The sequence below is a fragment of the Sciurus carolinensis genome, chromosome 12 (assembly GCF_902686445.1).
Source record: "Sciurus carolinensis chromosome 12, mSciCar1.2, whole genome shotgun sequence".
Taxonomy (NCBI): Eukaryota; Metazoa; Chordata; class Mammalia; order Rodentia; family Sciuridae; genus Sciurus; species Sciurus carolinensis.
Genome location: NC_062224.1, coordinates 43807226 through 43879314, shown reverse-complemented (window position 1 = coordinate 43879314; position 72089 = coordinate 43807226). Strand labels below are relative to the sequence as shown.

Genomic DNA, 72089 nt, shown 5'->3' with positions numbered 1-72089 from the left:
ATGTTAGCAAATACAAGAAGATAGAGACACTTCCTTGTATTTTATCAGATGATAATGGATTGAAACTAGAAATAAATGAAAGAGTAAAAAACAGAAACTACTCCAACACCTGGAGATTAAACAATATGCTATTATATGATGAATGGATAACAGAAGATATTAGGAAGGAAATTAAAAAATTCTTAGAGGTAAATGAGAACAAAGAAACATCATGTCAATATCTCTGGGACACTATGAAAGCAGTACTTAGAGGAAATTTTACTTCATGGAGCGCATTCAATAAAAGAAGCAAAACTCAACAAGTAAACAACCTAACACTACAGCTCAAAGCCCTAGAAAAAGAAGAACAGACCAACACCAAAAGTAGTAGAAGAGAGGAAATAGTTAAACTCAGAGCTGAAATCAACGAAATTGAAACAAAAGAAACAATACAAAAAATTGACAAAATAAATAGTTGGTTCTTCAAAAAAATAAACAAAATTGATAAACTGTTAGCCACACTAACAAAGAGAAGTCGAGAGTAAACCCAAATCACCAAAATTCGGAATGAACAAGGAAATATCACAACAGACACGATTGAAATACAAAACATAATTAGAAGCTATTTTGAAAATCTATACTCCAAAAAATAGAAAATTTTGAAGATATCAACAAGTTTCTAGAGACCAATGAATTGCCTAAACTAAACGAGGAGCACATACACAATTTAAATTTACTTATTTTGATTCATTGTAAACAAATGGGGCACAACTTGTTTCTCTGGTTGTATATGAAATAGAGGCATACCATTTGTGTAATCATACATGTACATAGGGTGATGATGTTTGTCTCATTCTGTTATTTTTCCTTACCCCACCCCTCCCACTCCTCTTTTTTCTCTATACAATCCATCCATCCTCCATTCTTGCCTCCCTCCCACCCCCATTATGTATCATCATCCGCTTATCAGAGAGATCATTTGGCCTTTGTTTCTTGGGGGATTGGCTCATCTCACGTAGCATGATATTCTGCAACTTCATCCATTTGCCTGCAAATGCCATAATTTTATTCTTCTTTATGACTGAGTAATATTCCACTGTGTATATATACCACAGTTTCTTTATCCATTCATCCATTGAAGGGCATCTAGGTTGGTTCCACAATCTAGCTATTGTGAATTGAGCAGCTATGAACATTGAAGTGGCTGCATCACTGTAGCATGCTGATAACAATAGCACAAAATGGGGAAGAGAAAATAGACCTACATAGGAATAACGTTCTATATTTCGTTAGAATTTATTAAAAATAAATCTGAAGTACATTCTAAACTTGTGATGATGGTATATAAACCTCTGAATATTTTAAAAATCAAAGAATTGAACTTTTTTTTTGGTACCAGGTATTGAACTCAGGGGCACTTAACAATTGAACTACATCCCCAGCCCTTTTTTTGTATTTTATTAGAGACAGGTTCTCTGAGTTGCATAGGGCCTCACTAAGTTGCCGAGGCTGGTTTTGAACTCTTGATCCTCCTGTCTTAACCTCCTGAGCCACTGGGATTACAGGCATGTGCCACTGCGCCCAGTAGAACTGAATGTTTTAAATGGGCTAATTATATGGTACATTGTAGACTTTTAAAAAATACATCTGAAAAAAAAATTAGAATTATTAAAGAAGGGAAAGATATTTTAAAAAATTAAATCAAAGGGATGATGTTGCATAAAAGGAAAATGGTAACTCCTATTAGATTATCTCTAGCATATACCTTTTACATCCTGTTTCTTAACCCAATTTTCCCTCAAATTCTCATTTCTTCCATTTATGTAAGGATCATTTGCATGCTCATTTCAAATGCACCAGTCCTTTACACATATACCAATTGTAGAAAGGACCGGAGAGGCTAAAATATATGTGTTAATATTCCAAGTTTTGAGTTGATATATATCTTACTACTTTAACAAAATGCTGTTCCTTAATTATCAAAAAAAAAAGTTCTGCCCTATCTCATGCATCTTTTTATTTTGGTAGTTATGAATTCATCGTTATAGAGTGTAATCATGAAATATTTGAGCAACCATTTCTATTTATTCATATGTGATCCATTTTTCCAAAGAGAAAATGTCTACTCTCTAGGGTCAGAATCATAACAGATTTCCAAACACAGTTACATGCTCTGCTAAAACCAACTCCCACCCACAAAATGTTAAGTTTCATCATTGACCTTAACCTCACCAATCCTACTTATCCCCTTTTCAATAAATTTCCCTTTAAATAATTTTCATGTGTTTTATGATATGTTATTTTTATGTCTTTGAACCTAGTCAGTGGTTTTTGAGTCCTGCAAAAATATAAAGTTGCATAGAAGCTGAAGAGGGAAATGATCTCATCATGCCCAAGTAGTTTTGCAAATTTAGCTATTTTCTTTTTGCTAAATGCTACAGGAACCTCAGAGGGCACTTTTTTAAAGTCCAACAAATATCTTGTCATTCTTTTTATCACTGACATTTACAATGATTTACAGTTACATGATCTAAAATGAAATGGAAATATTTGTGGTGAATCAAAGAATTTCTTCCTTATACTAAGTATCTGTGACTAATGAGATGATGATCTGCAGCTAGAACTATGGGGGGGGGAAATGTTAAGTTCCATTTCACATGGAACATACTGCAGAATTAATGTGATCTTAATTTTAATTTGAAAGTTATATTATTATCATAATGTCTCTGAGTGATTTCAATTTGTATAAGAGCTATAACTGCATAGAAAAATCACTGCTTAAAGAGTTACATGACTTTGAGATGTGCATCAGCTTTGTCTTTCTGGAAATATGATCTTGGTGAACTCAGTACACATACCTAACCTCAATATTATATGGCTTGTATAATTGCTAGCATCCTTTCCCTTCGAAGGTTTTGTTATTTTCCAATTTAGGCATTTCATTATTATTCTACAAATAAAATTGTTTAGTTAGCACTACCAACACACACACACGCACACATCACATACACACTCATATCTGTGAATAACTGGTTATCATACAGTGTTATATATGTGATATACGTGATTTTCTACAGGAACGGATACAGATGGATCGACACGTGCAATTGAAAGAGGCAAAAACAAGGGTGAATCCAAGATACAAATACAGAATCCCCCTGGTAATAACAAGAATTTTTATGACTTTAGCATTTCTTTTTAGTTTATATTCTCCAGAATTAATTTATTGTGGCTCCTTAGTGAGAACAGTACCTATAAATCCTTATCACATGAGCAAAAGTCTTCATGAATTCCACTATAATCCATAGAACTCTAGTATTAACTGGCAATTTCAAATTAACTAAATACAGTTGTTTTTCTTAACTCATCCACTTGGAATGTAATCCATAAAAAAACAATAGTATAATAACCTTAGAATATACTTCATGGGAAGATACCCAGTGATATTCTATTCACTGTTTCAGGATTATATAGAAATGTTTCTTCCAATTTTTCAAAACCAGAAAGACTGGCTAATAGATATAATAATAACAGGAATTTAACACATAGTTATTTTCATTAGTTATCAAGTCCTCTTTATGATAAAAACATCAGGCAAGGTGTATTCAAGTTCTTTAGTTGTGTTATATTTCCGAGATATTATCCAACTGAATGTAGTACTGTAAGTGCAGAGTTAGGCACACGTCTTTTGATTAAAACCAAAAGAAGAGACTTTAATAGAGAATTCCAGGGGAAAGGAGGAGGAAAAAAGGGAAATACTGGGAACTAGATGGGAAGAAACACTTAGAAAGCCCTGGTAAATTCACTGACATTCAAGGGAGATGGTTTGCATGTCCAAGGGTCCCCTTGAAGAACAACGTAAGAGTGTTCCAACAGCAGAGGGAAGAGACTCAAGTAAAATAATCCTGCCAAATCAACAACAATGAAACAAACACAAGTCCGCAAAGGGGATGAATAAATCAGCATCCAGATTTTCTATAATATATTATCTAAATGGCATAATTGCATGTAACCTGTGTACATTCTCCTATATAGTTTGAATCACCTCTAGATTATTTATAATAACCAGTACAAAGTAAATGCCATGTAAGTAGTTGTTATACTATATTGTTTAGGGAATAATGACCAAAAAAATGCCATATACGTTCAATATAAATGCAGTTTATTTCAAATACTTTGGATCCGTTATCAACTGAATACTTAGATGCAGAACCCATTTATATGGAGGGTTACCTGCATTAATAACCATTGAATTGCACACCTTTAAATGGGAAAATATTTGGTATGTTTTATAGATAACATTTGTATATACATGTATATAGCATAACTAACATTTTTTATTTATATGTATATGCTTATATATATATATATATTCCCATTTATGTATACATATACAGATATATGTATGCATATTATATATAAACATATATAATATACAATATGTATGTCATATATAATTTAATTTAAAGCAATCATGTAAGGAAGAAAAACTGTGACTAACTAGATTATAAATTTCTCCTGCAGAAACCTTTGAATTCCTAGTGTCTAACCCTGTTCTGATCTGCTTTACTCATTGTCCTCCTGCTTACCCGGGAATTCTTTGATTTCTTATTTTGAATGAATTAAAATTTCTTTTATACATATATCTTTCTCTTCTTTTGGTGCTGAATACCAAACATATGGCCTTGTGCATGCTAGGCAAGTTCTCTATCACTAAACTACATCCCCAAATCTTTTACACATATCTTTAAATGAAAGACCATAGAGCCTAAATATATTTGCTAATGTTCCCCAGTTGATCTTGCTATAACTCATTACTTTTACAAAAATGTTGCTATGTAATTATTTAAGGTTGCTTTGCCCAATCTGATACACCTTGGTTTTCTTTAATACTTCACCTGATTTCTGCCTGTTGATTGTACTGGTATATATTTAGGTTGCTATGACCATAGTACAAATTTTAACATTTATTCATAACCTTTGTTCCATCAATTCTTCAAGACTTCAATGCATGGGGTCAGGATCAGGACACATTTCCAACTTCTCTTACACGTTGCATCAGTCTTTTCTAATGAAAAATGTTAATTAGGGTAATACTAGACACACATATATGCATATATTAATATTTACCTTAGAAAATTGCTTTTAATCTGTTTACTTTTATAGAAACTAATATACCGTTCTTGGCTGATATAAAAGGAAAAGGTCTAATAATAAAGGATGAAATGAAGACAAAATCAATGAGTCACCCTGGTAAGAACAATAATTTTTAAAATTCACTTATGATTTAACTATCTTCTCTGGGAGTTTATGGATATTCAATGACAACAGCACTATTATTATTATATTAGTGGTATTATTATTATATAAGAAAAATCTTCATGAATTCTCTCCTACAAAAAGCCCACAGTAATAGAAAGAAGAACAGTAGAGTATGATTACATCAAAATTAACCCCACCATTATGTATAACTCTAATGCACTAATAAAATTAATTAATTAATTAATTTGTATGAAAAGACCAGAAACTAAAGAAACCATCAGAAACTAAAAAGACTGGAAGAAAGACAGTGGGGTGGCATATGCAAAGTATTATAAGTAACCCTGATTTTACATCCAAGCAAATACATTAAAAGAGAATTAGTTACAATCAGGCACTTTATAAGAAAGAGTTCTTCAGACTGAAAGCAAGTGTCCTTACAGCGTTTTTTGAATCCATACATTCAAGAGCATTGGTGAAGAGACTCTGTTATTATAAAGACTGTACAAATACATATTTTTGTTCTCTTCTTTTACTTGATTTAAAATGTAATCATATAGTACAATATTTATTTAGTTGTATAATTGAGATGGGTGGAACCTATGACGTGCTGGAGAAAGAAAATTAAAGGAGACAGCAACTCAAATCCGTAGGGAAGTATTTTTGAAAGAATTTTTACTAGCAATCATAAATAAAGGATATAACTATAACAAACTTGCCCTTTTTTTCTTTTCTTGACTTCTTTTAAAGTTAAAGTTTATATAAAGAAATAATTGTGATATGATTATAGTAACAGCTTTAATGCTTACAATATTTATAGGAATACTAAGTCAGAAAGAGGGAATAATGTTTCTATACCATATTGAAAATTAATTATAAATTTGAGGTACATTCTAAAAGTGATTTGCTGAATGGTTTTAACAATGCTATGGATATATTTAACGCTATTGAATTGGATACTTTAAAAGAAGAAATTATATGATATATTTCATATTTTTAAAGAGTAGTTTAATGACATGAAATACTTTGAAATCATTCTAGAAAAAGAGGTGAAAGTCTCTACAGTGAAAACTATAGAACAATAAAGGAAGAAATACAAGACTTTCAAAGATGGAAAGATCTCCCATGCTCTTGGAGAAGCAGAATTAACATTGTCAAAATGACCATACTACTAAAAGTGTTATACAGATTTAATGCAATTTCTATTAAAATCCCAATGACATTCTTCATAGAACTAGAAAAAGCAATTATGAAATTCATTTGGAAAAATAAGAGACCCAGAATAGCCAAAGCAATACTTACCAAGAAAAGTAAAGCAGGAGACATCACAATACCATACCTTAAATTTTACTACAGAGGCATAGTAACAAAAATGGCATGGTATTGGCACCAACACAGATATGTAGACCAATGACCCAGAATGGAAGACAAAGAGACAAACCCACATAAATACAGTTATCTAATACTAGGTAAAGGTGCCAAAAAATACATTAGAGAAAAAGTAGCCTCTAAAACAAATGGTGCTGGGAAAACTAGAAATCCATATATAACAAAATGAATTTAAACCCCTATCTCACCCTGCATAAAACTCAGCTCAAAGTGGACCAAGGACTTAGGCACTACAACAGAGACACTGTAGTTAATAGCTTAGGAACTGACTTCCTTCACAAGAACCCTAAAACACAGGAATTAAAATCAAGAATCAAAAATGAGGTAGTATCAAACTGAAAGCCTCCTCACAGCAAAGGAAATAATCAATAACATGAAGAGAGAGCCTACAGAATGGATCTTTACCAGATCTTTACCACATGGACCTCAGATAGAGCATTGATCTCCAGGATATATAAAGAACTCAAAAAACTTAACATGAAAAAAACAAATAATATAAATGGACTAAGAAACTGAACAGATAATTCACAGAAGAAGATATACAATTGATCAACAAATACATGAAAAAAATGTTCAACATCTCTATCATCTTACTCCAGTTAGAATGGCAATTATCTGAATACAAGCAACAATAAGTGTTGGCGGGGATGTGGGGATAAAGGTATAATTGTACGTTGCTGGTAGGACTGCAAATTTGAGCAACCGCTCTGGAAAACAGTATGGTGATTCCTTAAAAAACTTGGAATACCATTTGACTCAGTTATTCCACTCCTCAGTTTATACTCAAAGGACTTAAAATCAGCATGCTACTGTGATGCAACCACATCAATGTTTATAGCAGCTCAATTCACAATAGCTAAGCTAGGGAACCAACCTAAGTGCCCTTTAACAGATGAATGGATAAAGAAAATGTGATATTTATATACACAATGTATTACTTAGCCATACAGAAGAATGCTGGGAAATGGATGGAACTGGAGACTATAATGCTAAGTGAAATAGGCCAATCCCAAAAAGTCAAAGGCTGAATGTCCTCTTGCCAACACACCAAGGGGATGAGGGAGAATAGAACTTCACTGGATTAGACAAAGAGGAATGAAGGGAAGAGAGGAAGAGAGGAATAGGAAAGACAATAGAATGAATCAGACATCATATGATTTCCTATGTTCATATATGAATACACGACCAGTATAACTCCACATCATGTCCAACCACAAGAATGGGAAGTATACTTCATATATATATAGTAGGTCAAAATACATTCTACTGTTGTGTATATCTAAAATAAGCAAAGAAAAATGAACAAAAGATATTCAAAATAACTAGAAGAAGTTTTTAAATGAAAGGAATAAATATATACTTTAAACAATAACCCCAAAGGTGGTTCTAATTCTCAAAAGACAGATTGACTGACTGCCTTAAAAAACAAAATCCAGGTGATCCAAGATGGCAGCCTAGAGGGAGACTGCACCCCCAGTCGCTCCAGAACCCAGGAGTTAAGAAGGGGAGGCATTGAGAGACTCGGACTGAAATAGAGCCACAGGTGAGTCTGCCCACTGGGTAAAGCTCGGCCCGGGTGGCAGGCCCAGATAGAGGTGGCTTATCGGAGCTGGGCAGGGCAGCTAGAGTCATCCACAGGCAGCCCTGCACACTCCGGCGGTGGGCCCCGCCCACACAGCCAGCTTCTCCAGGTTCTCGGACCGGAACTGGCCCGCTAGTGAGAGCCTTTCTGACCAGAACAAGCTCCGAGTCCCAGAGCCAGTGCATCGCAACATACTCCAGCACAAGCAGCTTCAGGGACCAGGATAGGGCAGCCAGAGACCTCCCCAAGTAGCCTGGACCCCTGCGGTGGGAGGTGTCTTCCAACGCTAGCTTCTCAGACCAAACTGCCCAGTGAGAGGTTTTCTACATAGAACCAGTCACAAGTCCCCAAACCAATGGAGAGCTTCGATCTGCAGGCAGTCACTGGGATCAGGGCAGGGCAGCCAGAGACCACTTCAGGCGGCTCTGCCCACTCCGGCTGCAGGCTCTCTTCACGGGGCGATCCAAGATGGCGGCCTAGAGGGAGACTGCACCCCCAGTCGCTCCAGAACCCAGGAGTTAAGAAGGGGAGGCATTGAGAGACTCGGACTGAAATAGAGCCACAGGTGAGTTGCCCACTGGGTAAAGCTCAGCCCGGGTGGCAGGCCCAGATAGAGGTGGCTTATCGGAGCTGGGCAGGGCAGGTAGAGTCTTCCCAAGGTAGCCTTCCACACTCCGGCATTGGGCTCCTCCCACACGGCCAGCTGCACAGTGCAGGCCCACAGTGAGAGCATTTCCGCACAGAGCCAGTTCCAAACCGTGGAACCAGTAGGGGGCTAGAAGCAGTTTTCTTCGGATACGCTGCTTTATCAGGTTCCTCCAAGACATCAGGCTACTGAAGGCTGGGAGGTGATACACTGGAAATCTACCGGGACACTATAAGCCAATAGCGGAAAACTGCAATATCTCAGGGTCCCACTGACAGCTGACCAATATGAGAAAACAAGGGAAGAAAATGTCCCAAACAAACCTAGATACTACATCAATAAAACCCAAGGACAGCACAGCAGAAGAAATGTCAGAAAGGGAGTTCAGAATGTACGTAATTAAAACGATCAGGGAAGCTAATGAGATGAAAGAGCAAATGCAGGCATTGAAGGAGGAGATGAAAGAGCAAATGCAGGCATTAAGTGATCGTACCAATCAACAGTTAAAAGAGCAAATACGGGAAGCAAGAGATCATTTCAATAAAGAGTTAGAGATACTAAAAAAACACAATCTGAAATACTTGAAATGAAGGAAACAAAAAACCAAGTTTAAAACTCCATAGAAAGCATAACCAATAGGATAGAACACCTGGAAGACAGAACCTCAGACATTGAAGACAAAGTATTTAATCTTGAAAGCAAAGTTGGCCAAACAGAAAAGATGGTAAGAAATCATGAACAGAATCTACAAGAATTATGGGATATCATGAAAAGGCCAAATTTAAGAATTATTGGGAATGACGAAGGCTTAGAGAAACAAACCAAAGGAATGAACAATCTATTCAATGAAATAATATCAGAAAATTTCCCAAATCTGAAGAATGAAATGGAAAACCAAGTACAAGAGGCTTATAGAAATCCAAACATACAAAATTACAACAGACCCACACCAAGGCACATTATTATGAAAATACCTAACATACAAAATAAAGACAGAATTTTAAAGGCCGCGAGAGAAAAGAATCAAATTACATTCAGAGGGAAACCAATAAGAATATCAGCAGATTTTTCAATCCAGACCCTAAAAGCTAGAAGGGCCGGGAACAACATATACCAAGCCCTGAAAGAACACGGATGCCAACCAAGAATCTTATACCCAGCAAAACTTACCTTCAAATTTAATGATGAAATAAAATCCTTCCATGATAAACAAAAGCTAAAGGAATTTACAAAAAGAAAACCAGCATTACAGAACATTCTCAGCAAAATGTTCCATGAGGAAGAGATGAAAAACAACGATGCAAATCAGCAACAGGAGGCGCTAGCCTAAGGGAATAGCCAAATAAAGGAGAAACCAAATCATGTCAAAAAGAAATATGAGTCAATTGACTGGGAATACAAATCATATCTCAATAATAACCCTGAATATTAATGGCCTGAATTCATCAATCAAAAGACACAGACTGGCAGATTGGATTAAAAAGAAAAATCCAACAATATGCTGTTTGCAAGAGACTCATCTCATAGAAAGAGACACCCATAGACTAAAGGTGAAAGGATGGGGAAAAACATACCATGCACACGGACACAGCAAAAAAGCTGGAGTATCCATCCTCATTTCAGATAATGTGGACTTCAAACCAAAACTAGTCAGAAGGGATAAAGAAGGACATTACATGCTGCTTAAGGGAAGCATAAATCAGCAAGACATAACAATCATAAATATCTATGCCCCGAACATTGACTCATACATGTACGTCAAACAAATCCTTCTCAATTCCAGAAATCAAATAGACCACAACACAATAATACTAGGCGATTTTAACACACCTCTCTCACCACTGGATAGATCGTCCAAACAAAAATTGAATAAAGAAACTATAGATCTCAACAACACAATCAACAATTTAGACTTAACGGACATATATAGAATATACCATCCAACAAAGAACGAATACACTTTCTTCTCAGCAGCACATGGATCCTTCTCTAAAAGAGACCATATTTTATGCCACAAAGCTACTGTTAGCAAATACAAGAAGATAGAGATACTACCTTGTACTCTATCAGATCATAATGGATTGAAATTAGAAATAAATGACAGAATAAAAAACAGAAACTTCTCCAATACCTGGAGATTAAATAATACACTCTTATATGATGAATGGATAACAGAAGACATCAGGAGGGAAATAAAAAAATTCTTAGAAGTAAACGAGAACAAAGACTCATCATATCAAAATCTCTGGGACACTATGAAAGCAGTACTTAGAGGAAGATTTATTTCATGGGGTGCATTCAAAAAAAGAAGTAGAAATCAACAAATAAACGACTTAACACTACAGCTCAAAGCGCTAGAAAAAGAAGAGCAGACCAATACCAAAAGTAGTAGAAGACAGGAAATAGTTAAAATCAGAGCCGAAATCAACGAAATTGAAACAAAAGAAACAATCAGAAAAATTAACAAAATAAACAGTTGGTTCTTTGAAAAAATAAATAAAATTGATAAACCCTTAGCCACACTAACAAAGAGAAAGAGGGAGAAAACTCAAATTACTAAAATTCGGAATGAACAAGGAACATCACAACAGACATGAGTGAAATACAAAACATAATTAGAAGCTATTTCGAAAATCTATACTCCAACAAAACAGAAAACCTCGAAGACATCAACAAATTTCTAGACATATGAACTACCTAAACTGAACGAGGAGGACATACACAACTTAAATAAACCAATTTCAAGCAATGAAATAGAAGAGGTCATCAAAAGCCTACCAACAAAGAAAAGTCCAGGACCAGATGGGTTCTCAGCCGAGTTCTACAAAACCTTTAAAGAAGAACTCATTCCAATACTCCTCAAACTATTCCATGAAATAGAAGAGGAGGGAACCCTCCCAAACTCGTTCTATGAAGCCAATATCACCCTGATACCTAAACCAGACAGAGACACATCAAGGAAAGAAAATTTCAGACCAATATCCTTAATGAACATCGACGCAAAAATTCTCAACAATTTTTAGCATATCGCATACAAATATATATTAAAAAGATAGTGCACCACGATCAAGTGGGTTTTATTCCAGGGATGCAAGGTTGGTTCAACATTCGGAAATCAATAAATGTCATTCACCATATCAACAGACTTAAAGTTAAGAATCACATGATTATTTCAATAGAGAAAAAGCATTCGATAAAATACAGCATCCCTTCATGCTCAAAACACTAGAAAAAATTGGGGTAGTGGGAACATTCCTTAACATTATAAAGGCAATCTACGCTAAGCCCATGACTAATATCATGCTAAATGGTGAAAAACTGAAAGTGTTCCCCCTAAAATCTGGAACAAGGCAGGGATGCCCTCTTTCACCGCTTCTATTCAACATCGTCCTTGAGACTCTAGCCAGAGCAATCAGACAAACCAAAGAAATTAAAGGGATACGAATAGGAAAAGAAGAACTCAAACTATTCCTGTTCGCTGATGACATGATTATATATTTAGAGGAACCTGGAAATTCCACCAGAAAACTTTTAGAACTCATAAGTGAATTCAGTAAAGTAGCAGGTTACAAGATCAATGCTCATAAATCCAATGCATTTTTATACATAAGTGATGAATCTTCAGAAAGAGAAATTAGGAAAACTACCCCATTCACAATAACATCGAAAAAAATAAAATACTTGGGAATCAATCTCACAAAAGAGGTGAAAGACCTCTACAATGAGAACTACAGAACACTAAAGAAAGAAATTCAAGAAAACCTTAGAAGATGGAAAGTCCTCCCATGTTCCTGGATAGGCAGAATTAATATCGTCAAAATGGCTATACTACCTAAAGTGCTATACAGATTCAATGCAATTCCAATTAAAATCCCAATGATGTACCTCGCAGAAATAGAGCAAGCAATTATGAAATTCATCTGGAAGAATAAAAAACCTAGAATAGCTAAAGCAATCCTCAGTAGCAAGAGCGAAGCAGGGGGTATTGCAATACCAGACCTTCAACTCTACTACAAAGCAATAGTAACAAAAATGGCATGGTATTGGTACCAAAATAGACAGGTAGATCAATGGTACAGAATAGAGGACATGGACACAAACCCAAATAAATACAATTTTCTCATACTACACAAAGGTTCCAAAAATATGCAATGGAGGAAAGATAGCCTCTTCAACAAATGGTGCTGGGAAAACTGGAAAACCATATGCAATAGAATGAAATTAAACCCCTATCTCTCACCCTACACAAAACTCAACTCAAAATGGATCAAGGACCTCGGAATCAGACCAGAGACCCTGCATCTTATAGAAGAAAAAGTAGGTCCAAATCTTCAACTTGTTGGCTTAGGATCAGACTTCCTTAACAGGACTCCCATAGCACAAGAAATAAAACCAAGAATCAACAACTGGGATAGATTCAAACTAAAAAGCTTTCTCTCAGCAAAGGAAACTATCAGAAATGTGAAGAGAGAGCCTACGGAGTGGGAGAATATCTTTGCCAAACATACTTCAGATAGAGCGCTAATCTCCAGAATCTATAAAGAACTCAAAAAACTCTACACAAAGAATACAAATAATCCAATCAACAAATGGGCTAAGGAAATGAACAGACACTTCACAGAAGAAGATGGACAAGTAATCAACAGATATATGAAGAAATGTTCAACATCCCTAGTAATAAGGGAAATGCAAATCAAAACTACCCTAAGATTTCATCTCACCCCAATTAGAATGGCAATTATCAAGCATACAAGCAACAATAAGTGTTGGCGAGGATGTGGTGAAAAAGGAACACTCATACATTGCTGGTGGGGTTGCAAATTACTGCAGCCACTCTAGAAAGCAGTGTGGAGATTCCTCAGAAAGCTTGGAATGGAAACACCATTTGACCCAGCTATCCCACTCCTTGGCCTATACCCAAAGGACTTAAAATCAGCATACTACAGAGATACAGCCACATCAATGTTCATTGCTGCTCAATTCACCATAGCCAGATTGTGGAACCAACCTAGATGCCCTTCAGTTGATGAATGGATAAAGAAACTGTGGCATATTTATACAATGGAATATTACTCCTCAATGAAGAATGATAAAATTATGGCATTTATAGGCAAATGGACGAAATTGGAGAATATCATGCTAAGTGAGATAAGCTAATCTCAAAAAACTAAAGGACGAATGATCTCGCTGATAAGCGGATGAGGACATATAATGGGGGGTGGGAGGGTTTAGCATTAGGTTTAGGGTTAGGTTTAGGGTTAGGGATAAGGAGAGCGGTAAGAATGAAGGAAAGAAGGACTGTATAGAGGGAAAAGAGCGGTGGGAAGGGTGGGGGGGAAGGGAAAAAAAATAAACCTCATTGCCCTATGTAAACGTATGATTACACAAATGGTATGCCTTGACTCTATGTACAAATAGAGAAACAACATGTATCCCATTTGTATACAATAAAAAAAAAACAAAATCCAACAATATGCTGCCTGAAAGAAATTCATCTCACTTGCAGACATGCACAGATTAAAAGTGAAAGTGATGGAAAATGATACTCCAAGCAAATGGAATCCAAAATCAAACAGGATTCAACAAAGTATACTTCCAAGCCAAAATCAGTCAGAAGAGGCAAGGAGAATGGATTCATTAATAAGATAAAACAATTATAAATACACTGAACATTGGAGTACCCAATTTTATGAAATAAACAATACTGGACATAAAAGGGCAGATAGGCCCCAATATAATGATACTAGATGATGTTAATAGGTCACTCACTCAACAATCAGCAACAAAGAAACATCAGAATTAAATTACGATCTAAATCAAGAGAGGTTAACAGACATTTACAGAATATTCCATCTAACAGGGGTAGAACACACATTATTTTCATCAGCACCTACAGCTTCCTCTAAAATAGATCCTATATTAGACCATAAAGCAAGTCTTAACAAACACAAAAACTGAAATAATTTATTGCATCTTATCAGCTCACAATGGGATGAAACCAGAAATCAACATAAAAATGGCAGAAATTCAACCAACGCATAAAAATTAAGCAATAAATTTTTGAATGGAAACTGGGGTGTTGACTAAATCAGGGAAGATACTTAAAAATTCCCAGAATCAAATTAAAAAGGAGGAGGATCGAGAAAATTGTGGAGGTAAAGCAAGCCACAAGTCCCAGTCCCCTCACACCACAGAAAGAGGGCAGTGAATAAAAGCAGAATTAACCAGTGGGTGACAAAATCAAAGCTCTGAGACTCAGTACTACATAGTCTGAGGCCTGGAGAGACTGGAAGATAAGTTACCAGGGTAGAAATCAAAATTCAGAGTGCCCTGACCCAAAGCTGTGGATGAGTGGGGGACGAGATAACAGAGAGAAAGAGGCAGGGAGCAGACAGTCTCTTAAGCTCACACATTAAAAACCACTGGAAAACTGTTGAAAAGACAGAAAAACTTTAAAATGCATAAGGTTCCTTAAAGCAGCATAAACCATTTAAAACTAAATTGTGTGTGTTGGGGGGGAAGCTGAGTGCAGGCCCCTGCAGCTGTCTTGCAGAGTCCACAGCTGACCAGTCAGCCTCTTAAATCAGCACAGCATCTTCCCACGCCCAGACAGCCACAAATTAAACCGGAGGGAAGCCTCCCTGCAGTGGGTCTTTCTAAGAATCCAGCTAGAAAGGTCTTTTATTTGTTGATTTTAGATATACATAATGGTAGAGTATATTTTAACATATTATACATACATATTTGACATATTATACATACATGGAGTACAAGCCATTCCCATAAGGATCCCATTCTTGTGCTTGTGCATGATGTGGAGTTATGCTAGTCAGTGTATTCATTTATGAGCAAAGAAAAGTTATGTCAGATTCATTCTACTGTCTTTCCTTTTCCCATACCCACTCCCTTCCCTTCATTCCCCTTTGTCTAATCCAAGGAACTTCTATTCTTCCCTCCTCTCCTTCCTTGCTCTGTGTTTGCCAGTAAATCTATCTGGAGACTATCATGCTAAATGAAATAAGCCCATAAGACCACAGGTTGAATGTTCTCTCTGATACAAGAGTGCTGACACACATCAAGGGAGGGAGGATAAGAAGAGAAGTTTAGTGGATTATACAAAGGGAAATAAAAGGAAGAAAAGGGGACTAAGAATAAGAAAGGCAGTAAAATGAATCTAACATGATTTTTCTATGTACTTATATGAATACATCACAGTGAATCTACACATCATGTGCATCCACAAGACTGGGATCTTAATCAGACTAAGATATACTCCATGTTTGTATAAACATGTGAAAATAGACTGTACTATCACATATAACTAAAAAGAACAAATTTAAAAAAAATATATTACTGATAAACATTTTAGATATTAATCCATTTATAACAAAAATCACTTTAGATATCTATAACCTAAACACATCAATTTAAAAAACAGACATGAACCAGGTGCAGTGGTGCATGCCTGTAATCTTAGCAGCTCAGGAAGCTGAGGTAGGAGGATCAAAAGTTCAAAGCCAGGGGTTTCAAGATGGTGGACTAGAGGGTGGCTGCATTTCATATTGCTCCAGGACTCAAGATTCAAAAGAGGAGATAGTGAGTTACCTGGGACCAACTCAAAGCCGCCGGGTGAGTTTCTCCCATTGGGGAGGTGTCCCAGATGGGGCGATAGCCCCGGAACGCAGGGAACTTTGTGAAGTAGAGTGGCTCGGCGAGACGCCCCTTCCCTTGCTGGAGCAGTGAACCCGGACAGCGAGGAACTTTGCAAAGGAGGCCACGCAGCACAGCGCTTGGTTTCAGAGCAATCTGCTGGGGCTTCGGCGGCTGCCAGAGGAAGAGCTGGGCGGCGAGCTATTTGGACTCAGCAACTGCCTGAACAACGGGGGGCGGGGGGGCTGTCCTGAGGAGGTGGAGGTGTGCAGTGAGTTGCTTGGTCTCCATGCGCCCACACAGAACACCGGGTGGCTGCCTGGAGGAAGAGGTGAGCGGCGGGTCACTGGGGCTTGGAGCATATGTACGAGGCTCCAAGTGACTGCTCAGAGGAGGGGTCGCATAGCCAGGCGATTTGGTGCAAAGCACGGTCCGGTCCGGGGAACTAGGTGCCTTTTGTTGAAAGAGCTACACAAAGACAAGCTGAGGGGCGGAGTGAAGGTTCCAGGACTGCGGGCAGCTTCTCTGAGGAGGGGCAACCTATGGAGACTCGTGTGTGAAGATCAGGGCTCCCAGGCCCAGGAGGTAGGTCCAGGCCCCTGGGAACGTTGTCTGGGAAGGCTGCCCTGCCCAAGCGGTAGTTCTGGACTGAGGGGAACCTCTAGGAGCAGAACTGACCAGCGAGACCTCCCCATCAGGTGAGTCTTCCCCGCCAGGTGAGGATTTCCAACAAGGATGGTAAAACCAGAGACAGAGGCCCAAACAGGCCTTGCCTCAGCCCACAGCCTACTTCCCCTTTGGATGACCATTGGTCAACAAGTAGAGGCACCTCTGCCCTCTAGCAGGGAATATACCCCACCTGAAGACCACCACCCCTAGAGAGGCAGCTTCTTTGGGGAGCACCGCAGTATCAACTTCCTCTAAGACTTCAGGCTACTGAAGGATAAGAGGGGATACACTAGCAATCTTCAGGGACATTATAAGTCAATAGAGGAAATCTGCAACATCTCTGCAGTCCACTGATACCTGAACGACATGAGAAAACAAGGGAAGAAAATGCCTCAAACAAATCTGGATGTTACATCAAGAAAATCCAATGACAGCATGGCAGAAGAAATGTCAGAAAGAGAGTTCAGAATGTACATAATTAACATGATAAGGGAAGCAAACGATGAAATGAAGGAGCAAATGCAGGCATTGAATGAACGCACCAATCGACAGTTAAAAGAGCAAATACAGGAAGCAAAAGACCATTTCAATAAAGAGTTAGAGATATTGAAAAAAAACCAAACAGAAATCCTTGAAATGAAGGAAACAATAAACCAAATTAAGAACTCCATCGAAAGCACAAACAAAAGGATAGAACACCTGGAAGACAGAACCTTAGATATTGAAGACAAAATATTTAACCTCGAAAACAAAGTTGAACAAACAGAGAAGATGGTAAGAAATCATGAACAGAATCTCCAAGAACTATGGGATATCATGAAAAGGCCAAATTTGAGAATTATTGGGATTGAGGAAGGCTTAGAGAAACAAACCAAAGGAATGAACAACCTATTCAATGAGATAATTTCAGAAAATTTCCCAAATCTGAAGAATGAAATGGAAAATCAAGTTCAAGAGGCTTATAGGACTCCAAATACACAAAATTACAACAGACCCACACCAAGGCACATTATTATGAAAATACCTAACATACAAAATAAAGACAGAATCTTAAAGGCTGTGAGAGAAAAGAACCAAATTACATTCAGGGGGAAACCAATATGGATATCAGCAGATTTTTCAATCCAGACCTTAAACGCTAGAAGGGCCTGGAATAACGTTTTTCAAGCCATAAAAGAAAATGGATGCCAACCAAGAATCTTGTACCCAGCAAAACTTACCTTCAGATTTGACGATGAAATAAAATCCTTCCATGATAAACAAAAGCTAAAAGAATATACAAAAAGAAAGCCAGCATTACAGAACATTCTCAGCAAAATATTCCATGAAGAAGAGATGAAAAACATAGAAGCAAATCAGCAAAGGGAGGAGCTATACTAAAGGAACTCTCAAATAAAGAGGAACCAAGTCGTGTCAAAAATAAACAAATAAATGAATAAAATGAGTGAAATGACTGGGAATACAAATCATATCTCAATAATAACCCTGAATATTAATGGCCTGAATTCATCAATCAAAAGACACAGACTGGCAGATTGGATAAAAAAGAAAGATCCAACAATATGTTGCCTGCAAGAGACTCATCTCTTAGAAAGAGATACCCAAAGACTAAAGGTGAAAGGATGGGAGAAAACTTACCATGCACATGGACCCAGCAAAAAAGCTGGGGTATCCATCCTCATTTCAGATAAAGTGGACTTCAAGCCAAAGTTAGTCAGAATGGATAAAGAAGGACATTTCATACTGCTTAAGGGAACCATAAATCAGCAAGACATAACAATCATAAATATCTATGCCCCAAACAGTGGCTCACCAATGTATGTCAAACAAATCCTTCTCAATCTCAGAAACCAACAGACCACAGTACAATAATACTAGGTGATTTTAACACGCCTCTTTCACCACTGGACAGATCTTCCAAACAAAAATTGAACAAAGAAACCATAGATCTCAATAACACAATCAATAATTTAGACTTAACAGACATTTATACAATATACCATCCAACGAAGAGTGAATACACTTTCTTCTCAGCAGCACATGGATCCTTCTCTAAAATAGACCATATATTATGCCACAAAGCTAATGTTAGCAAATACAAGAAGATAGAGACACTTCCTTATATTTTATCAGATTATAATGGATTGAAACTAGAAATAAATGAAAGAGTAAAAAACAGAAATTACTCCAACACCTGGAGATTAAACAATATGCTATTATATGATGAATGGATAACAGAAGATATTAGGAAGGAAATTAAAAAATTCTTAGAGGTAAATGAGAACAAAGAAACATCATATCAAAATCTCTGGGACGCTATGAAAGCAGTACTTAGAGGAAATTTTACTTCATGGAGCGCATTCAATAAAAGAAGCAAAACTCAACAAGTAAACAACCTAACACTACAGCTCAAAGCCCTAGAAAAAGAAGAACAGACCAACACCAAAAGTAGTAGAAGAGAGGAAATAGTTAAACTCAGAGCTGAAATCAACGAAATTGAAACAAAAGAAACAATACAAAAAATTGACAAAATAAATAGTTGGTTCTTCAAAAAAATAAACAAAATTGATAAACCGTTAGTCACACTAACAAAGAGAAGTCGAGAGAAAACCCAAATCACCAAAATTCAGAATGAACAAGGAAATATCACAACAGACACGATTGAAATACAAAACATAATTAGAAGCTATTTTGAAAATCTATACTCCAACAAAATAGAAAATTTTGAAGATATCAACAAGTTTCTAGAGACCAATGAATTGCCTAAACTAAACGAGGAGCACATACACAATTTAAATTTAGTTATTTTGATTCATTGTAAACAAATGGGGCACAACTTGTTTCTCTGGTTGTATATGAAATAGAGGCATACCATTTGTGTAATCATACATGTACATAGGGTGATGATGTTTGTCTCATTCTGTTATTTTTCCTTACCCCACCCCTCCCACTCCTCTTTTTTCTCTATACAATCCATCCATCCTCCATTCTTGTCTCCCTCCCACCCCCAATTATGTATCATCATCCGCTTATCAGAGAGATCATTTGGCCTTTGTTTCTTGGGGGATTGGCTCATCTCACGTAGCATGATATTCTGCAACTTCATCCATTTGCCTGCAAATGCCATAATTTTATTCTTCTTTATGACTGAGTAATATTCCACTGTGTATATTTACCACAGTTTCTTTATCCATTCATCCATTGAAGGGCATCTAGGTTGGTTCCACAATCTAGCTATTGTGAATTGAGCAGCTATGAACATTGAAGTGGCTGCATCACTGTAGCATGCTGATAACAATAGCACAAAATGGGGAAGAGAAAATAGACCTACATAGGAATAACGTTCTATATTTCATTAGAATTTATTAAAAATAAATCTGAAGTACATTCTAAACTTGTGATGATGGTATATAAATCTCTGAATATTTTAAAAATCAAAGAATTGAACTTTTTTTTGGTACCAGGTATTGAACTCAGGGGCACTTAACAATTGAACTACATCCCCAGCCCTTTTTTTGTATTTTATTTAGAGACAGGTTCTCTGAGTTGCATAGGGCCTCACTAAGTTGCTGAGGCTGGTTTTGAACTCTTGATCCTCCTGTCTTAACCTCCTGAGCCACTGGGATTACAGGCATGTGCCACTGCGCCCAGTAGAACTGAATGTTTTAAATGGGCTAATTATATGGTACATTGTAGACTTTTAAAAATACATCTGAAAAAAAACATTAGAATTATTAAAGAAGGGAAAGATTTTTTAAAAAATTAAATCAAAGGGATGATGTTGCATAAAAGGAAAATGGTAACCCCTATTAGATTATCTCTAGCATATACCTTTTACTTCCTGTTTCTTAACCCAATTTTCCCTCAAATTCTCATTTCTTCCATTTATGTGAGGATCATTTGCATGCTCATTTCAAATGCATCAGTCCTTTACACGTATACCAATTGTAGAAAGGACCAGAGAGGCTAAAATATATGTGTTAATATTCTAAGTTTTGAGTTGATGTATATCTTACTACTTTAACAAAATGCTGTTCCTTAATTATCAAAAAAAAAGTTCTGCCCTATCTCATGCATCTTTTTATTTTGGTAATAATGTATCCATCGTTATAGAGTGTAATCATGAAATATTTGAGCAACCATTTCTATTTATTCATATGTGATCCATTTTTCCAAAGAGAAAATGTCTACTCTATAGGGTCAGAATCATAACAGTTTCCAAACACAGTTACATGCTCTGCTAAAACCAACTCCCACCCACAAAATGTTAAGTTTCATCATTGACCTTAACCTCACCAATCCTAATTATCCCCTTTTCAATAAATTTCCTTTTAAATAATTTTCATGTCTTTTATGAAATGTTATTTTTATGTCTTTGAACCTAGTTAGTGGTTTTTTTTTTTATTATAAAATTATAAACAAATGGGATACATGTTGTTTCTCTGTCTGTACATGGCGTAAAGGCATACCATTTGTGTAATCATAAATCTACATAGGGTAATGTTGTTTGATTCATTCTGCCATTTTTCCCCTTCCCCCCCTCCCCTCCCACCCTTCCCCTCCCACCCTTCCCCTCCATCTATACAGTCCTTCCTTCCTCCATTCCTGCCCCCCTCCCTAAACCCAACTCCAACCCCAACACTAACCCTTCCCACCCCCCATTATGTGTCATCATCCACTTATTAGCGATATCATTCTTCCTTTGGTTTTTTGAGATTGGCTTATCTCACTTAGCATGATATTCTCCAGTTTCATCCATTTGCCTGCAAATGCCATAATTTTATCGTTCTTTATGGCTGAGTAATATTCCATTGTATATATATACCACATTTTCTTCATCCATTCATCAATTGAAGGACATCTAGGTTGGTTCCACAATCTGGCTATTGTGAACTGAGCAGCTATGAACATTGATGTGGCTGTATCTCTGTAATATGCTGATTTTAAGTCCTTTGGGTATAGGCCAAGGAGTGGGATAGCTGGGTCAAATGGTGTTTCCATTCCAAGTTTTCTAAGGAATCTCCACACTGCTTTCCAGAGTGGCTGCACTAATTTGCAGCCCCACCAGCAATGTAAGAGTGTACCTTTCTCCCCATATCCTCGCCAACACCTGTTGTTGGTTGTATTCTTGATAATCGCCATTCTAATTGGGGTGAGATGGAATCTTAGGGTGGTTTTGATTTGCATTTCTCTTATTACTAGAGATGTTGAACATTTTTCCATATGTTTGTTGATTGCTTGTAGATCTTCTTCTGTGAAGTGTCTATTCATTTCTTTAGCCCATTTGTCAATTGGATTATTTACCTTCTTGGTGTAGAGTTTTTTGAGTTCTTTATAGATTCTGGAGATTAGCGCTCTATCTGAAGTATGATTGGCAAAGATTTTCTCCCACTCTGTAGGCTCTTTCTTTGCATTGCTGATAGTTTCCTTTGCTGAGAGAAAGCTTTTTAGTTTGAATCTATCCCAGTTATTAATTCTTGCTTTTATTTCTTGTGCTATGGGAGTCCTGTTGAGGAAGTCTGGTCCTAAGCCGACATGTTGAAGCTCTGGACCTACTTTTTCTTCTATAAGATGCAAGGTCTCTGGTCTGATTCCGAGATCCTTAATCCATTTTGAGTTTAGTTTTGTGCATGGTGAGAGATATGGGTTTAGTTTCATTCTGTTGCATATGGATTTCCAATTCTCCCAGCACCATTTGTTGAAGAGGCTATCTTTTCTCCATTGCATATTGTTGGAACCTATGTCTAGTATGAGAAAATTGTATTTATTTGGGTTTGTGTCCGTGTCCTCTATTCTGTACCATTGATCCACCTTTCTATTTTGGTAGCAATACCATGCCGTTTTTGTTACTATTGCTTTGTAGTAGAGTTGAAGATCTGGTATTGCGATACCCCCTGCTTCACTCTTTCTGCCAAGGATTGCTTTAGCTATTCTGGGTTTTTTATTCTTCCAGACGAATTTCATAATTGCTTGCTCTATTTCTGTAAGGTACATCATTGGGATTTTCATTGGAATTGCATTGAATCTGTATAGCACTTTTGGTAGTATGGCCATTTTGACAATATTAATTCTTCCTATCCAAGAACATGGGAGATCTTTCCATCTTCTAAGGTTTTCTTGAATTTCTTTCTTTAGAGTTCTGTAGTTCTCATTGTAGAGGTCTTTCACCTCTTTTGTGAGATTGATTCCCAAATACTTTATTTTTTTCGAAGCTATTGTGAATGGGGTAGTTTTCCTAATTTCTCTTTCTGAAGATTCATCGCTTATATATAAAAATGCCTTCGATTTATGTGCATTGATCTTATATCCCGCTACTTTACTGAATTCACTTATGAGATCTAAAAGTTTTCTGGTGGAATTTCCTGGTTCCTCTAAGTATACCATCATATCATCAGCAAATAGGGATAGTTTGAGTTCTTCTTTTCCTATTCGTATCCCTTTAATTTCTTTGGTCTGTCTAATTGCTCTGGCTAGAGTTTCAAGGACGATATTGAATAGAAGTGGTGAAAGAGGGCATCCCTGCCTTTTTCCAGTTTTTAGAGGGAATGCTTTCAGTTTTTCACCATTTAGAATGATATTAGCAATGGGTTTAGCGTAGATGGCCTTTACAATGTTAAGGAATGTTCCCACTATCCCTATTTTTTCTAGTGTTTTGAGCATGAATGGGTGCTGTATTTTATCAAATGCTTTTTCTGCATCTATCGAAATAATCATGTGATTCTTGACTTTAAGTCTATTGATATGGTGAATGACATTTATTGATTTTCTGATGTTGAACCAACCTTGCATCCCTGGGATGAAACCCACTTGATCATGGTGCACTATCTTTTTAATATGTTTTTGTATGCGATTTGCTAAAATTTTGTTTAGAATTTTTGCGTCGATGTTCATTAAGGATATTGGTCTGAAATTTTCTTTCCTCAATGTGTCTCTGTCTGGTTTAGGAATCAGGGTAATATTGGCTTCATAGAATGAGTTTGGGAGAGTTCCCTCCTCTTCTATTTTCTGGAATACTTTGAGAAGTATTGGAATGAGTTCTTCTTTAAAAGTTTTGTAGAACTCGGCTGAGAACCCATCTGGTCCTGGACTTTTCTTTGTTGGTAGGCTTTTGATGACTTCTTCTATTTCATTACTTGAAATTGGTCTATTTAAATTGTGTATGTCCTCCTCGTTCAGTTTAGGCAAGTCATATGTCTCTAGAAACCTGTTGATGTCTTCGAAATTTTCTATTTTGTTGGAGTATAGATTTTCAAAATAGCTTCTAATTATGTTTTGTATTTCGGTCGTGTCTGTTGTGATATTTCCTTGTTCATTCCGAATTTTAGTGATTTGGGTTTTCTCTCGTCTTTTTCTCTTTGTTAGTGTGGCTAAAGGTTTATCAATTTTGTTTATTTTTTCGAAGAACCAACTATTTATTTTGTCAATTTTTTGTATTGTTTCTTTTGTTTCAATTTCGTTGATTTCAGCTCTCAGTTTAACTATTTCCTGTCTTCTACTACTTTTGGTGTTGGTCTGTTCTTCTTTTTCTAGGGCTTTGAGCTGTAGTGTTAGGTCATTTATTTTTTGAGTTTTACTTCTTTTATTAAATGCGCTCCATGAAATAAATCTTCCTCTAAGTACCGCTTTCATAGTGTCCCAGAGATTTTGATATGTTGTTTCTTTGTTCTCGTTTACCTCTAAGAATTTTTTAATTTCCTTCCTAATATCTTCTGTTATCCATTCATCATATAGTAGCATATTGTTTAATCTCCAGGTGTTGGAGTAGTTTCTGTTTTTTACTCTTTCATTAATTTGTAACTTCAATCCATTATGATCTGATAGAATACAAGGTAGTGTCTCTATCTTCTTGTATTTGCTGACATTAGCTTTGTGGCATAATATATGGTCTATTTTAGAGAAGGATCCATGTGCTGCTGAGAAGAAAGTGTATTCGCTCTTGGTTGGATGGTATATTGTATAAATGTCTGTTAAGTCTAAATTATTGATTGTGTTATTGAGATCTATGGTTTCTTTGTTCAATTTTTGTTTGGAAGATCTGTCCAGTGGTGAAAGAGGCGTGTTAAAATCACCTAGTATTATTGTGTTATGGTCTATTTGGTTTCTAAAATTGAGAAGGATTTGTTTAACATACATGGATGAGCCACTGTTTGGGGCATAGATGTTTATGATTGTTATATCTTGCTGATTTATGCTTCCCTTAAGCAGTATGAAATGTCCTTCTTTATCCCTTCTAACTAACATTGGCTTGAAGTCCACATTATCTGAAATGAGGATGGATACTCCAGCTTTTTTGCTGAGCCCATGTGCATGGTATGTTTTTCCCCATCCTTTCACCTTTAGTCTATGGGTATCTCTTTCTATGAGGTGAGTCTCTTGCAGGCAACATATTGTTGGATCTTTCTTTTTAATCCAATCTGCCAGTCTATGTCTTTTGATTGATGAATTCAGGCCATTAACATTCAGGGTTATTATTGAGATATGATTTGTATTCCCAGTCATTTGGTTCATTTTTAAAATTTTTGACACATCTTGGTTCCTCCTTTATTTGACAGTTCCTTTAGGATAATTCCTCCCTTTGCTGATTTGCTTCTTTGTTTTTTATCTCTTCCTCATGAAATATTTTGCTGAGAATGTTCTGTAATGCTGGCTTTCTTTTTGTAAATTCTTTTAGCTTTTGTTTATCGTGGAATGATCTTATTTCATCGTCAAATTTGAAGGTAAGTTTTGTTGGTTATAAGATTCTTGGTTGGCATCCATTTTCTTTCAGAGCTTGAAAAATGTTGTTCCAGGCCCTTCTAGCTTTTAGGGTCTGGATTGAAAAATCTGCTGATATCCGTATTGGCTTCCCCCTGAATGTAATTTGGTTCTTTTCTCTCACAGCCTTTAAAATTCTGTCTTTATTTTGTATGTTAGGTATTTTCATTATAATGTGCCTTGGTGTGGGTCTGTTGTAATTTTGTATGTTTGGAGTCCTATAAGCCTCTTGGACTTGATTTTCCATTTCATTCTTCAGATTTGGGAAATTTTCTGATATTATTTCTTCAAATAGATTGTTCATTCCTTTGGTTTGTTTCTCTAAACCTTCCTCAATCCCAATAATTCTCAAATTTGGCCTTTTCATGACATCCCATAGTTCTTGGAGATTCTGTTCATGATTTCTCACCATCTTCTCTGTTTGTTCAACTTTGTTTTCGAGGTTAAATATTTTGTCTTCAATATCTGAAGTTCTGTCTTCCAGCTGTTCTATCCTATTGGTTATGCTTTCTATGGAGTTCTTAATTTGGTTTATTGTTTCCTTCATGTCAAGGATTTCTGTTTGGTTTTTTTTCAATATCTCTAACTCTTTATTGAAATGATCTTTTGCTTCCTGAATTTGCTCTGTTAACTGTCGATTGGTGTGATCGTTCAATGCCTGCATTTGCTCTTTCATCTCATCGTTTGCTTCCCTAATCATTTTAATTATGTACATTCTGAACTCCCTTTCTGTCATTTCTTCTGCCATGCTGTCGTTGGATTTTATTGATGTAACATCTAGATTTGTTTGGGGCATTTTCTTCCCTTGTTTTCTCATATTGTTCAGGGATCAGTGGGTCATTAAGATATTGCAGATTTCCTCTATCAACTTATAATGTCCCTGAAGATTGCTAGTATATCCCCTCTTATCCTTCAGTAGCCTGAAGTCTTGGAGGAGGTTGATAATGCAGAGCTCCACGAAGAAGCTGCCTCTCTAGGTGTGGTAACCCTCAGGTGGCGTATATTCCCTGCTAGTGGGCGGAGGTGCCTCCACTTGTTGACCAATGGTCATCCAATGGGGAAGTAGACTGTGGGCTGAGGCAAGGCCTGTTTGTGCCTATGTCTCCGGCTTTACTGTCCCTGTGGGAAAACCTCCCCCGGCCGGGAAGAGTCACTCGGTGGGGACGTCTCGCTAGTCAGTTGCCCTCCTAGAGGTTCCCCTCAATCTACAACTACCTCCTGGGCTGGGCTGTCTTCTTCTGCAACGATCCCAGGGGCCCGGACCTACGTCCTGGGCCTGGGAGCCTCACCCTTCGCAGGCGAGTCTCCTTAGGCTGCCTCTCCCAGAGAATCTGCCCGCAGCCCTGGAAATTTCGCTCCGCCCCTAGGCGTGTCTCTGTGCGGCTCTTCCAGCAAGAAGCTGCCTAGCTCCTGGGATCATGCTCTGCACCAATCGCCTGGCTATGCAGCCCCTCCCCTGAGCCACCACCTGGAGCCCCGTACAATAGCTCCGAGACACAGAGACCTGCCACACACCTCCTCCTCCGGACAGCCGCCCGGTTTCCAATGCAGTCACTAGGAATCCAAACAACTCACTTCGGGTCTCCTCCTCCCGCCAACCACCCGTAGCCCTAGGCAGTCACTCCAAGTCCAAGTGACCCGCCCTGTTCCTCCTCCTCCTCCTTGGGGTAGCCCCCCAGGTGTTCAGGAACGGTGGCTCCGAGACCAGGTGACTCACCATGCTACTCCTCCAGGCAGGCCACCGGTGTTCAGGAGCGGTTGCTTTTAGTCCAATCAGCTCACCACTCGCCTCCTCCTCTGGCAACCGCCTGTGGTTCTGATGCAGTCACTCCCAGGCTAAGCGTCCCACCGCTCTCCTCCTCCAGGCAGGCCACCAGTGTTCTGGAGCAGCTGCTCCGAGTTCAAACATCTCGTCACGCAGCTCCTCCTTTGGCAACCGCCCGCAGCTCTGATGCAGCCACTCCCAGGTCAAGCAACACGCCGCGCTCCTCCTCCTCCTCTGGGCAACCTCCCGGCACTCAGGAGTGCTCGCTCTGGGTTCAAACAGTTTACCACGCAGCTCCTCTTCTGGCAACCGCCTGTGGTTCTGATGCAGTCACTCCCAGACCAAGCGTCCCGCCGCGCTCCTCCTCTTCCTCCGGGCAGTCCCCCGGCGCTCAGGAGCGCCCACTCTGAGTTCAAACAGCTCACCACGCAGCTCCTCCTCTGGCAACCGCCCGTGGCTCTGATGCAGTCACTCCTAGACCCAAGCGACCCGCCGGGCCTCTCCTCCTCCTCCGGGCAACCCCCCGGTGTTTGGAAGCGGTCACTCTAGGTCCAAACAGCTCGCCACGCAGCTCCTCCCCAGGCAGCCACCCGGAGCCCCAGCGGCTGCTCCAGTCCAAGCGCTATGCTGAGCGGCCTCCTCTACGATGATCCCAGTTGTCCGTGTTTACCGCTCCAGCGGGGGGAGGGGCGTCTCGCCGAGCAACTCCACTTCACAAATTCCCTGCGTTCCGGGGCTACCGCCCCATCCGGGACGCCTCCCCAACAGGAGAGACTCACCCAGCAGCTTTGAGTTGGTCCCAAGTCTCTCACTATCTCCTCTTTTGAATCTTGCGTCCTCTAGTTAGTGGTTTTTGAGTCCAGCAAAAATATAAAGTTGCATAGAAGCTGAAGAGGGAAATGATCTCATCATGCCCAAGTAGTTTTGCAAATTTAGCTATTTTCTTTTTGCTAAATGCTACAGGAACCTCAGAGGGCACTTTTTTAAAGTCCAACAAAGATCTTGTCATTCTTTTTATCACTGACATTTACAATGATTTACAGTTACATGATCTAAAATGAAATGGAAATATTTGTGGTGAATCAAAGAATTTCTTCCTTATACTAAGTATCTGTGACTAATGAGATGATGATCTGCAGCTAGAACTATGGGGGGAAATGTTAAGTTCCATTTCACATGGAACATACTGCAGAATTAATGTGATTTTAATTTTAATTTGAAAGTTATATTATTATCATAATGTCTCTGAGTGATTTCAATTTGTATAAGAGCTATAACTGCATAGAAAAATCACTGCTTAAAGAGTTACATGACTTTGAGATGTGCATCAGCTTTGTCTTTCTCTGGAAATATGATCTTGGTGAACTCAGTACACATACCTAACCTCAATATTATATGGCTTGTATAATTGCTAGCATCCTTTCCCTTCGAAGGTTTTGTTATTTTCCAATTTAGGCATTTCATTATTATTCTACAAATAAACTTGTTTAGTTAGCACTACCAACACACACACACGCACACATCACATACACACTCATATCTGTGAATAACTGGTTATCATACAGTGTTATATATGTGATATATGTGATTTTCTACAGGAACGGATACAGATGGATCGACACGTGCAATTGAAAGAGGCAAAAACAAGGGTGAATCCAAGATGCAAATACAGAATCCCCCTGGTAATAACAAGAATTTTTATGACTTTAGCATTTCTTTTTAGTTTATATTCTGCAGAATTAATTTATTGTGGCTCCTTAGTGAGAACAGTACCTATAAATCCTTATCACATGAGCAAAAGTCTTCATGAATTCCACTATAATCCATAGAACTCTAGTATTAACTGGCAATTTCAAATTAACTAAATACAGTTGTTTTTCTTAACTCATCCACTTGGAATGTAATCCATAAAAAAACAATAGTATAATAACCTTAGAATATACTTCATGGGAAGATACCCAGTGATATTCTATTCACTGTTTCAGGATTATATAGAAATGTTTCTTCCAATTTTTCAAAACCAGAAAGACTGGCTAATAGATATAAATATAACAGGAATTTAACACATAGTTATTTTCATTAGTTATCAAGTCCTCTTTATGATAAAAACATCAGGCAAGGTGTATTCAAGTTCTTTAGTTGTGTTATATTTCCGAGATATTATCCAACTGAATGTAGTACTGTAAGTGCAGAGTTAGGCACACGTCTTTTGATTAAAACCAAAAGAAGAGACTTTAATAGAGAATTCCAGGGGAAAGGAGGAGGAAAAAAGGGAAATACTGGGAACTAGATGGGAAGAAACACTTAGAAAGCCCTGGTAAAATCACTGACATTCAAGGGAGATGGTTTGCATGTCCAAGGGTCCCCTTGAAGAACAACGTAAGAGTGTTCCAACAGCAGAGGGAAGAGACTCAAGTAAAATAATCCTGCCAAATCAACAACAATGAAACAAAAACAAGTCCGCAAAGGGGATGAATAAATCAGCATCCAGATTTTCTATAATATATTATCTAAATGGCATAATTGCATATAACCTGTGTACATTCTCCTATATAGTTTGAATCACCTCTAGATTATTTATAATAACCAGTACAAAGTAAATGCCATGTAAGTAGTTGTTATACTATATTGTTTAGGGAATAATGACCAAAAAATGCCATATACGTTCAATATAAATGCAGTTTATTTCAAATACTTTGGATCCGTTATCAACTGAATACTTAGATGCAGAACCTATTTATATGGAGGGTTACCTGCATTAATAACCATTGAATTGCACACCTTTAAATGGGAAAATATTTGGTATGTTTTATAGATAACATTTGTATATACATGTATATAGCATCACTAACATTTTTTATTTATATGTATATGCTTATATATATATTCCCATTTATGTATACATATACAGATATATGTATGCATATTATATATAAACATATATAATATACAGTATGTATGTCATATATAATTTAATTTAAAGCAATAATATAAGGAAGAAAAACTGTGACTAACTAGATTATAAATTTCTCTTGCAGAAACCTTTGAATTCCTAGTGTCTAACCCTGTTCTGAACTGCTTTACTCATTGTCCTCCTGCTTACCCGGGAATTCTTTGATTTCTTATTTTGAATGAATCAAAATTTCTTTTATACATATATCTTTCTCTTCTTTTGGTGCTGAATACCAACCATATGGCCTTGTGCATGCTAGGCAAGTTCTCTATCACTAAACTACATCCCCAAATCTTTTACACATATCTTTAAATGAAAGACCATAGAGCCTAAATATATTTGCTAATGTTCCCCAGTTGATCTTGCTATAACTCATTACTTTTACAAAAATGTTGCTATGTAATTATTTAAAGTTGCTTTGCCCAATCTGATACACCTTGGTTTTCTTTAATACTTCACCTGATTTCTGCCTGTTGATTGTACTGGTATATATTTAGGTTGCTATGACCATAGTACAAATTTTAACATTTATTCATAACCTTTATTCCATCAATTCTTCAAGACTTCAATGCATGGTGTCAGGATCAGGACACATTTCCAACTTCTCTTACAAGTTGCATCAGTCTTTTCTAATGAAAAATGTTAATTAGGGTAATACTAGACACACATATATGCATATATTAGTATTTACTTAAGAAAATTGTTTTTAATCTGTTTCCTTTTATAGAAACTAATATACCATTCTTGACTGATATAAAAGGAAAAGGTCTAATAATAAAGGATGAAATGAAGACAAAATCAATGCGTCTCCTTGGTAAGAACAATAATTTTTAAAATTCACTTATGATTTAACTGTCCTCTCTAGGAGTTTATGGATATTCAATGACAACAGCACTATTATTATTATATTAGTGGTATTATTATTATATAAGAAAAATCTTCATGAATTCTCTCCTACAAAAAGCCCACAATAATAGAAAGAAGACCAGTAGAGTATGATTACATCAAAATTAACCCCACCATTATGTATAACTCTAATGCACTAATAAAATTAATTAATTAATTAATTTGTATGAAAAGACCAGAAACTAAAGAAAGCATCAGAAACTAAAAAGACTGGAAGAAAGACAGTGGGATGACATATTCAAAGTATTATAAGTAACCCTGATTTTACATCCAAGCAAATACATGAAAAGAGAATTAGTTACAATCAGGCACTTTATAAGAAAGAGTTCTTCAGACTGAAAGCAAGTGTCCTCACACCGTTTTTTGAATCCATACATTCAAGAGCATTGGTGAATTCTTTATAGATTCTGGAGATTAGCGCTCTATCTGAAGTATGATTGGCAAAGATTTTCTCCCACTCTGTAGGCTCTTTCTTTGCATTGCTGATAGTTTCCTTTGCTGAGAGAAAGCTTTTTAGTTTGAATCTATCCCAGTTATTAATTCTTGCTTTTATTTCTTGTGCTATGGGAGTCCTGTTGAGGAAGTCTGGTCCTAAGCCGACATGTTGAAGCTCTGGACCTACTTTTTCTTCTATAAGATGCAAGGTCTCTGGTCTGATTCCGAGATCCTTAATCCATTTTGAGTTTAGTTTTGTGCATGGTGAGAGATATGGGTTTAGTTTCATTCTGTTGCATATGGATTTCCAATTCTCCCAGCACCATTTGTTGAAGAGGCTATCTTTTCTCCATTGCATATTTTTGGCACCTTTGTCTAGTATGAGAAAATTGTATTTATTTGGGTTTGTGTCCGTGTCCTCTATTCTGTACCATTGATCCACCTTTCTATTTTGGTACCAATACCATGCCGTTTTTGTTACTATTGCTTTGTAGTAGAGTTGAAGATCTGGTATTGCGATACCCCCTGCTTCACTATGTAAATAATCCAATTGACAAATGGGCTAAGGAAATGAATAGACACTTCACAGAAGAAGATGTACAAGCAATCAACAAACATATGGAAAAATGTTCAACATCTCTAGTAATAAGAGAAATGCAAATCAAAACCACCCTAAGATTCCATCTCACCCCAATTAGAATGGCAATTATCAAGAATACAACCAACAACAGGTGTTGGCGAGGATGTGGGGAGAAAGGTACACTCTTACATTGCTGGTGGGGCTGCAAATTAGTGCAGCCACTCTGGAAAGCAGTGTGGAGATTCCTTAGAAAACTTGGAATGGAAACACCATTTGACCCAGCTATCCCACTCCTTGGCCTATACCCAAAGGACTTAAAATCAGCATACTACAGAGATTTAGCCACATCAATGTTCATAGCTGCTCAGTTCACAATAGCCAGATTGTGGAACCAACCTAGATGTCCTTCAATTGATGAATGGATAAAGAAAATGTGGTATATATATACAATGGAATATTACTCAGCCATAAAGAATGATAAAATTATGGCATTTGCAGGCAAATGGATGAAACTGGAGAATATCATGCTAAGTGAGATAAGCCAATCTCAAAAAACCAAAGGAAGAATGATATCGCTAATAAGTGGATGATGACACATAATGGGGGGTGGGAAGGGTTAGTGTTGGGGTTGGAGTTGGGTTTAGGGAGGGGGGCAGGAATGGAGGAAGGAAGGACTGTATAGATGGAGGGGAAGGGTGGGAGGGGAGGGGGGGAAGGGAAAAAATGGCAGAATGAATCAAACAACATTACCCTATGTAAATTTATGATTACACAAATGGTATGCCTTTACGCCATGTACAAATAGAGAAACAACATGTATCCCATTTGTTTACAATAAAAAGAAAAAAAAAAAAAGAACATTGGTGAAGAGATTCTGTTATTATAAAGACTGTACAAATACATATTTTTGTTCTCTTCTTTTACTTGATTTAAAATGTAATCATATAGTACAATATTTATTTAGTTGTATAATTGAGATGGGTGGAACCTATGACGTGCTGGAGAAAGAAAATTAAAGGAGACAGCAACTCAAATCCGTAGGGAAGTATTTTTGAAAGAATTTTTACTAGCAATCATAAATAAAGGACATAATTATAACAAACTTGTCCTTTTTTTCTTTTCTTGACTTCTTTTAAAGTTAAAGTATATATAAAGAAATAATTGTGATATGATTATAGTAACAGCTTTAATGCTTACAATATTTATAGGAATACTAAGTCAGTAAGAGGGAATAATGTTTCTATACCTTATTGAAAATTAATTATAAATTTGAGGTACATTCTAAAAGTGATTTGCTGAATGGTTTTAACAATGCTATGGATATATTAAACGCTATTGAATTGGATACTTTAAAAGAAGAAATTATATGATATATTTCATGTTTTTAAAGAGTAGTTTTAGACAGGAAATACTTTGAAATCATTCTAGAAAAAGAGGTGAAAGTCTCTACAGTGAAAACTATAGAACAATAAAGGAAGAAATACAAGACTTTCAAAGATGGAAAGATCTCCCATGCTCTTGGAGAAGCAGAATTAACATTGTCAAAATGACCATACTACTAAAAGTGTTATACACATTTAATGCAATTTCTATTAAAATCCCAATGACATTCTTCATAGAACTAGAAAAAGCAATTATGAAATTCATTTGGAAAAATTAGAGACCCAGAATAGCCAAAGCAATACTTACCAAGAAAAGTAAAGCAGGAGACATCAAAATATCATACCTTAAATTTTACTACAGAGGCATAGTAACAAAAATGGCATGGTATTGGCACCAACACAGATATGTAGACCAATGACCCAGAATGGAAGACAAAGAGACAAACCCACATAAATATAGTTATCTAATACTAGGTAAAGGTGCCAAAAACTACATTGGAGAAAAAAATAGCCTCTAAAACAAATGGTGCTGGGAAAACTAGAAATCCATATATAGCAAAATGAAATTAAACCCCTATCTCACCCTGCATAAAACTCAGCTCAAAGTGTATCAAGAACTTAGGCACTACAACAGAGACACTGTAGTTAATAACTTAGGAACTGACTTCCTTAACAAGAACCCTAAAACACAAGAATTAAAATCAAGAATCAAAAATGAGGTAGTATCAAACTGAAAGCCTCCTCACAGCAAAGGAAATAATCAATAACATGAAGAGAGAGCCTACAGAATGGATCTTTACCAGATCTTTACCACATGGACCTCAGATAGAGCATTGATCTCCAGGATATATAAAGAACTCAAAAAACTTAACACGAAAAAAACAAATAATATAAATGGACTAAGAAACTGAACAGATACTTCACAGAAGAAGATATACAATTGATCCACAAATACATGAAAAAAAATGTTCAACATCTCTATCATCTTACTCCAGTCAGAATGGCAATTATCTGAATACAAGCAACAATAAGTGTTGGCGGGGATGTGGGGATAAAGGTATACTCATACATTGCTGGTGGGACTGCAAATTTGAGCATCCGCTCTGGAAAACAGTATGGTGATTCCATAAAAAACTTGGAATACCATTTGACTCAGTTATTCCACTCCTCAGTTTATACTCAAAGGACTTAAAATCAGCATGCTACTGTGATGCAACCACATCAATGTTTATAGCAGCTCAATTCACAATAGCTAAGCTATGGAACCAACCTAAGTGCCCTTTAATAGATGAATGGATAAAGAAAATGTGATATTTATATACACAATGTATTACTTAGCCATACAGAAGAATGCTGGGAAATGGATGGAACTGGAGACTATAATGCTAAGTGAAATAGGCCAATCCCAAAAAGTCAAAGGCTGAATGTCCTCTCTGATGCTAACACACCATGGGGGTGGGGGAGAATAGAACTTCACTGGATTAGACAAAGGAGAATGAAGGGAAGGGAGGAAGAGAGGAATAGGAAAGACAATAGAATGAATCAGACATCATATGATTTCCTATGTTCATATATGAATACACGACCAGTATAACTCCACATCATGTCCAACCACAAGAATGGGAAGTATACTTCATATATATATAGTAGGTCAATATACATTCTACTGTTGTGTATATCTAAAATAAGCAAAGAAAAATGAACAAAAGATATTCAAAATAACTAGAAGAAGTTTTTAAATGAAAGGAATAAATATATACTTTAAACAATAACACCAAAGGTAGTTCTAATTCTCAAAAGACAGATTGACAGACTGCCTTAAAAAACAAAATCCAACAATATGCTGCCTGAAAGAAATTCATCTAACTTGCAGACATGCACAGATTAAAAGTGAAAGTGATGGAAAATGATACTCCAAGCAAATGGAATCCAAAATCAAGCAGGATTCAACAAAGTATACTTCCAAGCCAAAATCAGTCAGAGGAGGCAAGGAGAATGGATTCATTAATAAGATAAAACAATTATAAATACACTGAACATTGGAGTACCCAATCTTATGAAATAAACAATACTGGACATAAAAGGGCAGATAGGCCCCAATATAATGATACTAGATGATGTTAATAGGTCACTCACTCAACAATCAGCAACAAAGAAACATTAGACATTTACAGAATATTCCATCTAACAGGGGTAGAACACACATTATTTTCATCAGTACCTACAGCTTCCTCTAAAATAGATCCTATATTAGACCATAAAGCAAGTCTTAACAAACACAAAAAACTGAAATAATTTATTGCATCTTATCAGCTCACAATGGGATGAAACTAGAAATCAACATAAAAATGGCAGAAATTCAACCAACGCATAAAAATTAAGCAATAAATTTTTGAATGGAAACTGGGGTGTTGACTAAATCAGGGAAGATACTTAAAAATTCCCAGAATCAAATTAAAAAGGAGGAGGATCGAGAAAATTGTGGAGGTAAAGCAAGCCACAAGTCCCAGTCCCCTCACACCACAGAAAGAGGGCAGTGAATAAAAGCAGAATTAACCAGTGGGTGACAAAATCAAAGCTCTGAGACTCAGTACTACATAGTCTGAGGCCTGGAGAGACTGGAAGATAAGTTACCAGGGAGAAATCAAAATCCAGAGTGCCCTGACCCAAAGCTGTGGATGAGTGGGGGACGAGATAACAGAGAGAAAGAGGCAGGGAGCAGACAGTCTCTTAAGCTCACACATTAAAAACCACTGGAAAACTGTTGAAAAGACAGAAAAACTTTAAAATGCATAAGGTTCCTTAAAGCAGCATAAACCATTTAAAACTAAATTGTGTGTGTTGGGGGGGAAGCTGAGTGCAGGCCCCTGCAGCTGTCTTGCAGAGTCCACAGCTGACCAGTCAGCCTCTTAAATCAGCACAGCATCTTCCCACGCCCAGACAGCCACAAATTAAACCGGAGGGAAGCCTCCCTGCAGCGGGTTTTCTAAGAATCCAGCTAGAAAGTCTTTTATTTGTTGATTTTAGATATACATGATGGTAGAGTATATTTTGACATATTATACATACATATTTGACATATTATACATACATAAAAGCCATTCCCATAAGGATCCCATTCTTGTGCTTGTGCATGATGTGGAGTTATGCTAGTCAGTGTATTCATTTATGAGCAAAGAAAAGTTATGTCAGATTCATTCTACTGTCTTTCCTATTCCCATACCCACTCCCTTCCCTTCATTCCCCTTTGTCTAATCCAATGAACTTCTATTCTTCCCTCCTCCTCCTTCCTTGCTCTGTGTTTGCCAGTAAATCTATCTGGAGACTATCATGCTAAATGAAATAAGCCCATAAGACCACAGGTTGAATGTTCTCTCTGATACAAGAGTGCTGACACACATCAAGGGAAGGAGGATAAGAAGAGAAGTTTAGTGGAAATAAAAGGAAGAAAAGGGGACTAGGAATAAGAAAGGCAGTAAAATGAATCTAACATGATTTTTCTATGTACTTATATGAATACATCACAGTGAATCTACACATCATGTGCATCCACAAGACTGGCATCTTAATCAGACTAAGATATACTCCATGTTTGTATAAACATTGAAAATAGACTGTACTATCACATATAACTAAAAAGAACAAATTTATAAAAAAATATTACTGATAAACGTTTTAGATATTAATCCATTTATAACAAAAATCACTTTAAATATCTATAACCTAAACACATCAATTTAAAAAACAGACATGAACCAGGTGCAGTGGTGCATGCCAGTAATCCCAGCAGCTCAGGAGGATGAGGCAAGAGGATCAAAAGTTCAAAGCCAGCCTCAGCACTTTAAGGATGCCTTAAGCATCTCAGTGAGAACCTGTCTCTAAATAAAATATAAAAAAGGACTGGGGATGTGTTTCAGTGGTAAAGTGCCCCTGGATTCAATCCCTGGTGCAAAAACAACCAAACAACAACAACAACAACAAAGACATGTTCAGACAGGTTTGAAAAAAAAAAAAGATCCAGATATATGTTGTTCATAAGAAACCTACTTTTAATATAGACAGACAAATTAAACCTAAAGAAATGAGAATATATACCATCCTATCACTAATCAAAAGAAATCAAAAGTAGCCACATTAATCAGAATACGCAGACTTGGGAGCAGGACAATTACTATGATAACAAGAGTCATTAAGTAATGATTAAGGAATCAATTCTCCAAGAAGATATAGTGATCCTTAATGTATATGAACCTACCACAGTGCACCAAAATGCAGGAAGCAAAACCAATAGAATTTCAAGGAAAACTAGACAAATTCAGTATTACATTTGGTAACTCAAATACCCCTCTATCAGTAATTGACACATCTTAGAGATAAAAATTATTGAGAACATAGTAAACTACACAGCATCAATCTACCTGATAGATTTAGAATACTTTACCAAATAATAATAGAGTTATTTCAGGCTTTTTTCAGGCTCACACTATGTATTTACCAGGAGAGATTACAAATAACTCAGTTCAAAAATAGGCAAAAAAGCTAAACAGATGTATCATCAAAGATACAAAGAATAACAAAATTAAGATACCAATGAATGATCACGTTCATTGCTGGTGGGAATGCAAAATGAGATAGCCATTTTAAAAGAAAGACAGTTTGACAGTTTTTACAAAGCTAAACATAATCTTATTATATAATTGCCATCAATATTGCTCCTGATACTCAAATAGTTGAAACCTTACATCTACACAAACACTTGCACATAAATGTTTATAGCTACTTTATTTATAATTGTCACAAATTAGAAGCAACCAAGATGTTCTTTGATAGAATAATGCATAAACAAACTGGTACTTCCATGTAATGTTTCATTATTTAGTAATAAATAGAAAGGAGCTATTAAGCCACAAGATGATATACGAGGAACTTAAAATGCACTTTACTAAAAATAAGACAATCTGAAAGGGCTATATAATGTATGATATCCTGTGATACTCTAGGAAGTACAAAATTACAGGTACAGTAAAAATATCAGAAGTTTACAAAGATTCAGAGTAAAGGGAGGTGCAAATAAGTATAAGCACGAGAAATTTTCAGGGTGCTGTAATTATTTTGTATGATTATGTAGCAGTGGATACATGATTATATCCATTTGCAAAAACCCATGAAAATACACAACAGAAAGAGTTACCTCTAATGTAAACCATGGATTTTAGTTATCTATGAATTCAATGCAGTCACAGTCAAGATTCCAGGACTGGGGATGCAGAGGTAGCTCAGTAATGGAGCACTTGCCTAGCATGAGCTAAAGGCCTGGGTTCCATAACTAGCTCCACAAAGATAAAAGGAAAAAGAAAAAGAAAGAATTCCTCAACATTTTTTTTCTGAAAAATTGATAACTGAATTCTAAAATTTTTATCCCAGTAGAGGTTCATACAGACAAAATAGCAAAGACCACCCTGAAAAAGTACAAAGGACTTAAAACATTAAATTTGAAGGACATAAAACATTAAATAGCAGGTCCTAGTATAAAGACACAATCATTAAAGCAGTTGTGGTATTGGTACAATGTTAGACAAACAGATGAATGGAACAATTATTGATGACAAATACTATGTAACAACTATGTGAATATTCTTTTAGAAATAGTTCTATTCCTATGTATATTGTCAAATAATTAACCTTCTTGAAAATAATATAAGAAAATATCTTGTTTTGGGATTAAGGAAATATTTTTTTAAACAGTGTACAGCACTGTTGTGTTTTTAAACTGGACTTAACATTAAAAATATATACACATCAATAGGTATCAATTATTAAGAAATTTAAAAAGAAAATGCCAGAGTAGGAGATTATTTTGCAGTATAAATACCCAACAGAAGACTTTTATCCAAGAATATTTAATTGCCAAATGACCTTCCAGTTCTAATGTTTAGAGATTTGACAATCTAGATACTTTTATATCATTCTTATTTTGAATAAAAAAACTAATTATATTAGTATGTCATCCATTAATTTTTTAAAAGGCTAATTATGTGTGTGTATCTCTCTCTCTCCTTCTCCCTCTCTCTCTCTGTCTCTCTCTGTCTCTCTCTCTCTCTCACACACACACACACACACACACACAGATTCATGCACCCATGTACACACAAACGCAAACCTCATATCCCTATGTTAGTAATGCCTTACAAAGTGTTTTGAAATCTTTTTATTTCTATAGAGACTGATCCAGAACGCTTGAAAGATGCTTTAAAACAACATTTATTGAAGAGTGATTTCAGGACACCACCAGTGAATCTCCCTGGTATGTAAAAGCTTCTCAAGTCTAATATTTCTCATTTTTTATCATTTTTGGAGTATGGTTAAGTATGTGTCTGCAGTGACAACACTATCTGTATATTACATGACATGGGAAAAAGTCCTCACAAGTACCCTCCCATAATTGTACTGTGCTACTTACAAAAAATAGAAAATTAGCTACATATCACTACTCTTAGAACTCATCCATTTAGCAAATACTTTAGAAAAGTCAAATGAGCTTAGTGCTTTCTTTGTTCACATATATCCTAGGCTATCCTAATTGATTAGATGAAAAGTTCTCTTTCTAATGTAGATAAAAAGTTCTTTCAATCTGCAATAATAAAATGACTCATACCTGTGGTTAAGAATATAACAGTTACGATTGTATTATTAACTGGATATGTGTTCTTGGTCATTCAGTAAACATGTTAAACCTCAGTATCCTGAAACTTATTTGATGCAAATGACCTTCCAGTTCTAATGTCTAGAGATTTAACAGTGCAGACATATCATAATAACTACATCCATTGTTAAAAAAGGCTAATTATGTTAGTCTGTCTCTCTCTCTCACACACACACACACCTTTCACATCCCTATTTTAGGACTACCTCACAAAGTATTTTGAAATCTTCTTATTCTATAGAGATTGATCCAGAATACTTGAGAGATGGTTTTAAACAACCTTTATTGAAGAGTGAATACAAGACACTGCCAGTGGATATCCCTGGTAAGAAAAAAATTTGCAAGTCTAATATTTTACCTTTTTTTAAACTTCTTCAGATAAATATGTCTTTAAGGACTATACTACCTCTACATTATCATGACATAGGCAACGATCTTCATGGGTACCCTTCTATGATTGTTTTTCACTGTCTTACTAGAAATGGAAAATTTGTTAAATGTGATTACTTCTGGAAATCATCCAGTCAGCAAGCAATTCATAAAAAGCAAATTTTATAGTGAGATTAGAATATAATTGGTCAAAGTATGTCCGAAGTTATTCTTGTCACTTTGTATTTCCACTCTAGATAGAAATTTTCTTTGAATCTGCAAAAACAGAAAATTTGGCTTATACATGTGATAAAAGGAGAAAAATATGTTATTTTATTAGTTACCAATTCTTGCTGTACTTTACAATGTCGGGCATGACAGTAATATAACTTTAGTAGAGTCCCTTAGTTGTGTTATATAATTCAGATATTTTAATACTGTCATTAGTCATGGAGTAACAGAATTAGATAAAGCATTCATTGATGTCTGATATACTGTTCAAAGGGGCAGACAGCTTAACAGAGAAATAAGGTAAAGAGACATTAAGAGAGAAAACCTCCAAAGTCATTGTCATTCAGAAGTGACCGTGTGCCTTCCAAAGGCTGTTCCCTTAGAGGTGCAACATTAGCAGCTTCACACTACAAGAGTAAGAGACCCCTATTTCTCAACCTTACAATGGATCATAGACCTTAATGTAAGAACTGAAATTTTGCAAGTACAAGAGGAAAACATAGGAGAGACACTTTAAGATAGTGTACAGGCAACAACTTCCTGAATAGGACTCCAAGTGCTCCGGAAATAATAGCAAGAATTGACAAATGTGATTATATCTAATTGATTCTAAGATAAAGAGCGAGGAGAAAGGCAAGATAACATATATTATATATCATATATATATAATCATCAAAGGAAGATCTCCTTGAGCTGCTCAAACATATCAGTCTCCTCTGGAAATACCCAAAAATAATACTTTATGGGTTCTCTAGGTATTCCGTAATTCTAGTTTGCAACTAATATTAACCCTCATACCCAGTATGATTAAAAGCTGGCTTAAATCAGAAGCTGTTCCAGGAGGCAGTATAATGACATATTCCAAGAGTTAAAGGGAAAAAAAATCTGTTATCTAAGATCTGTATATACAATAAAGTTAATTTTCCAAAAAGGAGGTGAAATAAAGATATTTCTAAATGAATGAAAATTTAGAGAATTTGTTGCTAGCAGAAATGCTTTCTAATAAGTTAAAAAGAAATTTCCTCAGGCTAAGAACAATTGATCTCTGACAATAATTTGAATCCCATAAAATGAGCTTGGTTTAAAGGAATTCTGTAATGCTGAAAGACCATATAAATACGTATGGCCTCTCCCTCCTATTGTATTGATTTAAACCTTGTTAGGACATTAATATATAGACATGCAATCTGCTCTATAATAGCAGCACATAGGTAATAGTTGGGAGAAGTTATATATTAGAGTAAAATATTGACAAAATATAGGCAATCTGAATCCACAGGAACAAATGAATAGAACCAGAACTTATAAATAAGAAGGGTAATATAATAAATGCTATAAATACAGTCATGCATCATTTAACAAAGCTGATACATTCCGAGAAATATATCATTAGGCAATTTCATCATTGTGAAAATGGCTACTTAAATCATATAGGCTACTATACACCTAGGCTATATGGTGTAGTCTGCATTATATATACTTAGTCCATCACTGACTGAAACATAATTATGCTATGCATGACTGTATATTTTTATTCTTTTTTGTCTCAGTTTCTTTAAAAGGCATGTGAATTTATGTAAAGAAATGATTATAACAATAACAGTTCAGTAATAGCAGTTGTCTTTAATATTTAAAGTTGTAATTTGTAATTTATTTCACCCAGAAATAAGATTTTATTGGCTATTTTAGCATCTCTTAGCCCAGTCAATTTTTTAAAATAATTTATTTATTTTGATTCATTGTAAACAAATGGGGCACACCATGTTTCTCTGGTTGTACGTGAAGTAGAGGCATACCATTTGTGTATTCATACATGTACATAGGGTGACTATGTTTGTCTCATTCTGTTATTTTTCCTTACCCCAACCCCTCCCACTCCTCTTTTTTCTCTATACAATCCATCCATCCTCCATTCTTGCCTCCCTCCCACCCCCCATTATGTATCATCATCCGCTTATCAGAGAGATCATTTGGCCTTTGTTTTTTGGGGGATTGGCTCATCTCACGTAGCATGATATTCTGCAACTTCATCCATTTGCCTGCAAATGCCATAATTTTATTCTTCTTTATGACTGAGTAATATTCCACTGTGTATATATACCACAGTTTCTTTATCCATTCATCCATTGAAGGGCATCTAGGTTGGTTCCACAATGTAGCTATTGGAATTGAGCAGCTATGAACATTGAAGTGGCTGCATCACTGTAGCATGCTGATAACAATAGCACAAAATGGGGAAGAGAAAATAGACCTACATAGGAAGAACTTTCCATTATTTCATTAGAATTTATTAAAATAAATCGAAGTACATTCTAAACTTGTGATGATGGTATATAAATCTCTGAATATTTTAAAAATCAAAGAATTGAACTTTTTTTTTTGGTACCAGGTATTGAACTCAGGGGCACTTAACAATTGAACTACATCCCCAGCCCTTTTTTTGTATTTTATTTAGAGACAGGTTCTCTGAGTTGCATAGGGCCTCACTAAGTTGCCGAGGCTGGTTTTGAACTCTTGATCCTCCTGTCTTAACCTCCTGAGCCACAGGCATGTGCCACTGCGCCCAGTAGAACTGAATGTTTTAAATGGGCTAATTATATGGTACATTGTAGACTTTTAAAAAATACATCTGAAAAAAAACCTTAAAATTATTAAAGAAGGGAAAGATTTTTTAAAAAATTAAATCAAAGGGATGATGTTGCATTAAAGGAAAATGGTAACTCCTATTAGATTATCTCTAGCATATACCTTTTACTTCCTGTTCCTTAACCCAATTTTCCCTCAAATTCTCATTTCTTCCATTTATGTAAGGATCATTTGCATGCTCATTTCAAATGCATCAGTCCTTTACACATAAACCAATTGTAGAAAGGACCGGAGAGGCTAAAATATATGTGTTAATATTCCAAGTTTTGAGTTGATGTATATCTTACTACTTTAACAAAATGCTGTTCCTTAATTATCAAAAAAAAAAAAGTTCTGCCCTATCTCATGCATCTTTTTATTTTGGTAATAATGTATCCATCGTTATAGAGTGTAATCATGAAATATTTGAGCAACCATTTCTATTTATTCATATGTGATCCATTTTTCCAAAGAGAAAATGTCTACTCTATAGGGTCAGAATTATAACAGGTTTCCAAACACAGTTACATGCTCTGCTAAAACCAACTCCCACCCACAAAATGTTAAGTTTCATCATTGACCTTAACCTCACCAATCCTACTTATCCCCTTTTCAATAAATTTCCCTTTAAATAATTTTCATGTGTTTTATGATATGTTATTTTTATGTCTTTGAACCTAGTCAGTGGTTTTTGAGTCCTGCAAAAATATAAAGTTGCATAGAAGCTGAAGAGGGAAATGATCTCATCATGCCCAAGTAGTTTTGCAAATTTAGCTATTTTCTTTTTGCTAAATGCTACATGAACCTCAGAGGGCACTTTTTTAAAGTCCAACAAATATCTTGTCATTCTTTTTATCACTGACATTTACAATGATTTACAGTTACATGATCTAAAATGAAATGGAAATATTTGTGGTGAATCAAAGAATTTCTTCCTTATACTAAGTATCTGTGACTAATGAGATGATGATCTGCAGCTAGAACTATGGGGGGAAATGTTAAGTTCCATTTCACATGGAACATACTACAGAATTAATGTGATTTTAATTTTAATTTGAAAGTTATATTATTATCATAATGTCTCTGAGTGATTTCAATTTGTATAAGAGCTATAACTGCATAGAAAAATCACTGCTTAAAGAGTTACATGACTTTGAGATGTGCATCAGCTTTGTCTTTCTCTGGAAATATGATCTTGGTGAACTCAGTACACATACCTACTTCAATATTATATGGCTTATATAATTGCTAGCATCCTTTCCCTTCGAAGGTTTTGTTATTTTCCAATTTAGGCATTTCATTATTATTCTACAAATAAACTTGTTTAGTTAGCACTACCAACACACACACACGCACACATCACATACACACTCATATCTGTGAATAACTGGTTATCATACAGTGTTATATATGTGATATATGTGATTTTCTACAGGAACGGATACAGATGGATCGACACGTGCAATTGAAAGAGGCAAAAACAAGGGTGAATCCAAGATACAAATACAGAATCCCCCTGGTAATAACAAGAATTTTTATGACTTTAGCATTTCTTTTTAGTTTATCTTCTCCAGAATTAATTTATTGTGGCTCCTTAGTGAGAACAGTACCTATAAATCCTTATCACATGAGCAAAAGTCTTCATGAATTCCACTATAATCCATAGAACTCTAGTATTAACTGGCAATTTCAAATTAACTAAATACAGTTGTTTTTCTTAACTCATCCACTTGGAATGTAATCCATAAAAATACAATAGTATAATAACCTTAGAATATACTTCATGGGAAGATATCCAGTGCTATTCTATTCACTGTTTCAGGATTATATAGAAATGTTTCTTCCAATTTTTCAAAACCAGAAAGACTGGCTAATAGACATAATAATAACAGGAATTTAACACATAGTTATTTTCATTAGTTATCAAGTCCTCTTTATGATAAAAACATCAGGCAAGGTGTATTCAAGTTCTTTAGTTGTGTTATATTTCCGAGATATTATCCAACTGAATGTAGTACTGTAAGTGCAGAGTTAGGCACACGTCTTTTGATTAAAACCAAAAGAAGAGACTTTAATAGAGAATTCCAGGGGAAAGGAGGAGGAAAAAAGGGAAATACTGGGAACTAGATGGGAAGAAACACTTAGAAAGCCCTGGTAAAATCACTGACATTCAAGGGAGATGGTTTGCATGTCCAAGGGCCCCTTAAAGAACAACGTAAGAGTGTTCCAACAGCAGAGGGAAGAGACTCAAGTAAAATAATCCTGCCAAATCAACAACAAGGAAACAAAAACAAGTCCGCAAAGGGGATGAATACATCAGCATCCAGATTTTCTATAATATATTATCTAAATGGCAAAATTGCATGTAACCTGTGTACATTCTCCTATATAGTTTGAATCACCTCTAGATTATTTATAATAACCAGTACAAAGTAAATGCCATGTAAGTAGTTGTTATACTATATTGTTTAGGGAATAATGACCAAAAAATGCCATATATGTTCAATATAAATGCAGTTTATTTCAAATACTTTGGATCCATTATCAACTGAATACTTAGATGAAGTACCCATTTATATAGAGGGTTACCTGCATTAATAACCATTGAATTGCACACCTTTAAATGGGAAAATATTTGGTATGTTTTATAGATAACATTTGTATATACATGTATATAGCATCACTAACATTTTTTATTTATATGTATATGCTTATATATATATATTCCCATTTATGTATACGTATACAGATATATGTATGCATATTATATATAAACATATATAATATACAATATGTATGTCATATATAATTTAATTTAAAGCAATAATGTAAGGAAGAAAAACTGTGACTATCTAGATTATAAATTTCTCTTGCAGAAACCTTTGAATTCCTAGTGTCTAACCCTGTTCTGAACTGCTTTACTCATTGTCCTCCTGCTTACCCGGGAATTCTTTGATTTCTTATTTTGAATGAATCAAAATTTCTTTTATACATATATCTTTCTCTTCTTTTGGTGCTGAATACCAAACATATGGCCTTGTGCATGCTAGGCAAGTTCTCTATCACTAAACTACATCGCCAAATCTTTTACATATATCTTTAATTGGAAGACCATAGAGCCTAAATATATTTGCTAATGTTCCCCAGTTGATCTTGCTATAACTCATTACTTTTACAAAAATGTTGCTATGTAATTATTTAAAGTTGCTTTGCCCAATCTGATACACCTTGGTTTTCTTTAATACTTCACCTGATTTCTGCCTGTTGATTGTACTGGTATATATTTAGGTTGCTATGACCATAGTACAAATTTTAACATTTATTCATAACCTTTATTCCATCAATTCTTCAAGACTTCAAGGCATGGTGTCAGGATCAGGACACATTTCCAACTTCTCTTACAAGTTGCATCAGTCTTTTCTAATGAAAAATGTTAATTAGGGTAATACTAGACACACATATATGCATATATTAGTATTTACTTTAGAAAATTGTTTTTAAATCTGTTTACTTTTATAGAAACTAATTTACAGTTCTTCACTGATATAAAAGAAAAAGGTCTAATAATAAAGGATGAAATGAAGACAAAATCAATGCGTCTCCTTGGTAAGAACAATAATTTTTAAAATTCACTTATGATTTAACTGTCTTCTCTAGGAGTTTATGGATATTCAATGACAACAGCACTATTATTATTATATTAGTGGTATTATTATTATACAAGAAAAATCTTCATGAATTCTCTCCTACAAAAAGCCGACAGTAATAGAAAGAAGAACAGTAGAGTATGATTACATCAAAATTAACCCCACCATTATGTATAACTCTAATGCACTAATAAAATTAATTAATTAATTAATTTGTATGAAAAGACCAGAAACTAAAGAAAGCATCAGAAACTAAAAAGACTGGAAGAAAGACAGTGGGGTGGCATATGCAAAGTATTATAAGTAACCCTGATTTTACATCCAAGCAAATTCATAAAAAGAGAATTAGTTACAATCAGGCACTTTATAAGAAAGAGTTCTTCAGACTGAAAGCAAGTGTCCTCACACCGTTTTTTGAATCCATACATTCAAGAGCATTGGTGAAGAGATTCTGTTATTATAAAGACTGTACAAATACATATTTTTGTTCTCTTCATGTACTTGATTTAAAATGTAATTATATAGTACAATATTTATTTAGTTGTATAATTGAGATGGGTGGAACCTATGACGTGCTGGAGAAAGAAAATTAAAGGAGACAGCAACTCAAATCCGTAGGGAAGTATTTTTAAAATAATTTTTACTAGCAGTTATAAATAAAGGACATAATTATAACAAACTTGTCCTTTTTTTCTTTTCTTGACTTCTTTAAAAGTTAAAGTTTATATAAAGAAATAATTGTAATATGATTATAGTAACAGCTTTAATGCTTACAATATTTATAGGAATACTAAGTGAGAAAGAGGGAATAATGTTTCTATACCTTATTGAAAATTAATTATAAATTTGAGGTACATTCTAAAAGTGATTTGCTGAATGGTTTTAACAATGCTATGGATATAGTAAACGCTATTGAATTGGATACTTTAAAAGAAGAAATTATATGATATATTTCATATTTTTAAAGAGTAGTTTAATGACATGAAATACTTTGAAATCATTCTAGAAAAAGAGGTGAAAGTCTCTACAGTGAAAACTATAGAACAATAAAGGAAGAAATACAAGACTTTCAAAGATGGAAAGATCTCCCATGCTCTTGGAGAAGCAGAATTAACATTGTCAAAATGACCATACTACTAAAAGTGTTATACACATTTAATGCAATTTCTATTAAAATCCCAATGACATTCTTCATAGAACTAGAAAAAGCAATTATGAAATTCATTTGGAAAAATAAGAGACCCAAAATAGCCAAAGCAATACTTACCAAGAAAAGTAAAGCAGGAGACATCAAAATACCATACCCTAAATTTTACTACAGAGGCATAGTAACAAAAATGGCATGGTATTGGCACCAACACAGATATGTAGACCAATGATCCAGAATGGAAGACAAAGAGACAAACCCATATAAATACAGTTATCTAATACTAGGTAAAGGTGCCAAAATATACATTGGAGAAAAAAATAGCCTCTAAAACAAATGGTGCTGGGAAAACTAGAAATCCATATATAGCAAAATGAAATTAAACCCCTATCTCACCCTGCATAAAACTCAGCTCAAAGTGGATCAAGGACTTAGGCACTACAACAGAGACACTGTAGTTAATCGCTTAGGAACTGACTTCCTTAACAAGAACCCTAAAACACAAGAAGTAAAATCAAGAATCAAAAATGAGATAGTATCAAACTGAAAGCCTCCTCACAGCAAAGGAAATAATCAGTAACATGAAGAGAGAGCCTACAGAATGGATCTTTACCAGATCTTTACCACATGGACCTCAGATAGAGCATTGATCTCCAGGATATATAAAGAACTCAAAAAACTTAACACGAAAAAAACAAATAATATAAATGGACTAAGAAACTGAACAGATACTTCACAGAAGAAGATATACAATTGATCAACAAATACATGAAAAAAATGTTCAGCATCTCCATCATCTTACTCCAGTCAGAATGGCAATTATCTGAATACAAGCAACAATAAGTGTTGGCGGGGATGTGGGGATAAAGGTATACTCATACATTGCTGGTGGGACTGCAAATTTGAGCAACCGCTCTGGAAAACAGTATGGTGATTCCATAAAAAACTTGGAATACCATTTGACTCAGTTATTCCACTCCTCAGTTTATACTCAAAGGACTTAAAATCAGCATGCTACTGTGATGCAACCACATCAATGTTTATAGCAGCTCAATTCACAATAGCTAAGCTAGGGAACCAACCTAAGTGCCCTTTAACAGATGAATGGATAAAGAAAATGTGATATTTATATACACAATGTATTACTTAGCCATACAGAAGAATGCTGGGAAATGGATGGAACTGGAGACTATAATGCTAAGTGAAATAGGCCAATCCCAAAAAGTCAAAGGCTGAATGTCCTCTCTGATGCTAACACACCATGGGGGTGGGGGAGAATAGAACTTCACTGGATTAGACAAAGGGGAATGAAGGGAAGGGAGGAAGAGAGGAATAGGAAAGACAATAGAATGAATCAGACATCATATGATTTCCTATGTTCATATATGAATACACGACCAGTATAACTCCACATCATGTCCAGCCACAAGAATGGGAAGTATACTTCATATATATATAGTAGGTCAATATACATTCTACTGTTGTGTATATCTAAAATAAGCAAAGAAAAATGAACAAAAGATATTCAAAATAACTAGAAGAAGTTTTTAAATGAAAGGAATAAATATATACTTTAAACAATAACCCCAAAGGTGGTTCTAATTCTCAAAAGACAGATTGACTGACTGCTTTAAAAAACAAAATCCAACAATATGCTGCCTGAAAGAAATTCATCTCACTTGCCGACATGCACAGATTAAAAGTGAAAGTGATGGAAAATGATACTCCAAGCAAATGGAATCCAAAATCAAGCAGGATTCAACAAAGTATACTTCCAAGCCAAAATCAGTCAGAAGAGGCAAGGAGAATGGATTCATTAATAAGATAAAACAATTATGAATACACTGAACATTGGAGTACCCAATTTTATGAAATAAACAATACTGGACATAAAAGGGCAGATAGGCCCCAATATAATGATACTAGATGATGTTAATAGGTCACTCACTCAACAATCAGCAACAAAGAAACATCAGAATTAAATTATGATCTAAATCAAGAGAGGTTAACAGACATTTACAGAATATTCCATCTAACAGGGGTAGAACACACATTATTTTCATCAGTACCTACAGCTTCCTCTAAAATAGATCCTATATTAGACCATAAAGCAAGTCTTAACAAACACAAAAAACTGAAATAATTTATTGCATCTTATCAGCTCACAATGGGATGAAACTAGAAATCAACATAAAAATGGCAGAAATTCAACCAACGCATAAAAATTAAGCAATAAATTTTTGAATGGAAACTGGGGTGTTGACTAAATCAGGGAAGATACTTAAAAATTCCCAGAATCAAATTAAAATGGAGGAGGATGGAGAAAATTGGGAGGTAAAGTAAGCCACAAGTCCCAGTCCCCTCACACCACAGAAAGAGGGCAGTGAATAAAAGCAGAATTAACCAGTGGGTGACAAAAATCAAAGCTCTGAGACTCAGTACTACATAGTCTGAGGCCTGGAGAGACTGGAAGATAAGTTACCAGGGAGAAATCAAAATCCAGAGTGCCCTGACCCAAAGCTGTGGATGAGTGGGGGACGAGATAACAGAGAGAAAGAGGCAGGGAGCAGACAGTCTCTTAAGCTCACACATTAAAAACCACTGGAAAACTGTTGAAAAGACAGAAAAACTTTAAAATGCATAAGGTTCCTTAAAGCAGCATAAACCATTTAAAACTAAATTGTGTGTGTGGGGGGGAAGCTGAGTGCAGGCCCCTGCAGCTGTCTTGCAGAGTCCACAGCTGACCAGTCAGCCTCTTAAATCAGCACAGCATCTTCCCATGCCCAGACAGCCACAAATCAAACCAGAGGGAAGCCTCCCTGCAGTGGGTCTTTCTAAGAATCCAGCTAGAAAGGTCTTTTATTTGTTGATTTTAGATATACATGATGGTAGAGTATATTTTGACATATTATACATACATATTTGACATATTATACATACATAAAAGCCATTCCCATGAGGATCCCATTCTTGTGCTTGTGCATGATGTGGAGTTATGCTAGTCAGTGTATTCATTTATGAGCAAAGAAAAGTTATGTCAGATTCATTCTACTGTCTTTCCTATTCCCATACCCACTCCCTTCCCTTCATTCCCCTTTGTCTAATCCAATGAACTTCTATTCTTCCCTCCTCCTCCTTCCTTGCTCTGTGTTTGCCAGTAAATCTATCTGGAGACTATCATGCTAAATGAAATAAGCCCATAAGACCACAGGTTGAATGTTCTCTCTGATACAAGAGTGCTGACACACATCAAGGGAAGGAGGATAAGAAGAGAAGTTTAGTGGAAATAAAAGGAAGAAAAGGGGACTAGGAATAAGAAAGGCAGTAAAATGAATCTAACATGATTTTTCTATGTACTTATATGAATACATCACAGTGAATCTACACATCATGTGCATCCACAAGACTGGCATCTTAATCAGACTAAGATATACTCCATGTTTGTATAAACATTGAAAGTAGACTGTACTATCACATATAACTAAAAAGAACAAATTTATAAAAAAATATTACTGATAAATGTTTTAGATATTAATCCATTTATAACAAAAATCACTTTAAATATCTATAACCTAAACACATCAATTTAAAAAACAGACATGAACCAGGTGCAGTGGTGCATGCCAGTAATCCCAGCAGCTCAGGAGGATGAGGCAAGAGGATCAAAAGTTCAAAGCCAGCCTCAGCACTTTAAGGATGCCTTAAGCATCTCAGTGAGAACCTGTCTCTAAATAAAATATAAAAAAGGACTGGGGATGTGTTTCAGTGGTAAAGTGCCCCTGGATTCAATCCCTGGTGCAAAAACAACCAAACAACAACAACAACAACAAAGACATGTTCAGACAGGTTTGAAAAAAAAAAAAAAGATCCAGATATATGTTGTTCATAAGAAACCTACTTTTAATATAGACAGACAAATTAAACCTAAAGAAATGAGAATATATACCATCCTATCACTAATCAAAAGAAATCAAAAGTAGCCACATTAATCAGAATACGCAGACTTGGGAGCAGGACAATTACTATGATAACAAGAGTCATTAAGTAATGATTAAGGAATCAATTCTCCAAGAAGATATAGTGATCCTTAATGTATATGAACCTACCACAGTGCACCAAAATGCAGGAAGCAAAACCAATAGAATTTCAAGGAAAACTAGACAAATTCAGTATTACATTTGGTAACTCAAATACCCCTCTATCAGTAATTGACACATCTTAGAGATAAAAATTATTGAGAACATAGTAAACTACACAGCATCAATCTACCTGACAGATTTAGAATACTTTACCAAATAATAATAGAGTTATTTCAGGCTTTTTTCAGGCTCACACTATGTATTTACCAGGAGAGATTACAAATAACTCAGTTCAAAAATAGGCAAAAAAGCTAAACAGATGTATCATCAAAGATACAAAGAATAACAAAATTAAGATACCAATGAATGATCACGTTCATTGCTGGTGGGAATGCAAAATGAGATAGCCATTTTAAAAGAAAGACAGTTTGACAGTTTTTACAAAGCTAAACATAATCTTATTATATAATTGCCATCAATATTGCTCCTGATACTCAAATAGTTGAAACCTTACATCTACACAAACACTTGCACATAAATGTTTATAGCTACTTTATTTATAATTGTCACAAATTAGAAGCAACCAAGATGTTCTTTGATAGAATAATGCATAAACAAACTGGTACTTCCATGTAATGTTTCATTATTTAGTAATAAATAGAAAGGAGCTATTAAGCCACAAGATGATATACGAGGAACTTAAAATGCACTTTACTAAAAATAAGACAATCTGAAAGGGCTATATAATGTATGATATCCTGTGATACTCTAGGAAGTACAAAATTACAGGTACAGTAAAAATATCAGAAGTTTACAAAGATTCAGAGTAAAGGGAGGTGCAAATAAGTATAAGCACGAGAAATTTTCAGGGTGCTGTAATTATTTTGTATGATTATGTAGCAGTGGATACATGATTTTATCCATTTGCAAAAACCCATGAAAATACACAACAGAAAGAGTTACCTCTAATGTAAACCATGGATTTTAGTTATCTATGAATTCAATGCAGTCACAGTCAAGATTCCAGGACTGGGGATGCAGAGGTAGCTCAGTAATGGAGCACTTGCCTAGCATGAGCTAAAGGCCTGGGTTCCATAACTAGCTCCACAAAGATAAAAGGAAAAAGAAAAAGAAAGAATTCCTCAACATTTTTTTTCTGAAAAATTGATAACTGAATTCTAAAATTTTTATCCCAGTAGAGGTTCATACAGACAAAATAGCAAAGACCACCCTGAAAAAGTACAAAGGACTTAAAACATCAAATTTGAAGGACATAAAACATTAAATAGCAGGTCTTAGTATAAAGACACAATCATTAAAGCAGTTGTGGTATTGGTACAATGTTAGACAAACAGATGAATGGAACAATTATTGTGGGACACACACACATGTATTGATGACAAATACTATGTAACAACTATGTGAATATTCTTTTAGAAATAGTTCTATTCCTATGTATATTGTCAAATAATTAACCTTCTTGAAAATAATATAAGAAAATATCTTGTTTTGGGATTAAGGAAATATTTTTTTAAACAGTGTACAGCACTGTTGTGTTTTTAAACTGGACTTAACATTAAAAATATATACACATCAATAGGTATCAATTATTAAGAAATTTAAAAAGAAAATGCCAGAGTAGGAGATTATTTTGCAGTATAAATACCCAACAGAAGACTTTTATCCAAGAATATTTAATTGCCAAATGACCTTCCAGTTCTAATGTTTAGAGATTTGACAATCTAGATACTTTTATATCATTCTTATTTTGAATAAAAAAACTAATTATATTAGTATGTCATCCATTAATTTTTTAAAAGGCTAATTATGTGTGTGTATCTCTCTCTCTCCTTCTCCCTCTCTCTCTCTGTCTCTCTCTGTCTCTCTCTCTCTCTCACACACACACACACACACACACACACACACACACAGATTCATGCACCCATGTACACACAAACGCAAACCTCATATCCCTATGTTAGTAATGCCTTACAAAGTGTTTTGAAATCTTTTTATTTCTATAGAGACTGATCCAGAACGCTTGAAAGATGCTTTAAAACAACATTTATTGAAGAGTGATTTCAGGACACCACCAGTGAATCTCCCTGGTATGTAAAAGCTTCTCAAGTCTAATATTTCTCATTTTTTATCATTTTTGGAGTATGGTTAAGTATGTGTCTGCAGTGACAACACTATCTGTATATTACATGACATGGGAAAAAGTCCTCACAAGTACCCTCCCATAATTGTACTGTGCTACTTACAAAAAATAGAAAATTAGCTACATATCACTACTCTTAGAACTCATCCATTTAGCAAATACTTTAGAAAAGTCAAATGAGCTTAGTGCTTTCTTTGTTCACATATATCCTAGGCTATCCTAATTGATTAGATGAAAAGTTCTCTTTCTAATGTAGATAAAAAGTTCTTTCAATCTGCAATAATAAAATGACTCATACCTGTGGTTAAGAATATAACAGTTACGATTGTATTATTAACTGGATATGTGTTCTTGGTCATTCAGTAAACATGTTAAACCTCAGTATCCTGAAACTTATTTGATGCAAATGACCTTCCAGTTCTAATGTCTAGAGATTTAACAGTGCAGACATATCATAATAACTACATCCATTGTTAAAAAAGGCTAATTATGTTAGTCTGTCTCTCTCTCTCACACACACACACACCTTTCACATCCCTATTTTAGGACTACCTCACAAAGTATTTTGAAATCTTCTTATTCTATAGAGATTGATCCAGAATACTTGAGAGATGGTTTTAAACAACCTTTATTGAAGAGTGAATACAAGACACTGCCAGTGGATATCCCTGGTAAGAAAAAAATTTGCAAGCCTAATATTTTACCTTTTTTTAAACTTCTTCAGATAAATATGTCTTTAAGGACTATACTACCTCTACATTATCATGACATAGGCAACGATCTTCATGGGTACCCTTCTATGATTGTTTTTCACTGTCTTACTAGAAATGGAAAATTTGTTAAATGTGATTACTTCTGGAAATCATCCAGTCAGCAAGCAATTCATAAAAAGCAAATTTTATAGTGAGATTAGAATATTATTGGTCAAAGTATGTCCGAAGTTATTCTTATCACTTTGTATTTCCACTCTAGATAGAAATTTTCTTTGAATCTGCAAAAACAGAAAATTTGGCTTATACATGTGATAAAAGGAGAAAAATATGTTATTTTATTAGTTACCAATTCTTGCTGTACTTTACAATGTCGGGCATGACAGTAATATAACTTTAGTAGAGTCCCTTAGTTGTGTTATATAATTCAGATATTTTAATACTGTCATTAGTCATGGAGTAACAGAATTAGATAAAGCATTCATTGATGTCTGATATACTGTTCAAAGGGGCAGACAGCTTAACAGAGAAATAAGGTAAAGAGACATTAAGAGAGAAAACCTCCAAAGTCATTGTCATTCAGAAGTGACCGTGTGCCTTCCAAAGGCTGTTCCCTTAGAGGTGCAACATTAGCAGCTTCACACTACAAGAGTAAGAGACCCCTATTTCTCAACCTTACAATGGATCATAGACCTTAATGTAAGAACTGAAATTTTGCAAGTACAAGAGGAAAACATAGGAGAGACACTTTAAGAAAGTGTACAGGCAACAACTTCCTGAATAGGACTCCAAGTGCTCCGGAAATAATAGCAAGAATTGACAAATGTGATTATATCTAATTGATTCTAAGATAAAGAGCGAGGAGAAAGGCAAGATAACATATATATCATATATATATAATCATCAAAGGAAGATCTCCTTGAGCTGCTCAAACATATCAGTCTCCTCTGGAAATACCCAAAAATAATACTTTATGGGTTCTCTAGGTATTCCGTAATTCTAGTTTGCAACTAATATTAACCCTCATACCCAGTATGATTAAAAGCTGGCTTAAATCAGAAGCTGTTCCAGGAGGCAGTATAATGACATATTCCAAGAGTTAAAGGGAAAAAAAATCTGTTATCTAAGATCTGTATATACAATAAAGTTAATTTTCCAAAAAGGAGGTGAAATAAAGATATTTCTAAATGAATGAAAATTTAGAGAATTTGTTGCTAGCAGAAATGCTTTCTAATAAGTTAAAAAGAAATTTCCTCAGGCTAAGAACAATTGATCTCTGACAATAATTTGAATCCCATAAAATGAGCTTGGTTTAAAGGAATTCTGTAATGCTGAAAGACCATATAAATACGTATGGCCTCTCCCTCCTATTGTATTGATTTAAACCTTGTTAGGACATTAATATATAGACATGCAATCTGCTCTATAATAGCAGCACATAGGTAATAGTTGGGAGAAGTTATATATTAGAGTAAAATATTGACAAAATATAGGCAATCTGAATCCACAGGAACAAATGAATAGAACCAGAACTTATAAATAAGAAGGGTAATATAATAAATGCTATAAATACAGTCATGCATCATTTAACAAAGCTGATACATTCCGAGAAATATATCATTAGGCAATTTCATCATTGTGAAAATGGCTACTTAAATCATATAGGCTACTATACACCTAGGCTATATGGTGTAGTCTGCATTATATATACTTAGTCCATCACTGACTGAAACATAATTATGCTATGCATGACTGTATATTTTTATTCTTTTTTGTCTCAGTTTCTTTAAAAGGCAAGTGAATTTATGTAAAGAAATGATTATAACAATAACAGTTCAGTAATAGCAGTTGTCTTTAATATTTAAAGTTGTAATTTGTAATTTTTTTCACCTAGAAATAAGATTTTATTGGCTATTTTAGCATCTCTTAGCCCAGTCAATTTTTTAAAATAATTTATTTATTTTGATTCATTGTAAACAAATGGGGCACACCATGTTTCTCTGGTTGTACGTGAAGTAGAGGCATACCATTTGTGTATTCATACATGTACATAGGGTGACTATGTTTGTCTCATTCTGTTATTTTTCCTTACCCCACCCCCTCCCACTCCTCTTTTTTCTCTATACAATCCATCCATCCTCCATTCTTGCCTCCCTCCCACCCCCCATTATGTATCATCATCCGCTTATCAGAGAGATCATTTGGCCTTTGTTTTTTGGGGGATTGGCTCATCTCACGTAGCATGATATTCTGCAACTTCATCCATTTGCCTGCAAATGCCATAATTTTATTCTTCTTTATGACTGAGTAATATTCCACTGTGTATATATACCACAGTTTCTTTATCCATTCATCCATTGAAGGGCATCTAGGTTGGTTCCACAATGTAGCTATTGGAATTGAGCAGCTATGAACATTGAAGTGGCTGCATCACTGTAGCATGCTGATAACAATAGCACAAAATGGGGAAGAGAAAATAGACCTACATAGGAAGAACTTTCCATTATTTCATTAGAATTTATTAAAAATAAATCGAAGTACATTCTAAACTTGTGATGATGGTATATAAACCTCTGAATATTTTAAAAATCAAAGAATTGAACTTTTTTTTTTGGTACCAGGTATTGAACTCAGGGGCACTTAACAATTGAACTACATCCCCAGCCCTTTTTTTGTATTTTATTTAGAGACAGGTTCTCTGAGTTGCATAGGGCCTCACTAAGTTGCCAAGGCTGGTTTTGAACTCTTGATCCTCCTGTCTTAACCTCCTGAGCCACTGGGATTACAGGCATGTGCCTCTGCGCCCAGTAGAACTGAATGTTTTAAATGGGCTAATTATATGGTACATTGCAGACTTTTAAAAAATACATCTGAAAAAAAACCTTAAAATTAATAAAGAAGGGAAAGATATTTTAAAAAATTAAATCAAAGGGATGATGTTGCATAAAAGGAAAATGGTAACTCCTATTAGATTATCTCTAGCATATACCTTTTACTTCCTGTTTCTTAACCCAATTTTCCCTCAAATTCTCATTTCTTCCATTTATGTAAGGATCATTTGCATGCTCATTTCAAATGCATCAGTCCTTTACACATAAACCAATTGTAGAAAGGACCGGAGAGGCTAAAATATATGTGTTAATATTCCAAGTTTTGAGTTGATGTTTATCTTACTACTTTAACAAAATGCTGTTCCTTAATTATCAAAAAAAAAGTTCTGCCCTATCTCATGCATCTTTTTATTTTGGTAATAATGTATCCATCGTTATAGAGTGTAATCATGAAATATTTGAGCAACCATTTCTATTTATTCATATGTGATCCATTTTTCCAAAGAGAAAATGTCTACTCTATAGGGTCAGAATCATAACAGGTTTCCAAACACAGTTACATGCTCTGCTAAAACCAACTCCCACCCACAAAATGTTAAGTTTCATCATTGACCTTAACCTCACCAATCCTACTTATCCCCTTTTCAATAAATTTCCTTTTAAATAATTTTCATGTCTTTTATGAAATGTTATTTTTATGTCTTTGAACCTAGTTAGTGTTTTTTGAGTCCAGCAAAAATATAAAGTTGCATAGAAGCTGAAGAGGGAAATGATCTCATCATGCCCAAGTAGTTTTGCAAATTTAGCTATTTTCTTTTTGCTAAATGCTACATGAACCTCAGAGGGCACTTTTTTAAAGTCCAACAAATATCTTGTCATTCTTTTTATCACTGACATTTACAATGATTTACAGTTACATGATCTAAAATGAAATGGAAATATTTGTGGTGAATCAAAGAATTTCTTCCTTATACTAAGTATCTGTGCCTAATGAGATGATGATCTGCAGCTAGAACTATGGGGGGAAATGTTAAGTTCCATTTCACATGGAACATACTACAGAATTAATGTGATTTTAATTTTAATTTGAAAGTTATATTATTATCATAATGTCTCTGAGTGATTTCAATTTGTATAAGAGCTATAGCTGCATAGAAAAATCACTGCTTAAAGAGTTACATGACTTTGAGATGTGCATCAGCTTTGTCTTTCTCTGGAAATATGATCTTGGTGAACTCAGTACACATACCTAACCTCAATATTATGTGGCTTATATAATTGCTAGCATCCTTTCCCTTTGAAGGTTTTGTTATTTTCCAATTTAGGCATTTCATTATTATTCTACAAATAAACTTGTTTAGTTAGCACTACCAACACACACACATGCACACATCACATACACACTCATATCTGTGAATAACTGGTTATCATACAGTGTTATATATGTGATGTATGTGATATATGTGATTTTCTACAGGAAGGGATGGATCGACACGTGCAATTGAAAGAGGCAAAAACAAGGGTGAATCCAAGATACAAATACAGAATCCCCCTGGTAATAACAAGAATTTTTATGACTTTAGCATTTCTTTTTAGTTTATATTCTCCAGAATTAATTTATTGTGGCTCTATTAAGAACAGTACCTATAAATCCTTATCACATGAGCAAAAGTCTTCATGAATTCCACTATAATCCATAGAACTCTAGTATTAACTGGCAATTTCAAATTAACTAAATACAGTTGTTTTTCTTAACTCATCCACTTGGAATGTAATCCATAAAAAAACAATAGTATAATAACCTTAGAATATACTTCATGGGAAGATATCCAGTGCTATTCTATTCACAGTTTCAGGATTATATAGAAATGTTTCTTCCAATTTTTCAAAACCAGAAAGACTGGCTAATAGATTTAATAATAACAGGAATTTAACACATAGTTATTTTCATTAGTTATCAAGTCCTCTTTATGATAAAAACATCAGGCAAGGTGTATTCAAGTTCTTCAGTTGTGTTATATTTCCGAGATATTATCCAGCTGAATGTAGTACTGTAAGTGCAGAGTTAGGCACACGTCTTTTGATTAAAACCAAAAGAAGAGACTTTAATAGAGAATTCCAGGGGAAAGGAGGAGGAAAAAAGGGAAATACTGGGAACTAGATGGGAAGAAACACTTAGAAAGCCCTGGTAAATTCACTGACATTCAAGGGAGATGGTTTGCATGTCCAAGGGCCCCTTGAAGAACAACGTAAGAGTGATCCAACAGCAGAGGGAAGAGACTCAAGTAAAATAATCCTGCCAAATCAACAACAAGGAAACAAAAACAAGTCTGCAAAGGGGATGAATACATCAGCATCCAGATTTTCTATAATATATTATTTAAATAGCATAATTGCATATAATCTGTGTACATTCTCCTATATAGTTTGAATCACCTCTAGATTATTTATAATAACTAGTACAAAGTAAATGCCATGTAAGTAGTTGTTATACTATATTGTTTAGGGAATAATGACCAAAAAATGCCATATACGTTCAATATAAGTGCAGTTTATTTCAAATACTTTGGATCCGTTATCAACTGAATACTTAGATGCAGAACCCATTTATATAGAGGTTTACCTGCATTAATAACCATTGAATTGCACACCTTTAAATGGGAAAATATTTGGTATGTTTTATAGATAACATTTGTATATACATGTATATAGCATAACTAACATTTTTTATTTATATGTATATGCTTATATATATATATATTCCCATTTATGTATACATATACAGATATATGTATGCATATTATATATAAACACATATAATATACAATATGTATGTCATATATAATTTAATTTAAAGCAGTAATGTAAGGAAGAAAAACTGTGACTAACTAGATTATAAATTTCTCTTGCAGAAACCTTTGAATTCCTAGTGTCTAACCCTGTTCTGAACTGCTTTACTCATTGTCCTCCTGCTTACCCGGGAATTCTTTGATTTCTTATTTTGAATGAATCAAAATTTCTTTTATACATATATCTTTCTCTTCTTTTGGTGCTGAATACCAAACATATGGCCTTGTGCATGCTAGGCAAGTTCTCTATCACTAAACTACATCCCCAAATCTTTTACATATATCTTTAATTGGAAGACCATAGAGCCTAAATATATTTGCTAATGTTCCCCAGTTGATGTTGCTATAACTCATTACTTTTACAAAAATGTTGCTATGTAATTATTTAAAGTTGCTTTGCCCAATCTGATACACCTTGGTTTTCTTTAATACTTCACCTGATTTCTGCCTGTTGATTGTCCTGGTATATATTTAGGTTGCTATGACCATAGTACAAATTTTAACATTTATTCATAACCTTTATTCCATCAATTCTTCAAGACTTCAAGGCATGGTGTCAGGATCAGGACACATTTCCAACTTCTCTTACACGTTGCATCAGTCTTTTCTAATGAAAAATTTTAATTAGGGTAATACTAGACACACATATATGCATATATTAATATTTACTTTAGAAAATTGTTTTTAATCTGTTTACTTTTATAGAAACTAATATACAGTTCTTGACTGATATAAAAGGAAAAGGTCTAATAATAAAGGATGAAATGAAGACAAAATCAATGAGTCACCCTGGTAAGAACAATAATTTTTAAAATTCACTTATGATTTAACTATCGTCTCTGGGAGTTTATGGATATTCAATGACAACAGCACTATTATTATTATATTAGTGGTATTATTATTATACAAGAAAAATCTTCATGAATTCTCTCCTACAAAAAGCCCACAGTAATAGAAAGAAGACCAGTAGAGTATGATTACATCAAAATTAACCCCACCATTATGTATAACTCTAATTCACTAATAAAATTAATTAATTAATTAACTTGTATGAAAAGACCAGAAACTAAAGAAAGCATCAGAAACTAAAAAGACTGGAAGAAAGACAGTGGGGTGGCATATGCAAAGTATTATAAGTAACCCTGATTTTACATCCAAGCAAATTCATAAAAAGAGAATTAGTTACAATCAGGCACTTTATAAGAAAGAGTTCTTCAGACTGAAAGCAAGTGTCCTCACACCGTTTTTTGAATCCATATATTCAAGAGCATTGGTGAAGAGATTCTGTTATTATAAAGACTGTACAAATACATATTTTTGTTCTCTTACTTGATTTAAAATGTAATTATATAGTACAATATTTATTTAGTTGTATAATTGAGATGGGTGGAACCTATGACGTGCTGGAGAAAGAAAATTAAAGGAGACAGCAACTCAAATCCGTAGGGAAGTATTTTTGAAAGAATTTTTACTAGCAGTTATAAATAAAGGACATAATTATAACAAACTTGTCCTTTTTTTCTTTTCTTGACTTCTTTAAAAGTTAAAGTTTATATAAAGAAATAATTGTAATATGATTATAGTAACAGCATTAATGCTTACAATATTTATAGGAATACTAAGTGAGAAAGAGGGAATAATGTTTCTATACCTTATTGAAAATTAATTATAAATTTGAGGTACTTTCTAAAAGTGATTTGCTGAATGGTTTTAACAATGCTATGGATATATTAAACGCTATTGAATTGGATACTTTAAAAGAAGAAATTATATGATATATTTCATATTTTTAAAGAGTAGTTTAATGACATGAAATACTTTGAAATCATTCTAGAAAAAGAGGTGAAAGTCTCTACAGTGAAAACTATAGAACAATAAAGGAAGAAATACAAGACTTTTAAAGATGGAAAGATCTCCCATGCTCTTGGAGAAGCAGAATTAACATTGTCAAAATGACCATACTACTAAAAGTGTTATACAGATTTAATGCAATTTCTATTAAAATCCCAATGACATTCTTCATAGAACTAGAAAAAGCAATTATGAAATTCATTTGTAAAAATAAGAGACCCAGAATAGCCAAAGCAATACTTACCAAGAAAAGTAAAGCAGGAGACATCACAATACCATACCTTAAATTTTACTACAGAGGCATAGTAACAAAAATGGCATGGTATTGGCACCAACACAGATATGTAGACCAATGATCCAGAATGGAAGACAAAGAGACAAACCCACATAAATACAGTTATCTAATACTAGGTAAAGGTGCCAAAAAATACATTAGAAAAAAAATAGCCTCTAAAACAAATGGTGCTGGGAAAACTAGAAATCCATATATAGCAAAATGAAATTAAACCCCTATCTCACCCTGCATAAAACTCAGCTCAAAGTGGATCAAGGACTTAGGCACTACAACAGAGACACTGTAGTTAATAGTTTAGGAACTGACTTCCTTAACAAGAACCCTAAAACACAAGAAGTAAAATCAAGAATCAAAAATGAGAGTATCAAACTGAAAGCCTCCTCACAGAAAAGAAAATAATCAGTAACATGAAGAGAGAGCCTACAGAATGGATCTTTACCAGATCTTTACCACATGGACCTCAGATAGAGCATTGATCTCCAGGACATATAAAGAACTCAAAAAACTTAACACGAAAAAAACAAATAATATAAATGGACTAAGAAACTGAACAGATACTTCACAGAAGAAGATATACAATTGATCAACAAATACATGAAAAAAATGTTCAACATCTCTATCATCTTACTCCAGTCAGAATGGCAATTATCTGAATACAAGCAACAATAAGTGTTGGCGAGGATGTGGGGATAAAGGTACACTCGTATGTTGCTGGTGGGACTGCAAATTGGTGCAACCACTATGAAAAGCAATATGGAGATTTCTCCGAAAACTAGGAATGGACCATCATTCAACCCAGTTATTCTCACTTGTTGGTTTATACCCAAATGACTTAAAATCAGCATACTAGTGACTCAGCCACATTAATGCTTATAGCAGCTCAATCCACAATAGCTAAACTGTAGAACCAACCTAGGTGCCCTTCAACAGATGAATGGCTAAGAAATTATGGTATATATACACAATGGAATATTACTCAGCCTTAAAGAAAAAATAAATTATGGCATTTACTGGTAAATGGATGGAGCTAGAGAATATCATGCTAAGCAAAATAAGCCAATCCCAAAAAACCAAAGGCTGAGTATTCTCTTTGACATGTGGATGCTAATTCACAATAAGGAGGGTTAGGGAAGAATATAGAGGCATTTTGGATTAAACAGGTGGGAATGAAGGAAGGAAAGGAGGTATGCAGGTAGGGATGATAGAATGAATCAGACATTATTATCCTATGTGCATATATGATTACATGACCAGTATAACTCTACATCATGTACAAGCATTTTTATGTGTCAAAATGCATCTACTGTCTTGTATAACTAATTAGAACAAATTTTTAAAAATAGAAAAAATAGTTTAATGAAATTAAGGAAGAATAAATAGAAATTTGAATCTACCAGAGAATATTGCAAAGTAGAAAAATTGTGATTCTTGCTAGGATATGAATTTCTCCAGCACATACCTGTACATTCCTGGTATTTAAACCTGTTTGACCTCAAATAATCTTTCCATTACATTCTTTATTATCTAGGAACATTATATCAGTTAGATAAATAACCAAAAAAGTTAAAATAGGTTGATGTTGTTACCAAGTTTTGTGTTGCTATGGCTCATCACTAATTACTCAAATCTTATGCATCTTTTTTTATTTTGGCAAAATTGCCCCAATGGAGCTACATCTTTATACAGATTGCAGTGGGATGTCAAGGTCATTGTGCAACATTAAAATGTGTTCATGGACTCAGCAATTGCTCAAAAGGGAAACTTCCACTTTATAGTATCTGGTTCTTTACAGGTTTCCAACTGTGTTTACATACTCTGCTAAAACTCAGTTTCACCAAGAAAATGTTAGGCCCAATAAGTGACCCAGATTCACCAGTCTTGATAATTCCATTTTCAATATTAATTCCCCTTTGTTAACATTGATTTTATATTTCTGTCACTGCAGTTAGTGGTAATGTTAAAATCAAGCAAAAACTTCCACTCATATAAAAACTCAAATGGAATGAGATTCAATATCAATATTGATGCTAATGCAAATTTACTCATTTCCAGCTACAAAGTCAACATTCTGAATAGACCCAAGAGAGTACATTATCTTAGTCCATAAGATTATTGCTATTCTTTTTCATTACTATTGTCATTTAATTTATAGCTATATAATCTAAAAATTTGGTAAAATATTCTCCCACATAGTAACTTTCTGTGACTATAAACACCATTGTTTAAAAATCAACCTGTGAATAGAATTGTGTTCCACCTCACCAAGTGTATCTCTACTGCAATATGAGTGAATTTTAATGTAAAATGAAAATTATATTACTCTCTTAAGTTCTCTAGCATGATTTCAAGTTGCATAAGAGGTAGTGTTGTATGGAAGAACTGGATGTATGACTTTGTTCAAATCATAAAAATTCCCTAAGTCTCAATAAAATAATGCTTATATGATTGTTAAGAATGTTTCCAATCCCATGGTTTTATGATTTTGCAGTCCAGATCTTTTGACAAAATTCTTCTTCCTTAAGAAAAGTCAGTTAAGATTTCACTACCAGTAAACACAAATACACTGACATATACAAAGTTATATTTTACTTCTCAAAATCTGTTTTATTTTTATAGAGACTGACATAGAACACTTGCCAGATACACTGATTGCCAGGACTTCCACCCTGCCTGGGGTGGAAATTTGTTGAGGAATGTGAGGTTTTCCATCCCTTCAAGGCCAGGCAGGGCTGCAGGCAGATTGCTTTTAGGCAAAGAAAGCATGTGGAGAATCAGTACAATGGTTCATTTTATAGAATTATTCTCTTAACTTCTTGTTCTCACCATCCTCATCTATTTGTTTCATTACACTATCAATGGAACATTAGCTAGATAGTATTATTTTAGAACTCATCCATTTAGACAGTAAACAATAAAAATCAAATGCTATTGTGACCTAACTGGATGCTTGGTGCAATTATTTTAAATGCTACTTGTTTCTATATTTCTCACTTAGCTAGGAAAGTTGCTTTGATTTTAAAAAGAAGAAGTCTAGCTGATGAATGTGATCAGAAGAGAAATAATTATTTTATTGGTTTCCTGTTTCCTCTAGTTGATGAAAATGTCATGTAAATTTACAATATCTCAGAGTTATTTAGTTGTTATGTAGTTCAATGATTATGCAACTGAATTTAGTTCTGAAATATTCATGTTAGACAGTTTTCCTTGATCTTTAGTGAGATGCTAAATTAGACAGCTTAGTAGAGAAATAGGGAAAGAAGAAGTTGAAGGGACCCTGCTAAAACCACTGTTGGGCTGAGGGGTGTGGCTTAGTTGTAGAGCATGCACTAACCCTAGATTCAGCTCTTCCAACTGCCCACAGTTGGTAACAGTGTGCATGTTCATCACTGTGTTTTGTGGGGAGCAACAGTAGAGGCATTTGTATCACAATGGAACACAAAGGAGATGAGTAGGTTCAATGATGTGTTCATGTAAAAAAATGACACCAAATGGTAAATCAAATCCACAGGAAAAATTGCAATGAGTCAGATGTTTTAAACAGGAAGGTTACTACAGCAAACATTATTTATTCTTACTCCTTTCTTCTTTCAGTTAAATAAGGAAATAATTATGATAACAATTATAATAATACATTTAACATATAACATGGTAATAGGGGAATAACGTTATATAGGAATAATATTTCTACATTTCAAACACTATATAGAAATAATTTTTCTACATTTTGCTGAAATTAATGTAATTTCAAAAAAAAACATAAAATTGACTTTGTTGGTACCTATGCAAATATGTAAACATTTTAAAGACCATTGATTTGGACACTTTAAATAGGTATGTCATATGGTTTATGTTTTATCAAACTATCTCAGTGAATTCCAAACACAATAGAATTTTAAAAGATTTAAAGCAACAAGAGGATATTCTGAAGGAGAAAATTGTGAATTTTACTAGATAGTAAGTTTCTCCAGCATATACTTTATTTTGGTTAGCTATTTCGCTGCTGTGACTAAAATATCTAACCAGCACAATTATAGAGGAGGAAAAGTTTATTTGAGGACTCACAGTTTCAGAGGTCTTAGTCCATAGAAGGCTGGCTCCATTCCTCTAGGCTCAAGGTGAGGCTGAACATCATGGCAGGAGAGGAAAGCAGCTCACTTCTTAGTGATCAGGAAACAGAGAGAGACTCCACTCCCCAGATAGAAATATATACCCCAAAGCCACGTCCCAGTTCCCGCCACACCCTACCATTTCAGTTACCATCAGTTAATCAGGGGGATAAATCACTGGGTTAAGACTCTCACAACCCAATCATTTTCCTCTGAGCCTTCTTGCATTGTATCACACATGAGCTTTTGGGGGACACCTCACTTCTCAACCAGAACATACTTTTATATTCTTGATGCTTAACCCTATATGCCTTAACATGCACTTTTCATTCCTTCCCTGCTTATTGAAGGAAGGATCTTTGCATGCTCATTTGCAGTGAACCATTTCTTCTTACCAGTTGGAAAAAGAATCTACTGATATTTCTCACTACACTACACTCTTTAGTCCCAGAATAGAAATATTAGACAAATATCTCTTTGATCCTAGAAAGACTAGTTATGAACTTTTTTCAGACTTGATAGAATTTGGAACTTGTGATTAGTACTTTCAGAGAAGAGGCCCCAGAGATCTTATCATCCCTGACTCCTTGTGAGGACATAGCAAGAAAGTGCCATCTATGATCCAGAGTGGGGCCTCACCAGACACCAAATTTGCCAGTGTTAATCTGGAGATTTGTAGCTTAATCTCTATAGATTTAAACACCAATATATACGTGTTTCCATTGAAATTTACACTCAAACCAAGATTTCTGTAACTTTGGTTTTGAGATATTTTAAGATATTTTTATCTTAATATATTCTCACATATTTCTTGAAAAGTATTGTTAAAAATTAAATAAGATATATTTTCTCAAACAACTTATAACTGAGGGAAAGCTAGAACTGAATACATAAAATAGTTTGAAACAATCATTCAAATTTTTTTGTGTTTTATCTTAAAATATTTGATAGGTTATGATGAGCTCTTTTTCTGCCTTTATATTTCAGGATCAGTATCTTCAATTACTTTTTGTTGCTCAATGAGTGGGTCCTTGTTACTTATGAATAACCACTTTAGACTCAGCAATAAAATGCTCTCATTTAAGTCCTGTCAATTTAAAATATCATACGTATTAAGAATCAGTGCTAATTAATTGATACTTATTTTTAATAATTTAGGTTATGATAAAAATGCTGTGGATAAAATTTAAGAGATATAAATTGTTAAAAGGAAACATTTAAAAGGGGATTACAATTCAGAGATGAAAATGAATATTCTTGTTCAAAATAAAAGGTATTGAGATAAAGGCCAGAATTAAGGAAGATTGTGTCAAGGAACATAAACAAAAATGAGGAAAAAAATGATAGAGACCTTCATAAAAATTGGAATAATAGATAAGTAGTCACTCTATAAAATGGGAATAAAAATTTATAAATACAGAAACAAAGACTTATATGAGTAATTTGGTAGTAGTTTGTAAGTAATCATCATGGCATCATATGACTTTTAAAACTTTTTTATTTTAGGTGTGAATTTATCCAAAGGCAAAGATATGCTCACACAAGAAGAAGATAGGTTTGTCAAGCACACTGCACCAAGTAAATCCTTAACAAAATCACCCATGTACAATCAAGGTAAAAGATAGTATATAATCATATAAAATAAGTATCTAATTACTTAGAATAGTTTTCATAGAATTCTTTTTATTTTACTCTTGACATATTTGAAAATTTCAGAAAATACATAAAGGCTTAAAATACATAAAGCTCAAGCTGCTATAAAATAAATACCTTTAATTTAGTAGTTTATAAACAGTAGCAATTTATTTCTCACAGTTACGGAAATTGGAAAATCTATGGCCAACCTGCTGACAGAAGGCGTGTCTGGTGAGTGTTCATTTTCTGGTTCATGGATGGTGCCTCTTTCTGTGTCCTCTCATGGTAAAAGGGGCAAGGTAGAAAGGTGGAAGGGGACTTGTTAAATGAGAGTACTGATCAAGTTCAAGAACTGAGCCTTTGTGACCTAGTCACCTGTGGAAGACACCACAACCTATACCATCACAGGGTGATTAGGACCGAACATACTGACTGAACAAACATTCAGATGAGAGCAAAAATCAATATAAAAATATAATGTACTCCTAGAGTTCCATTTCTACATTGTCATAATCTCATTCCTCCTTTCTCAGATTTTATCATTTGCGGTCATAAACTATATATTGTCTGAAGTTTTTATTGTGGCCTCTGTTTTACTTTCCCTTTTTCTGTTGAATTCTCCACATCCTCTTCTCTTCCATCACCTACATTACTTTATGTCTATGATATTTTGTAAAAAATGCGCACATATGTACACACACAAAACTTTTTGGCAGAAATCCCCAAGTTCAATGCTTTTTCTTCATCTTGGTATCTAGCATTTATTTTTACAACATTTTAGCAATACTTTAAGAACATATTTGAATCTATAGTTCAGCTCGTGAGATTAGGTCATTTGGAATAATCTTCTGTACCATCTGTATCCAAAATAACATTCAACCTGTAATGTCAGGATGTTTTAAAATATCATCATACAAACAAGTTTGCATGGGCATTTTCAGAAAAATAATCTAGAGAATGAACATAGATTTGATAACATGGAGTCATCACCTTAATATGCTTTAAGGTTTTTATTTTTAGTGATTTATAAGTTTTCTCCAGCTTTCACCCTTATCTGACAAATGTGAATGGATAGCTTAAGCCATGGGTTCTGAAACAAATTATGTCAACGATGATTTATTAGCTCAGTGGACTTCAGTTGCAATGTCTTGTTCAGCTTCTTATCCTCTGGTTTCAAGATGGAAGTTTTCTACAATAGCATGTTACTTTCATAACAAATAGAATTTATGAAAAATCAATCTAACAAGCTTTGGTTGAATTGGGGGTGGATTCAATGACTTATATACAAAACATTGTTCTTTAAAATGATCTTCTGAGTAATATTCCATTGTATATATATACCACAGTTTCTTTATCCATTCATCAATTGAAGGATATCTAGGTTGGAATATTACTCAGCCATAAAGAATGATAAAATTATGGCATTTGCAGGCAAATGGATGAAATTGGAGAATATCATGCTAAGTGAGATAAGCCAATCTCAAAAAACCAAAGGACGAATGATCTCGCTGATAAGCGGATGATGATACATAATGGGGGTGGGAGGGGTTAGTGTTAGGGTTAGGGTTAGGGTTAGGGAGGGGGGCAAGAATGGCGGAAGGAAGGACTGTATAGAGGGAAAAGAGGGGTGGGAAGGGTAGGGGGGAAGGGAAAAAATGAATGAATCAAACAACATTACCCGATGTAAATCTATGATTACACAAATGGTATGCCTTTACTTCATGTACAAACAGAGAAACAACATGTATCCCATTTGTTTACAATAAAAAAAATGATCTTCTGAATGTATTGTTTTAAATGTAGACTACAGATCAAGTACAGAAATGAATATTTGGTCCAAAGTAAAGTGGGGTTGTGGTATAAGTCAAAATTAAGTAAGATGCTGTCACAGGACATAGAACAAAGACAAGAAATAGAAAATGATTAAAGGCTTTATAGAAATAGTAATAGACAAGTGACTACTCAGTAAAATCTAAGAAAAGTTATGAATACAAAAATAAAGAGTTTGGGGAGTAGTGTGTGAATAGTTAGAATATTCATGAAAATTTTATTTTAAAATTTTATTTTAGGTGTGGGTTTACATAAAAGGAAAGATACATTCATACAACATCGAGAAAATACTCATACTAAGAAAATCAGACCAACTAAATTTCCAATGAAGGTGGTCACTTTATCACCATTTATAAATAAAGGTAAAATATATATATATATATATAAATATTTTAAAGTATCTAATTACTTAGATCAGTTTTGAAGTATGTTTTTCATTTACTTTTTTATCTTACATTTTTATTCAACAGTCTTTTAGGGAAATCTGTATGTTTGAAAATGAAATAGTTTTAATTCATACTTTTTACTGATAAATAGTATTGCAAGGGTTAGAATACTTTATTCAATTACTGTTGCATTAAAGATCATTGACATTTTTAGCATTTTTTTTCCTTACTACTAAATGTATCCATATACATACGTTCTGATGTACTGGTACATTTGTTCTTTGCGGGTAAAGAAAGCCCCAGGATTGAGATTTCTTGTTAAAATGTACATGGTTTTTTAATATTAAAAGATATTTCCAATTTGCTTTCCTATGGGTCTATTAAAATTAATGCTTTCATTTGGCAATCTTGGGGGGTTTATGTTTTTCATTGCATGAAGGTCTTTCAAAAACAGGTTGATTTGATTTGATTTATGGTCTTCTGAATTTTGTTAAATAATAGCTCAACCTTATTTTGATTTTTATTTCCATATTTGTTAGTATTCTACTACATAGCTATGCCCTGAATTTTTTTAAAATTAATTTTAACTGATGCATAAAAACATAAAAATTGTTCATATCATTGGGGTATCATGTGATGGTCTCATACTTGTATACATTGTGAAATATTTAAATATGGTTAAATG

General features: G+C 34.8%; 1 protein-coding gene across 1 annotated transcript; it reads left to right on the top strand.

Moving 5' to 3' along the window:
• Window positions 1-47455: 47455 nt before the first annotated feature.
• Window positions 47456-71496, top strand: LOC124961282 (coiled-coil domain-containing protein 7-like). Its single transcript, XM_047519925.1, has 9 exons — window positions 47456-47483; window positions 54775-54858; window positions 55499-55582; window positions 59930-60007; window positions 62007-62093; window positions 69060-69167; window positions 69369-69419; window positions 71258-71380; window positions 71489-71496. The coding sequence occupies exons 1-9, from the start codon at window positions 47456-47458 to the stop codon at window positions 71494-71496; spliced, it is 651 nt and encodes a 216-aa protein (XP_047375881.1).
• Window positions 71497-72089: the final 593 nt, after the last annotated feature.

Bases quoted from the DNA above. Each gene is read 5' to 3' on its own strand.
- LOC124961282 (XM_047519925.1), top strand. From the start codon at position 47,456: ATGAAGACAAAATCAATGCGTCTCCTTG. The intron at 55,583-59,929 runs GTAAGAAAAAAA...GATTTTCTACAG, and splicing joins ACTGCCAGTGGATATCCCTG to GAAGGGATGGATCGACACGT. The intron at 60,008-62,006 runs GTAATAACAAGA...TTACTTTTATAG, and splicing joins ACAAATACAGAATCCCCCTG to AAACTAATATACAGTTCTTG.